The sequence below is a fragment of the Peromyscus leucopus genome, chromosome 19 (assembly GCF_004664715.2).
Source record: "Peromyscus leucopus breed LL Stock chromosome 19, UCI_PerLeu_2.1, whole genome shotgun sequence".
NCBI classification, from domain to species: Eukaryota; Metazoa; Chordata; class Mammalia; order Rodentia; family Cricetidae; genus Peromyscus; species Peromyscus leucopus.
Window position 1 is genome coordinate 66,895,812 of NC_051079.1, and position 72,089 is coordinate 66,967,900.

Sequence of the window (72,089 nt, forward strand, 5' to 3'; positions counted from 1 at the left end):
GCATTATGTCAATAATCTAAGTTAGTTCCGGAAGTAAAGATAGAGTAGGAAGCAAAGACATACTCATTAGTCAGGGTCCTTGATTGCAAACAAGAGGCAAAGCTGGAGTAAATGAATCCAAAAAGGGACTCATTGGAAAGATACTGGACAAGTCCACGGGTAATCAGAAAGGCTTAAGAACAAATCTCAGAAAGAAAGGTGAAGTGGACAAGAGAATCGTGCCTGAATTACATACAAGAAATTGCTACAGGGAAGACCTGACCCATAACCCTGGGTATGACTGTTACTAGTGCTCCTTGCCACAGTTGCCGGCAGATGCATGCCTTTGACACTGCTTAGAGGCATTCCAGTTTGCTCCCTCTTCCTTTGCTTTGATCTCAGTTAAAGTCCCAGCAGAAACATATAATTGATTGAGCTTCAGTGAAGTGTCAGAGAGCGAGTTCCAATACCATGTAGCACACAAGAGCACACCTTATTTTCATTACTCTCTTTTCCAAGATATAGGTCGTTTGAATGACATAACCATATATTAAAATAAGACAAATCAAATATATTCCAGATACTACAGGGCAAACACATATTAAACTTTTCCCCAAATAGTTCCCTTAAAACTTGACCAAAGATTATAGCTACAATCTGCTCAGTAGTTTTATGGCAATTACCCCTTCATTTCTACCTGTTGAAACCTGTTAAGGTACTAAGAACAGCATGCCCCATAGGAAAATTTCTGCAACTTCCAGTTGCCAATGATCTCTTTCTCCTGTAAATGTTTTGTCTTACTCTTCTTCCACTTATCTCATAAGGAGACAGAACTCTGGATTATGTCTGTGAGATACTGGAATAGAGTACAGCATGGATAACAGAAGTAGTGTTCAATACATATTAGTTAGGTGACAGATATGGAGTTTTAAAACAAATTGCCATACCAAACAAATTAAATATATATTTCTTTGCTCTCTCATACATGTAAAAATTCTATGAAAATTGAGAGATGATAATTTGAGAATAAAATTTTGAACAAAAATATTGGTGTGCTTGTCCCTCATGTGGACTTGCATAAGAAGGAATTTGATGACAGTAATTAGAAAATAGAGGGAGTCCTGACCACATCTACTCCTCCAACTTCATCATTTCTGTTTGCAGTACTCTATAACTGATGTATGTCTTGGAGGGTATTCATTTAAAGTTAGGGGGAATTTTATGGGATCTTATACTCTTGTTCCCAAACTGGTGCAGTTCTATGCTGTTAGAAGTGACAGATAGTAACTGGTATACTATAACAATGATTGGTGAAATCCTGCCCCCAGACATATTTAGAGACTGGGCAGAGGTGGGGAGGTGATAAAAGGCAAGGGAATAAAAAGTGATTTCTGAGTATGTTCTGTAAATATTTTTTCTCTGATGTTGTAATTATCTTTGTCATGTGTAGCTGAATTTTTCCCCAGTCTTGACCAGCCCACAGACCCCACAGCCATTTATAAAATAATCATTCAGAAGCTTATATTAATTAAAACTGCCCAGCCATTAGCTCAGGCCTGCCAGTGACTAGCTCTTACATTTAAACTAACCCATTTCAGTTAATCTACATGTCACTATGTTTTCTGTGACTTTACCTGTGTTCCATTACATGCTGCTCCCTGGATGGTGAGCTGGCATCTCCTTACTCAGCCTTCCAGCCTTCCCACAGTTCTCCTTGTTTGCTTATCCCACTTATACTTCCTGCCTGGCTACTGCCAATCAGAATTTTATTTATCAATCAATCAGAGCAACACATTCACAGCATACAGAAAGACATCTACAGCAGTCATGAAAAAAAAATCTAACAACAGCGACAGTGCAGAATGTTGTGGATGACATTTGGGCAAAATACTTCCCTCTTAGGGGCATAAACTTTTGCCTCCCTTCCATATCTCCCATGTTGCTCTTCCTGTCACCATTACTCTGTTCATCTTAACACCACAGAGGATGCCTCTATCAAAGACTGCATTGCATTGCTGTTTTGGGAATTACCATGTCAGACAGAGAATGAACTCAGTCTAGTATCTTCCATTTCAATTAGTTGATTCTGGCTCAAGATATCCCTTCTATTAAGGGTAACTTCCAAGTTTCTGACATAATCGTCTTGTTTCTCATTTTGCCTCTTGATACAGACTTCTGGTTCTCATTTTCTTAAGAAGAAACCCTTCTATTTCCAAATGCCTTCATGAGCTAACAAATGTTCAATTCCCAAAAGGCAGCAATAAGGTTGTTTTCAATTATTCTCCCATACAGTCAATCATCTAGCTCATGTCTGGTCAAGATTTATGTGGTAGTTAGTATACAAGTATTGTTAGAGGTCAAGAGGCCATCCTCTCTCAACCATAATGTTGAGACACACAGAAAAAAAAATACATGGTATTTCATTGTCACTAATAAGTGTTAACTTAAGTGTATGTCTCATTCTTTTAAATATAATACAAATATTTAAAGGTTACACCTATAAAAACAACTATCCTAATTTCTTGGAATTCATTCATTTTGTTTCCATTTCTTGAAATGAAATGAATGAATGGCAATCTACCTTGATAAGTTAAAGTTTGTACCTTATCCATGTTTTAGGCATAATGATGGCTAATACTGATGAACCCTTCAATCCAGTGGTACCATTTCTATTGTGAGTCTCTCCTTATACAACATTATGCTTGCTCATTTCTGACTTTGTTTTTGTGATACATTTAACTTGCTGTATATTTCTAGGATAGATGTTATTTTACTTACCTTGGCTCTTCAATATCAATTAGCATATATTTCTATACAATGTCTTTGATCTAAGATGTTATGTTTTCAGACTTAAAATTATTTAATTATGTTTGAATAAAATTAAGTGTTGGTTAACTACTTCAGAAATCTAGGGTAAACATATTTCACCCTATTTAATTTAATTTATAATCCAGTTTCAGTGTGATGAACTGGCTATATAAACAAACATCTGCTAAGGGATAATGCTTTTGTATACTGGTTTAATAAAATGTTGATTGGCCAGTAGCCAGGTAGGAAGTATAGGTGGGATAAGCAGACAAGGAGAATTCTGGGAAGAGAAAGGCTGAATCAGGAGATGCTAGCTCACCATCCAGGGAGCAGCATGTAATGGCACACAGGTAAAGCCATGGAACATGTAGCAACATATAGATGAACAGAAATGGGCTGAGTTTTAAGTGTAAGAGCTAGTCAGTAGGAAGCCTGAGCTAATGGCCAAGTAGTTATAAATAATATTAAGCCTCTGTGTGATTATTTTATAAGCAGGCCATAAGACCTGGAGAAACATTCGTCCTACAAACATCTAATGAGAGAAGGGGGGAGTAAAAATAGATTTATATTTCTTGGCATGAATAAACTTGTCCACCAATGAAACCAGAGATTTTATTTTATTTTAGGAAAGTCATAAACAAACAAACAAACAAACAACAACAAAAAGCAGAACCTCAGCTATACCATCCCTGGACATATTCTTAAAGGACTCTAGGTTCATTCATTGTTGTTCTGTTCACAATTGTTAGGATATGGAATAATCCTGGATGTCCATCAACTGATGAATGAACAATGAAAATGTGTTTCTATACATAATAGAATTTTATTTAGCATTAAAAAATGAAATTATGAAATTTTCAGGGAAATAGATATGGAACTGAAACATATGATATCAAATAAGAGTTCCTTATAGGTTGGAGTGAGGAAGCAATAATTCAGAAATCAATAAAGAAGCCATGATGAGTAATGCAGAAGCTCACAATTGGTCAATGTTCAGAGAATGATTGTCTGTAAAGTGTTCAGTGTCCAAAAATGGAGCATCTAGGTTACATACTCTCATCCCAAGACTCAAAATCATCTAGGAAGAGGGAGTAGAAAAATTCTAAGAGCCAGAGGTCAGGACAGGCTAACACAGTGTCTTCTAGACGTTTCTAAATGGCTGCAATCAAAAACTCACAGCCACTGTTGTTGCCTGCACAAGACTTGCACAAGATCAGACCAACCAATGTTCTAAGGTGGAGTCATCTAATTTATTTCTGGTCAAGATTTAGGGAATGCTTCATATGCAGGAATGGTTAAAGGCCTCGAGGCCTATTGCTCTAAGCCATATTGAGAAGAGGTGGCTACTCAGTCCTCGATCTTGAATAGGACATCTATAACACCATTCAAAACCTAGTGACAAGAACCAGGGAACATCATAGATTAAGGAAGGGACAGACAGGTAGCAAAAGTCAGAAAATGGCAAGAAGAGCTATTCAACAGTTTTCTGGTTATGATGTAGCCATCACAATCTTGAACACACTGCAACTGTGCCTACCTGCATGTCAGGTATATGTACACACACACACAACACACACACACACACACATGCATATATTCTCATGGACACATAGACACATTGCATGAATGCAGGAAAGGAATAGGAAGAAGGTAGTCAACAGGAATGGGAGGGTTTAGGGTAATAGGGAGTTGAAGAATAAATATGACCACAATGCATTTTACACATGTATGTAACTGATGAAAATAAATACTAAAAAAAAAGAAAAGAAAGAAAAAACATAATCTGTTTGATAAAATTTGAGTTGTATGGATAACAGCACACTTTCATTTTCTGGACTTTTCTTTCAGCTGTCTCTCTCAGTGGCATCTGCTTCTTTGACTCATATTAATAGCACTCAGTCCTTTTTGTTAAAGTGTTTACATTTATTTGTTTGTGGTGTGTGTGTGTTTGTGTGTGTGTGTGTGTGTGTGTGTGTGTGTGTGCAGTGTACATGTGGAGGCCAGAGGACAACTTGACAACTTGTAGGAGAAGGTTCTTTTTTCCACCATGCAGGTTCTGGGGATCAAGCTCAGGGCTTCAACTTGGCAGCAAGTGATTTGCTTGCTGAATCATCTCACAGGCCTAATTTCTATTTTTGAACACACTGTCTACATAGATGGGTTTGCCAATTGAGCTACTTGCTTGGGTGATTTAAATCAAATAAGAACCATAAATAAGTGTTAAAATAAGCCCAATATGAATCAAAGGATGTTTACATACTTTCAAAGTATCTCCCATAAGCTGCTTTTTCATTTACAAAAGAAATTTACTTAATGATAGAAAATTCAGCAGCCCCCTTGCTAACTAAGTAATCTAAATGTACATCATAAGTAATAAGAGGAGTCAGTATTTGGGGCCTTCTGATATGATACACTATGATGCGTACAATATCTTGTCTGAATCTAATCTAATTATGAAACACTGCCTGGTAAACCCAAGTTGAGGCACTTTCTATCAAATAATAAAGCATATTAATAAAAACTGTCAAGGAAAAAGGACTTGGGAATTGTTATTGAAGTGTTCAGAGTTATAAACAATAGCTATGACATGAGATTATTCTAATGCTTCAAATTAAGTTTATTTACATTAAATAAAATAAAAATCAACTTGTAATACTTCTTCATATTTAAAATGCTCGGTGGTCACACATGTGAGGCTACTCTGCACAGTGAAAATAGTCAACATTTGCTGCTGCTGCAGCAGCAACACAACAATTCTGTTGGACAATTTTGTTCTAGATGAAGACACTAATGTGAAGTGATAGTGGCATAAAATACTTGACCTAAAATTTGATTTTACCAGAAAGGAAACAATTGGGAAAATCTGGATAGTAAATGGTGTCTATTATGAGTTGATAATAGTCTTATGGCTATTCATACATTAGGAACTATGTCTTAATAAAACATTTAGCAGTAAAGGGACATCACTTCAAAAAATTACCCTCAGAAGTTTGAGAAAAGAAAAAGTTGTATGATCTGTATCCACACATGGAATATTTATAAATAAATACATATAGGATGAAATTGCATACTTAAGGGAAAGGCAAGAAATCTGTATTAAACCTTATAGAACATGCCTCAGCAAGACTAAATGGTAAGACAAGCCACATTGCCACTTTGCAGAATAAGCACTGTATATATTACCTCTAGTACTTAGCAGTTTGATCAAAACACAATAGATTTTTAAATTTACATTTTATTTAGAAATTGATATTACACAGTTAAGACAAGAATGCAAAGGCCTGTAGAAGACCACATTACATCTTAGAGGTGAGGAATAAATTTTGGCTATTAAACTACTTTATTACAGTTCTTATTACAAAGAACTATAATTAATCAAGTCACCTTTGCATAAAAACAGACAGAATGATGAGGCAACAGAGTGTGCCAGATGCAGATACACACACACATGTAGTCAATTGACGTTTGATAAGGATGCCCAGACAATGTAGTAAGGAACTTTGAAAGCCTTGTAACAAATGGTGTCAGAACAATCAGATAACCTTTCAGGAAAAGATAAGTATTGATTCCTATCTCACACCACACACAACAATTAACCCAAGATGGTTCTTAGATTCAAGCATAAAAGCTACACTACCAGAAATAAAACATGAGCTATTATTCTCATGACCTTCGGAGTAGACAGAGCCTGTAGCTTCCAGAAAGAGTAAACACAAGAGAAAATCTAATAAATTGCATTAAATCAAAACTGAAAAGTTCTACTCACATAAAATTTTGTTTCATTTCTAACAGAATTAAAGGCAGACAGTTAATTCTCCTGACACTGGAAATAACTTGAAAGACTGACATGACACAAGATGCCTAGTTTTCTGTTATCATAAGAGTGGGAATTGAGATTTAAGATAATTTCAATTATTTGTTAAAAAAAAACCCATAGGTTTTTACACACTAGACTTTTGAATTATGTAGATTTTGTACACATTATACAAGCTAAGAGAATCTGAAAAATAAATATATTGAAGAATTGTTCAAGGAATACCACTTTGGGGCTCAGGACATGCATTCTGTTTCTGGAGGAAAAAATAAATATTTGTGTCAATTTTCTGGCTCCGTATTTGAAATATCTGTGGTCTGCTTCCTAAGTCCTTGTTCCTTCTCTATGGTTATGAAATAAGCACAGTTTCTACCATTTCCATGGTAATGGGTACATGTTCAAATGACCCTGGAAATACAACCCCCCCTCCCCCGCTGATATTTCCATACATAAGGCAGCGATATCCAGTTACTGTAGCATCATTTCCACAAGTTCTATTCATGACAGGATCTTCAGTAACATGTAATAATCTTCATTTCAGCCCATCGCACAAAGACCATGGTCACACACATATTGAAGAAATTTTTATTTTTCTTCATATCATTGTTAACCATGGGAAGATTCCTTAAGCTTTCAGAACCTACATTCTTTTTTTTTTTATTGCATTATTTTTCCTGGGCTGACATATCAATGAAAGTAAAATCAACTGTTGAGTTCATTTTTAAAAGTCTGAATTATTTTACAGCAGAAATGATTTCTTTCCTTTTGGCTGTGGTCCGCATGCATCCACTCAGTCTGTCTGATCTCATTGCTGAGGTTTGATTGCTTTGGGTTTGGGTTCTGTTCTTACAAAGCTCCTCCCGGAAGTTGACAGACACTGAATAATTGTGAACTTGTAGGACTATTGTTCTTTGTAGAATTCCATGATACTTCTTCCATTCTCATCATTCTCCCCTGTTGGGCCATTTATGTATAGAAGACCATTTGTCTTCTCACAAAAGCCTGAGGTGTTTTGTTCTGAAGACATTGTTTCTTCCGAATACTTGCTTTTGGTTAAACTCTTTCAGATCAAAATGATTTTGTGATGGATGTAATTACCTATCCTCCTAAGGACTGAATGTCATATTAGGGTCTGAAACAATTAATTGAGGCAATTAAGTGAATTTTTAAATCTTTATTTTATGTTTCACGTGATATGAGTTCAGCTCATCGTTCTTTTAGTCTGATAATGTGAGCAGTAAATTAGGTTTCAAATAGGTCCAGTGGTTGCTATTTCAGGGTTGGGGGAATACACCTATAACCCATTTTTAAAGAACGTGCTGATTTTTGTGCATGCCCCCCCCACACCATATATAATTTTCTGTACAAGATATCAGGGGAGTCCACTATCTTTGTGCTTACTAAGAAACTATCACCGTTTGAGGAGTTAGGTCTGGTTTCTCCAGGGTGTTTCCTAATTAACTCTAACATTGGATATGTACAATCCTAGGCAGTAGGGCTAAAATAGCATTGTTCTTTTCAATATTGAGAAAACTGGGGCTCCAAGAGTTTACTAACTGGTAGCCAATGAGTGGGAGATCTATGTACATTAGGAACCTGGATCTTTGATTCCTGGTCTGGGAACTAATGTTCATAATGAACATATTTTAATCAAGAAGGAGGAGAAGGAGGAGGAGGAGGAGGAGGAGGAGGAGGAGGAGGAGGAGGAGGAGGAGGAACACAGCACAACACATGAAGTACTTTTTTAAAGTTCTAAAATGGTAGCATTCCAATTTGAATGCAAAGAAAAGCAACACAATTCCAGCGATAAAGTGAGGACTTCAGAAACTCTTTCAGTAAATTGCCTGATTATATTTGGTAACTTCTTTCAGATAAATAAATCTTATTTTTACCCTGCTACTTAAGTGCCTTTCTGGCTTAGTCTCACAAATGGCATATTCTGCTCATACAAATCGCACTGAAACACTTGTGATTTTCTCCCCCGACTCTCATGTTTCCCTCTCTCACATTTTTTTTTTTATGATTATGGCAACATTGACAGCTGTGTTCATTGCGATCTATGGCTGGCTGTACCTTTAAGTACCTAGCTCGGAAATCATTTTTGTCCCTCTAGATTTGAAAAATTACACCCCATCTCCCAATTCAAGATACGCCGAGACAGAGCTGTGCTGTCTGCAAGAATATTAGTTCTGAGAGTGGGATTACTGTTTGCCCCCCACACTCAGCCCTCTTGGCAGCAATAATCAAAGCGCACTGGTATTTCTTTAATGACAAAACCTCCCAGTGTGTTAATTTGGTTCTCTGTGACACTACATCTTGTCAGAACCGAGAAATGGGAAAACATACATTAATACCACTGTCAGACGACTTGTTCATTTTTCTATGTCGTTCATATCTAGGAGAAGAAGGCCTTCAGCTGTCTGCCCCTAGGAAGATAACTGGATTTTGAGAGTGCAAAGAACACATACTTCCTGTTGTAACCAAGGGGAAAACTTTTCCAATGCAACTCTGCTCTGGCATAAAAGAAATTGACATTTTCAACCATGACAAATTATCCTGCCATGGAGCATTCCACAGCATCCCTTAAATATGTCTTATCACATGGCATAGGGGAGGGTGCCATTGAGTTGACCCGGCCCCAAATGACTCTGATGATAGGACAGTCACTTCAACCTTAGAATACTCACTGGTGAAATTGTGACATTGATACCTGACTCACTAGATGATTGCAGATATTAAGAACATATCTAAATGACTTAGGCGTCATAAATTCATCCTCTTCTTTGCTCACACGTGAAAGTGGCCTGTAAAGCAATGGGATAATTTGGTTAAGAGGTGATCTTAAGTGTGGTTACACATGCCATCAAATGTGGCTAAAATGGGGAAATGTCTACAAGCTATCATATATTTTAGAACTAAGGATTCTCTTGGTCCAACCTGTAAATTTCAAGACAACTGGTGACAATTCTGTTGAACTTACTTGTGTTGCCAAATAATTTTGAGCATCACCATTTTCTGGAGTTCTGAAGACAGCTTTCTTCTATGTCATACTTTTGAGAAATTTCTTATAACATCACGTCTGGGCTTCTTTTCCAGCTGGCAATGCTGCACTGATGGGGGTTGGTTCAAGAAAGCATTATTATTCCCTTGATTTATCAAATGCTACCCTAAATAGCTTGTTAAAAGGGAACTGGTACTTTCCTTTCCTCTTTGCTTTCTTTCTCATCAAGATGTTCTAAATGTGCAGCAGCCACGGGAGCCTGTCAGCATGCCCTCTCTCCGTGCTTGCTTGCTATCGAGCCCAGCCTTTGCGAGAAGTTCTCAGGGCCTGTGTTTGGTTTACCTCTTCCTGTTTGCTTTGTAGCTTTAAATAATGTGGTTGCTTCATGACCACTTGTTTTTTGAGTAGAGAACAGGGCATATTTTTCTAGCAGATAAAATGACTTCCCACCATTCACTCTTTGTTATTTCCCCTTTCTGGAGGGCGGCCTGATGAATGCAGGGCTCTGTATAATGCATGTTTTCCTGTTTTCTGCTCTTTCTCCATTGGGCTTGTCAGTCAGTCATAGGCTTGGTTCTGGGGAGGATGTGATGTGGCATTTGTGTGAGAACGAAGTTTCAAAGAATATGTGTGTGTTACAGAGTGCATATTCTAGTTTGGGGAATCAAGTGTTACTGACAATTAACTATAACTAAGATGCTACATATACTAGCAGTACAACTGGAAACTATCATTAGTAAAAGGAGAGCAATAGAAACCAGGACCACATCACCAGTTCCTGAGATGTCATGCTATACTTTTATAGTAATCTACGGATGCATTGTGTTCTGATATATTAGGGCTAATTTTATGTTTAAAGTCTAGACTTTGTTGGACAAGTACTCCTAGACCATCCGCTATTCGTGATCTCACCTCTTCCAGCCCAAATCCTGCTGCATCATTACCCTCATCTTTGCTGAAGGCTCAGGATCTAGGCAACACCCCCTCTGTTTATTGTTAATGTTTATAAGCAAATGTATACCCGTAGCCCTTGCTTTCCTAACTGGTTGAGAGAAGAGTGGTGTTGTCAGCCTGTACCTCAGCCAGTGGCACTCAGGGGGAGTAGCTCTCTGATTAGCAGCTAAAGACATGACCAAGTTTCCCCTAAATTTTAAAAGATTTATCTATTTTATGTAAATGAAGGAGTTTTTTTTTTCAGCAAGAAGAAAGAAAACAAAGTTTAAGTGTCTGGATTAGAGTGATGCCAGGCTTCGAGGACCAAAAGTTCATGTACATGTTAAGTTGTGCCATGAAAAAGGGGAGCAATCTCTACAGGAGGTAAAAGAGGTAACATGTTCTAGCCTAGTAGAAATGTTTGCTTAGATGCTCAGTGGTGTCCACAATTTCCCTAGCTCTTATCCAATGTCACTATCATCTCTCTGTGAGCATCTCACAGAAGCCACAGTTGGTAGATAAAGAAGTTGTTCAAGAGTTGCCTCAAGACTGGAAAGAACATTGGTCTCAGTTCAAGCAGAACCTGACTTTATTCATCCTGCACTGTGATCACAGAACCAGACATCAACCTTTATGTATGGAATGTGGAAGAACTTAGTACATCTCTTGTACAGTAACCCAAAACAGTACTCTAGGATAAGCTTGCATTCTTTTTTTCCCCACCCCAAGCTTGCATTCTTATGTGGCCAAAAGCATGGGGAATCCTGAAAAATTTAAGCTGTTTTATTCTTATGGTTGCCAGAGTGAGGACTTGAAAACTATAAATAAGAAGTAGTTTGTTGAATAATGATAAAAACAACTTTGAGAAATGAAGCATTATTGCACCCTGAAAAAGCAACAGAACAATCCTTTAACTTGTTTTTGACATTTTTTTAAACATAGAAGAATTCAGGAAGGAAAATAACATAAGAGTTGATAAGAAGAAGGGCAATTTAGTTCCCCTGTGCACCTCCACTGATTGACAATTTAACCATCTAAAGAGCTTTTTCTAACTTGATGAAACCCAGGTTTTGATTGTTTCTCTTCTTCAGTTGTGAACAACTCAGTTGCTGTCTTTTCCTTTAAGGTTAAGTTTATATTCCTTGCCAGGGAGGCATATTTCCCTTTTGGAGACCTTTCTCATTTACTAATTGCACTATTCTCTTTTGGTTCCCAGTTTCTGATTATGTGGAAAGATTCAGTCTAGCAGATCTTGGAGCATCTAAGTAAGATAAGAGAGAATCTCAAAGTCACAGCAGTGAACATGAAGCAGGGAGGCTATGTTTCTGAAAATGAGAGCAAGAAGGAATCATTTCATAATTGAGTGAACTTCAATGTGAAGAAAGAAACATTGTCTAGAGCACAAAAAAATGGGCCACACAGGTAGAAAGTATTGGAGAAAAGTTAAAGATTCCAAAATAGAACACAATGCGGTGTCTATACTTTCAATTACAACATTTAGGATGAGAATGATTGTTATCCATTAAGAACACTTGTTTAGGGAATTCTTAAACTAATCACCAGGTTGAATTAGATTTTATAATTTCTTCTAGAATTAAAACCCTATTATGTCAAAGCTGTAGAATAGTTTTTCTATCCTTTAAGTATTAAAAAAAGTACATACAGTTAATTTACTACTTCCACTCAAGTTATATTTTTATAACTTATATTTATATATAATTATAAAAACATGAAGAGAGTCTGGAAAACATAGATAATATGTAAAAATTCCATGCTCAAGCATTTGTGGTCTGTAAGAGCAAACTAGGAGTTCTCTAGTAGAAAAGAGGGGAAACTTGTTCTCTGACAAATGTCACAACAGTAGAGATAAGGATCAATGAAATGGCAGGGATAGTCAGCAGTGCTGTGGAATAATCTGTTTTACGCTGTGAAGATTTGTTGCTGTGATTGGTTTAATAAAGAAGCTGACTGGCCAATGGTTGAACAGAATAAGGTTAGATGGGAGAGCCAAACTGAGACTGCTAGGAAGGAGAAGGGAGGAGTCTGGAGATGCTAGCCAGCCACTGAGCAAGCAGGACATGCAGAAAATGAGGTAACAAGCCATGAGCGATGTGGTAAAGCATAAACTACTTAAATGTAAGAGTTAGCTAGCAATAAGCCTGAGATACTGGCCAAGCACTTATAATTCATATTCAGCCTCTGAGTCTGTTATTTGGAACAGGTCAGTTGGGACAGGGAATCTCTGCTTAGACGACAGGTGTAAGTAGTTAATATTTTTAAAAAATAAAGTGGGGGTTAAGAATTGTGAGATGAGATTTGATTATCCCTGTCTTTCCTGCAAGATCCTGGGGGCTGAGACTAATATAATGGCTCAGAAGTTAAGACTACTTTCTGCTCATCCCAAGGACCCAGATTTGATTTCCAGAACTCATATCCTGGCTCAAAAACATCACTTACTCCTGTTCCAGACTATCTAATGGCTTCTTCTAACCTCCATGAGACAGCAGGCACACATATGGTATGTGCACATGCATGCAGGCAGAACACCCATTCACATAAAATAAAAGAGTAAAAGAAGGAACCTGGAAGCTTTACATTTAAGAAGGTAGAATTCTAAAACTAAAGAATCTGAATCTTGATTCACCAGTTGTCAGAATTTACAACAAAGTTACACAAACCCTGTGGGGTGTAAAGTCATCGTACCATGCTGCTAAATTCTAGGTTGGGTTTGTTTTATCAGCTAAAATAATTAGATGACTGAGAAATGGAGAAATCAGAAGTCCAGTGATGGCTGCTCACTTTCTCTCCACAATCTGAATTAGGAATTCGTCTTCTCTCAGGAATCTTGATTTTAACATCCCCATCATATATTACACTCACTTAATAGCCATATGAATTTTATGTTTATTAGACTATGAACTTCAAATATGGGTAATAATGTACTTTTTGTATCTTTATGTCTCTTGTATCCAGCCTGAAATATATTACAAAGAACAAGGAAGAAATATTCATTTAATTAGTAAAAGACAAACATAAGATGGTTGACTTCTAAAAAGGTATAATCATCATCAATTCTTTTTTCTCAAAGATGAAGAAATGGGTTCCAGAAATAGTAACCACTTTTTCTAGTATCATACACCTGAATAGTCAAGGGGATCACAATGAAACCCATTCATTCAATGCTATTTTCACTCTATTATGTATTTCTTCCATTGGGCTGGGAAACAAAGGACGTTTCAGTGAAAAAAGCCAGTGGATTTTGCTTACTTTGAAGGTTTCTGTGAACTGCTAAGTCTGCTCAGTAATACCCCTTAAAGTTCCTGAGTTCCCAGAAAGAGGAGGGGGTAGTTGTTCAAGTACCACTGACAGGAATTGAGTCTGGAGCTTTTCTTGAAGCCTGGCTGCTGAGTATATGCACCTGCAATGGGGCATCAAAGAGACTTAAAACCACAGGGAGACTCTGTCTTATTCTTGTTTCCTTTTTTTTTTTTTTTTTTTTTTTCTTGAGAATGTTAGTTTCTGCCTGAGGTTATGAGCGAGGAAGAATGAAATAGCTTCCAGGAGACATCACTTGGACTAATGAAACCTTAAAGCTGAAATTCAATATTTGTCATAGAAGGAGGGACTAAGGTAGCTCTGTCAATGCAGAGCTGTGGCAGGGGGCTTTGATTCAAGGAAACAAAATTAAGAACAAGATCCCTCTGCCTTTACCACCAAGCCCCACTGATTTCAAATCTACTGAGCAAGTGAGCAATTTAAGAAAACATCTGGCATGCTGGGGATATATGGGGAGCCAAAGCAACAAATAAGTTAGTTTGCAAATGCATCTGTTGGGGCTTGAATATAATTAAGTCATGATGTCTGCATGTCCTGTAGATATAACTGCTAATGCAAACCAAGACTCAAACTGGTTGTGAGGCCAGAGTCTCAGAGATAAAGTAGGAAATATATCCACTTGCTCCATGAGTAAGGCCATAGGCATGTATGAATTGCACAAAACCCAAGGGGAAGAAGAAAACACCAAATTCTCTTTTAGGCTGAAGGTCTGAAGAACCTTCTTTGTGAGTAGAATGTGCTCTTAGGTAGAAAGAGATGAGAATGATGATATTTGTACAGCACTAGTGCATTATGACATTAATTATTTTTCACAGACTCAAGTGAAAAATACATCATGTTCTGTTACCAAACTGTAACTGTGTGGTTAATTCTGGATTTAGAATGAAATGTGTGAAAATTATCTCTTTGGGCAAAAGCATCCATTTCAGTGGTTACGATCTCACCTAAAAGGCTTAGTATCACCAATAGGCTAGAATTGGTTTTAAACAACTTCATGTGCAATAGTTTAGTTTTATAGGAATATCAACTGTGGTCCTCCATTTTGTTTTATTTTCATTGATAGCTTGTATTCATAAGTTTCTTTCATGTCTCTCATTGTTATATAGAAGTAATACAGAATATAAAACCCAGAATCTATGAACTGTGAGCTCACACTGTCAGAATAATCTTTATCATTTTTTATCTCCAACTCTATTATCACCTTTCCCCTCATCATATCCGGGAATTCATCACAAAGTTAGCCCAAGCTACAATCAAAACCAAGTGTCTGATATCATTCAATTTGGTGATAACCAAAATCATATTAGAAGAACTGAACTCATTTCTTAGAATGCCATTTTAGAGTGTGTTGCTGCCAGTGGCAAAAAGAATGATGGGAAATATAACTGTCTGGTCCAAATAAGAAGACTATTTTTGGTAATTTAGTCATTCATATGATGAGGGTATTTTATAGTGAAAAGCCAGTGTTAACAAAGAGCTCAGCAGTACCCTTGTAGCTAACTTGAGGGACTTTAAAGGCATTTACACCACCAATTCTGGCTTTCTGTTAACCATTTTATTTTTTCTATTTATCTATCTATCTGTTTGTTTGTTTGTTTTTATACTTCTTTCATACATTACATCCCGACCACACTTTCCCCTCTCTCACCTCCCCCCAGTTTCTTCCTTCCACCTCTTCCCTCCCCCAGATCTACACCTTTTCCATCTCCCCTCAGAAAAGAACAGGCTTCCCAGGAATATCAACCAAATACCACATAATATGCTATAATAAGACCAGGTACACACCATCACATCAAGGCTGGACAAGACTACCCAGTAGGGAGAAAATGGTCCCATAAGGAGACAACAGTATCAGTGACACTCCCCCCTCCCCCTACTGTTAGGAGTCCCGCATGAACGCCAAACTACTCAACTATAACATATATGCAGAGGACCTGGGTCAGACCCCCACAGGCTCCCTGATCTCTGTCTCAATAAGTCTTGGTCAATTGATTCTGTGGGCCTTGTTCTCCTGGTGTCCCTGACCCCTCTGATTTCTCTGATCCTTCCTCCCCTCCTCTCCAGGACTCCCCAAGATCTGCCTAAGGTTTGGCTGTGGGACTCTGCATCTGTTCCCATCAGTTTCTCGATGAAGTATCTCTGGGATCTTTGATGAGGATGTTTGCCATTTTTTAATTTCATCTCTTGCTTTGCAGTGAGATGTCTGTACAGAGGACTTTAACTGAGAAGTTAAATTGATTTAAATTCATGATCAAGCAGAATTCTGGTCTTTGAGAAGATTTTATAGTTGAAGTGAAAAAAATAACACACCAAGACACCAAGATATGTTATGTTAACAAACTATGAAAGGGAGGGATTGGGTCCATGCAATCTTCAGCTGAGGGAGCAGTGTGCCTGTGAGGAGGGTGGTTTTTGCTGGCAGCATTGCAGTTTTATCATGAAATTCAAAGCAATAGTAGTGGTGGAACCACTAGAAGTAGCTGGAAAGAGAACAGCAGCAAAAAGAACCAAAGACCCTCTTTACAGCCTGCTCTCACTCTTGTCTTCCCTTTTGCTCCCTGTCTAGCTTAACTCTCTAAAGATTCAGGCTCTTTTGTATTGCAGATTTCATTCAGATATGTGAACCTACCTAAACACATAGATATAGATAGGGTGATCCCTTCCTTTGTCAATGAACTGATCAACTAAATACTACTGTGTTTATGGAGAACATAGCCAAACAAAGTTTCTCTAAGTTTAGATTGTTCTGATCTGGAATTCAGCATCAGTTGTGAAGTTCTGAAGGGCAAGGGTCAAGGGAAAGAGAGCTTAGGGGAGCGGGAGATCCCAGCTGGATCAAGAACAGAGAGGGAGAACAAGGAATAAGAGACCATGATAAATGAAGACCACATGAGAATAGGAAGAAGCAAAGTGCTAGAGAGGCCCACAGAAATCCACAAATATACCCCCACAATAGACTACTGGCAATGGTCCAGAGACAGCCCGAACTGACCAACTCTGGTGATAGGATGGCCAAACACCCTAATTGTGCTAGAAACCTCATCCAATGACTGAGGGAACCGGATGCAGAGATCCATGGCCAGGCCCCAGATGGAGCTCCAGGAGTCCAATTGGCGAAAAAGAGGGGGGTTCGTATGAGCAAGAATTGTTGAGACCAAGGTTGGATAAAGCACAGGGACAAATAGCCAAACGAATGGAAACACATGAACTATGAACCAATAGCTGAGGAGCCCCCAGCTGGATCAGGCCCTCTGGATAAATAAGACAGTTGATTAGCTTGATCTGTTTGGGAGGCATCCAGGCAGTGGGACCGGGACCTGTCCTCAGTGCATGAGCTGGCTGTTTGGAACCTGGGGCTTATACAGGGACACTTGGCTCAGCCTGGGAGGAGGGGACTGGACCTGCCTAGACTGAATCTACCAGGTTGAACTCAATCCTCAGGGGAGTCTTTGCCATGGAGGAGATGGGAATGGGGGGTGGGCTGGGGGAAGACGGGGGGGGGGGTAGTGGGAGGTGGGAGAACAAGGGAATCCATGGCTGATATATAAAATTAAATTATAAAATAAAATAAAAAATAAAAGACAAATATATATTTTAAAAAAGAATCCCAAAATATATCTTCAGCCAAGAAAATATTTCAAAAGTTTCCCTAGGACCTGGTGCATGTGAGCATATATGTGTATGTGTGTTTACCATGCTAATTCCTGGATTTCTATATGATGCTCTCCATATGTGTATCTGGTTCTCCTGATATCTCAAAACTATACTCACTGTTTTTCCCCTCTCTCTTTCAACCTCTGTCTTTCCCATGTCCCTCCCTTCATACCCCCTAATCTTCTTTAAGTGTTGGCTATGTGGTCTTTAACTCTGCATCTTGTTGTTTCTTTGATTCATGCTGGCCATTGGCATTCACTATTTTCTCTCTGCTGCAGATAATTTTTTTTTTCACTGCATTTGCAACTAGTGAGAAGACTGTGAGAAGACCATGACAAGAATAAGAAACCCAAGTTCCTAACATTTAGCCTTGTCTAAACATGATGATAGGCAAGTTTAAGAGAAAGAACATTGAACAAAATAGGGGATGGGTTCATGGTTTATAAATATGCAGCTTTGGTCCTAGCCCTGATAAACTACAATGGTCTATTTCTGTGCCCTCAGTAGTAAGGATGAAAAACAGCCACCCTGCCCCTTCCTCCCAACCTTGAGGATCTAATGTAACACAGGAACAGCAGACACAGTGCAGAGGAAAGTTCACAAGCCATGAAAAGCTTCATCTCAGAATAGCAACAGCTGGATTAGATATGTGTCATCCATGCTTTCTTCCTCAGTCTACTTCTTGATCTGTTTAGAAACTGAAAATGTTAGGACTGCTCACCGTGGGAAGGTCTCCTAGGCAAGTTTCATGACAGCCTCCATTATGTTTTTGGAAAGCAGATTTACCAAAAATGACAAAAACACATGTTGCATAGAGGATATAGCACCTAATAATAATAGAGAGTTTTGCCTTCATGGTGTCATAAGCTTTGGGATCTTGTCAATACCTACATGGAAATGTGTTGATGTCAATATACTCTCCTAGGGCTGAGCTTTAAATGAGATCTAGACCTCTTGCTAGCAAATAGATTAAACTGATCTATTAACTAAGATTAAATTCAAAGGCTGGGAGTTGGAGATGCTCTATTCTGATGATTTTACTTTACTAGTCATGTCCTATTTTAATTTGTTGGGCACACATTGTAGACATGTTTGCAGATGAACAGAATTACAGACAAAATTTCAGGTAAGAGAATATCTAAAAGGAGCCCATATCAAACATCTATATTATTTTAATCTCTCAAGACAGCTTCTTTGGAAAAAGAAACAAATAATTATGCCTCTGAATGTCCAAGTAGATGATTCACACATTCCATAGAGTGAAAACCTTAAATCTTGAAGCCTCTAGGCTGTGATTTTCTTGTCTTTTCTGTAACTTAAAAATAGATGGGAGGGGGGAGAGGAAAAAAGGAGGAGGATTAGATGAATCAAGAGACATGTCATCAAAGCTGCTTCAAAGTCTGTGGGAAGGTGATAACAATGAGGAAAAGTAAAAAGGCTAAAGTCATAAAGAATATGGCATTTGTGGAGTAGAGGAAAGACATGTCAGGAAGGGGTTCCCTGAATCTGAACAACATGGAAGTCAGATGCTCTGTAGTCTATATCACTCTAGCCTGTACTAATTATATTTATTGTTTAACTAGTATACAAAGTAACAAATTTCATGAAGGCAATTTCATACCTACTTGGTTTTCGTTGAGCTTCTCCTGAGATCTTTTCTCCCACCCTCTTCTTCCCTCTATCTGCCTGTACCCCTTCATCCCCAGTATTCTCTCATGTGTTCTGTTATCTTCCCATCCTCTTCCTTATAACCTCCCTTTCCCGTCTCATGGGACTCTTTACAGTTTGTTTCCCACAAATATACATACAGTAAATTTATAGGCTAGGACTACATGTGAGAAAGAACATGCAGTATTTGTCTTTCCGAGCCTGGGATAGCTCATCGACTATAATGCTTTCCAGATCTATCCATTTTCCTGAAAATATTATAATTTAATGTCCCTTATAGTTGAGCAAAATTCCATTATACAACGTGCACCACATTTTTATTAGTCATTTATCTGTTGGTGCACATTTACACTGATTCTATCTCCTTATTATTGTAAATAGAAGCACTGAACATGAACATGCAGTCATCCCTATGGAAGAATATAGAATCCTTTGAAAATATGTCCAAGAACAGTGTAGCTAGGTCGTATAGTAGTTCTATTTTTAATTGTTTGAGAAACCTCCATACTGACTCTCAGAGCTGCAGTACTGGTCTACACTCCCACCAGCATTGAGTCGGGGCCCTTCTTGTACTGCATCCTTGCTGACATCAGTCATTTTTTTTGTTTCCTCAATAATAGTCATTCTGAGTGGGGAGATGATAGAATCTGAAAGTAGTTTTAATTTACATTGTTCCTAATGACTAAGTGGCTTAATTACTTTTCCTGTTGCTGTGATAAAATGACCTGACCAAAATAATTCAAGGAAGGAAAGGTCTGGTAAGCTCACAGTTCAAGGGTGCAGTAGATTATGGCTGTGATGGCAAAGCAGCAGGAGCTTGATCATGTTGTTCATGATCAGCCGATTCCTCCTTTTTATGTAGTTCAGGACCCAAGCCCAGGGGATGTCCTGTCCTAGGCAACTGGGCAGGTGGAAACTGGCAGTCTCCAGGAGGCAGTCCTGAGCCCAGCCTGGCTACAAGCACACATGTTGTAGATCATTTTGGTGATCTGGGCTCTATATTTATTGTCTTAGACTTGAGGTACTCCTTTTTGGCCAGGATGTCTCCAATTGTCTGATTCTCACAGACAGACTTCCTGTGCAATCTGTTGGATGAGTCTGACATTGTGCTGACTGCTATCATACCATTGTCAACTCATGAATAGCATCTGCCAGTGCATTAGTCATCGTGATATCCAGGTGACTGGAAGACTTATCTGGGGAGAGCATGTAGGGGTTCAGCCCAGTCAGACAGGGCAGGCACACTCAGTACTTCTGCCCCTCCAACAGGTTCTAGAATGGGCTCAGCTACTGTTTCTTAGAAGGTTGCAGTACTCAGAGATCTTCATTATCTACTTCTTGATCTCTGGGTAGCACTTCATCATGTACTCCAAAAATGACAAGTCCAAGTCCAATTTCTCCTGTGAGTGCTGATGGTGATACCTTATCTTGACATTTGTGGGTAGCAGCTCTCCAGTTAGCAGCTGTGAAAGAGTTCACTTCCCGAGAAAAGACTCTCTTATGTCAAGACCAAGAACAAATTCTAGATCATGGCAGATATAAGGTCTATCTTTTGTAAACTTGAAGATCATGCTTTGTACCATAATGATGGGTGGTGGGATAAAATAACAATGTCTTGCTGCTCGCAAGTCCTTTCTGTTAGTCCTGATGCCTTCATTTTCTGTGGTGTATTTTTCTTGCTCTGAGCCTTCTGGTCCAACTTGGCAATGCAATTCTTCAAGTGTAATACCTGATCTCGCTCCCAGTGAAACCTCTTCATTTGGTTCTTCCCTGGTTCCATTTGTGTCTTTACATACTTTACATACACACTCATGATTTTAGTTCTTATTGTACATATGGATAATTTGGTGAAATCTCATTCATAAAATCTTGAGAATGGAACACAAGGACCAGTATGTACTTTAAAGCTTTAGCTCCTTTTCAGCCACACATATAAGCATCCAGGTCCAGGAGGTTGGTAGATTTGTCCAGGAGCAGTATGAAGGGTTGAAAAAAGAGCTGTCTGGCAAGGGTGAACCTCATCCTCCAGCACCTACCAAAGTCATTCAGCTTCCTGTTTGTGGCAGGTGTGCAACACAGTGTAAGATCTGTGAGATCCTTGTCTTGTTGTTGACTTTATCAGCTTCCAGCTTCTTCAGATACTTACAGAGTTCCATGAGTCTTTCACACTCTGTACACTCAGGAGCGAACCATTCAGCCTTCCTCCCCAGCATGGTTTGTTCTGTGTCCACTTCCATCATATACTGAAGAGATGCTTTGTCATTAGGGGGTATCTCCCAAGTCACATGGCAGATGTCATTGTGCTCAAAGGTGGGCATTTAATGTTTCTCTGTAACAGAGAACAGCATGGATTTTCCACTATTTAAACCAACCCGGTCATAATGATGGCCTGAGTTTAATTTCAGTTTGGGTAACCAGGCAGTTCTTGACCATGAAAGGTGAGTGAGCAGTTGATGCTGTTAAGATAAGCATTGTTGTAGTGAGAAGCTAGGACTCCAGTGGCAGCTTGAGCAGCAGCTTTCTTCATCCCAAAGTCCTCTAGTTCCTTGGCCAGCAAATTCACTTTGCAGTCTCTTCCACGATGTCCACTTTGTGATTTTGTGATTCTATGATGACATCCCCCAAACCCTTAGCACTTTCTCCTCTTTCTAGGCTGATGTTGAGATCTGGCAGCTGCCTTCCCTTTTGGCCAATACTCTAAAATGACAAGCACTGTAATAAACTATCACCTAAGATGGTCAATAAGGAGTGTCTATTTGACAGAATCTAAAACTACCTAGGAGCAAACTTCTAGGCATGTCTGTGAGGAAGTTTCTAGATGATGTTCAATAAGGCCAAGAGACCCACCTTGAGTGCAAGCCGCAACATTCCATGGGATGAGATCTTTGACTAAATAAAGAAAAGGAAATAAACCAAGCATCAGCATTCATCTCTCTGCTTCCTGAGTCGATACAATGTGAGCAGCTTCCTCATGCTTTGGGGACCATGTCTTCCCCATCATTATTAATTATACCCTCAAACTGGAAGCCCAAATAAACACCTTATCCTTTAAGTTGCTTTTACTATGTATTTTTTCATAGCAATGAGAAAAGTAACTAATAATAACAAATAAATTCCCTTTTGTTTTTAAAATTTTTTAAAGTAACCATGAAAAGAAACACTTTGCGTTGTATGCCCAGAGGTAAGGTAGGTCATATGGTCAGGCAGGTTTGGCGAATATAGGCTTCCAAGTTGTCACCACAGTGGGGGGGAGGCAGAAATGTATCAACGGAGGATAAAATTGGACTTGTTGATTGACATGGAAAAGGAAGAATTAGCAGAAATCAGAACAAACATGCTCCAAGTCATTTGCAAATGGGAAACTAGCTTAGCTTTCCTTTCTGTAAAATAAGTTATTTGTGTTAAAAAAAAATTGATGTCTAAGGTTCTTCAAATTTAAGATGTCCTGATCACAGGTCTAGAGACTCTTATACATTAGAAACAACATGTGGTAAATTAGAAATCGATTTTGTATCAGTATACTTCAAATATCTTTAAGCTTTGTATTTTATCCATAAGTGTCATCACTTTGCTTCAGTGGCAAAGGTTCCAGTTCTTTGAATTATGTCCAGTCTTTAAAATAAAAGCCCTCCCAGGGAAGCTGCTATGTTTTCCAATTAAAAGTACTTAAAGATTCTGACTTCAACTTTCTGGCTTATCATGCCTTCTCCCATCCCTTATTCAATCCTGTATTAGTGACTTCTGTACTTTTAAACTTATGCATTCATTAGTCTAAGCCTCATGCACTCATTTGCCAACGTGAAGTGTTTAGAATGTACCAGAACTATGGTAGGTACTAAGGACACTAAGGAGGAGCAAGTCAAGTGTCTCCACTTCCTCAGAGCTGCTTGGGCTGATGAATAGCGGGATTTAATTACTCAAATCCAGAACCAATCATCAGCTTTACTTGTGATAAGCTTTCCTAAAGGAAGAGATGTCAAGTGAAGGTCTAGGGGCTCTTTAGATGGACAGAGCTGGACTGGGCAAAGAGAGACATGAAGATTCAAGACAAAGGAAGGATTTGTATAAAAGCTTAGTGGTGTGATATGATGGTAAGTATGAAGAACAGAAGAAAAAAAAGGTCAAGGAGACTGAGCCTGGGCTCAGGCTGGAAGAGTTTTAGGAGTGTTCATTACAGGGGTGGCCACAGATCCTCATGGCAGCAGTGGGTAGCCACTGGCACTCACATTTCCAGCAGTCCACTGGCACATGGTAAGGTGATGCTCCCTGCCCCTTTGCAAGAACAGCAAGCTTCTGCTTTCTTTTATTTTAGGCATTTGTTAACGGGTGAGCTGTATATGAGACTGTGGCTTTAATTGCTTTTCCCTAGTGAATGAGGATATATAGGATTTGCCATGATTTTGTTTTCTAACCATCTCATGTCTTCTTCAGTAAAGCATGTATACAAATATGTTGCTCTGATCTTTGATTTGTTTTAATTTACTTGGCTTACTATTGAATTTTGGAAATTGCTCATATATTTTGGAAAACAATCCATTATCAGAGGAAAAAGAAAATATGTGTTTAATGAATATTTTCTTTTATTCTGTAGTATACCATTTCATCTTCTAAATAAAAGTTATTAGCTTCTTTTTACTATCACTTCATTTAAATCAAATTTTTAATATCTTTATTCATCTGAAAGAATAGAAGGTGATTATTTGTGAAATATATAATTCCCAACTATTATGTAAATCTAGCATTATCCTATATTATCATTTTCTACATTTGTAAGTTTATCAATAATCACATTAATATGTTATCATAATAATGAACATCATCAAAATGCATAGCAATGTTTTATTAGTTTAATCACATGCTGATTCTCTTCACTCAATTTATATCTAGAAGTTAGTCATGATTTATCATGCTTTTATTTTGAAACATTCTCACACAGTAGCCCAGGCTGGCCTTGAATTAGTGGCAATCTTCCTGGGCTTCGCTTCCTAAGTGCTATTATTACCAGCTTGTGATTTCATACCTGGATTATGCTTTTAAGTTGATTGGATCTTTACATAGCATAGATCCATGTGTTTTCTTTCTTAATCTCAGATTTAGTCCTCCCAAAATGATCTAAAATGCATTTATCAAGGTTATTTACTTCAATTATATAACATCCTACTTTTAACAGAGCTGAAAATATAAATCATACAAATATTTTCTTAATAAGCAGTGTATACTATCTTCATGAGGACATATTTATTAAATATTTTGAAAAGGGGGTTGAAAATGTAAAACTATCAGCTAGGAACATTTTGAAACAACAGTGAGGTTAAATTTTGTTATGCAGTGAAATACAGTATAAATAGTAATCTCCACTTAAGAAATGAACACCAAGGCAAGGCAGACTGAGATCATTACAAGATTCACAAAAGCTGACTTGAGTAAGAACTCAGACCTCATTTGCAGATTTAGTTTGTGTTGAGGATGATATTTCAAATCCTCAGGGAGAAACTAGACTTCTAAATAAATAAAAAAATATAGGGTAGCTTTAAAAAAATTCAGTCCTCCTATACCCAAATACATTGCAAATGGGTTTTGTATTCAATATATAAAAATTAAGTGATACAAGTACAACAAAAATAGTGAATTGTTTTATAATCTGTGGGAATGGAAAGCCTTTTCTTTTCCCAACTAAAATCAAAAGAAATTAAAAAAGAGTTTTAACACACAGAAAAGGAAGTATATGGAAAATACCATCATGAGCAAAGTCGAAGCAAATAACAACTCACAGTATAATTTCAAGCAATACTTGGGAAAATCTCCCTCAAATATAAAAATTTCTATAAAGTAGACATGATAAAACCCAAAACTTTGTTACAAAAATGTGGTGATATTTTATTTTACTTGTTCACAAATAAAATTTGCCTGAAGATCAGAGGACAGAGCCAGCTACTAGATTAAACATAGAGGCCAAGCAGTGGTGGCACACACCTTTAATCCTAGTACTGGGGAGGCAGAGGCAGAGATCCCCTGGATTTCTGTGAGTTCAAGGCCACACTGGGCTACATGAGATTGGTTCAGTCTAGGAGAGAAACAGAGCCAGGCAGTGGTGGCATACACCTTTAATCCTAGTACTTGGGAGTCACATGCCTTTAATCCCAGCTCTTGAAATCTCATGGCTTTGCTACCAGTATTTGGGAAACACACACACCATTAATCCCGGCACTAGGAAGGTTGTGATAGGAGGTGAAATGGCTGGGCAGAGACAGGCATATAAGGAGTGAAGAGACCTTTTTGGCGGAGGACTCCAGGAGCACTTCAGTCTGAGGATTCGTGGAGACAGGATCTGCTCAAGAGCTGACAAGGTGAGAAGTGACTGTGGTTTGTTTCCTCTGATCTTTCAGCATTGACCCCAGTATCTGGTTTTTAATTATAAGACCATTTAGGATTCGTGCAACACAAAAATAAAATAAGACCAAAAAAAAAAAAAAGCCAAAGAGGCAAAAGACTTAAATTTGGAGCTCACAGGAAAGAATATATAACACTGGCCCCCAAATATGTATAAAAGAAATGTATCTTTTTTATTTCAGTCAAATAAGAGAAATGCAAAGAGCTGCTGGGAAATACCACGCCTCTGCTATCCTGTTAGTGAAACCGGTGCCATCTACTCTCTTCCCAACCTCCCATCCTACAATGAAATAAATTATATTGGCAACACTGTTAGGAAACAGCCTTCTCACACATGCAGGAGGCAATGAAAAGTGATATAAACATTGTGGAGAAGAATTTCACAACATAAAACAAAATTGCATGGCACTTTTCCTTTTAATTTTAGAAACCTCATTTTGAGGAATTATCTTGCAGATACAAATCCAGGTATCACAACAAACATAAGCCCAAATGTGTTCCCTGTCCAGCAATTGGCAGTGTCAAGTGGGCTTTGTGTTCTGCTGTACTCTAGGGGGCCAGATGACCTTGGTGCATGCTGAGGAAAACCCCTGTGGGCTGCTTGGAGTCTTTGGTATGTATTGTTAAGGGAACAAATCAAGGCTTTGTAGAGTACTCACACAATGCTTTCGCTCCTACAAACTCCTGGATCTCCACCAGGGGTGGCTTTATCCTCTAGGGATATTTAACAACACCTGGAGACACTTCTGTTATCACTGGGGAAAATGCTACTGTATCCATTGCGTAAAATTTAGGAATGCTTGGATGACACCCCTAACAGACAATTAGCAATTAATACATGTAACAATCAGATCATGTTTTCCTTACTACAAGGAATCATGGGTCCTTGCAAAAATGGCTAATCCTAGATCTGGGATAAATTGAGTCTAGACTCTTCTTGTACCAGAATGCAAAGATACACCAAGAGTCTAGAATGGGCATGGCAAGAGAAATGAGAAATCAGCTTGCAGGGACTTTTCTTGTTTGTCATTGACAAATTCGAACATTAAGAGTTGTATGCAAAGCAATGGAAAGGTGCTTCAGAGCTTAAGGATGCTGGTTGCTCTTCCAGAGAACCCAGGTTCACTTCCTACCACCCAATGACAGCTAACAACAGTCTCTAACTCCAGTTTCAGAAGATCCAGTGCTCTCTTCAGGCCCTTGCAGACACTGTATGCATGCAGTACATAGACATACATTCAGGCAAAACACCTTACACATAAAATCAAAATAAATTATGTGTCTAGAAAAGAGTTGCTTGCAAATGATGTTTATAGTTCACTGGATAGTGCTGAATGTATCTTTCATTTACTTAGTGACAAGTCATCTAGAAGAGTGATCAGCATTGAAAAAGCCCAATTTTATTTGGTGGTAGTTGTTACAGGTACTCTTAGTAAAAGAAAGGGGAGAAAGAAGGTTAGCAAGCAATGAAAAGAAAAGACGTTGGCATTTATCTGTGCTACTTCAGTGAAGGAGTGACTCATCCTTAGTGGATCATCTCATGGGCTGGCTGCCATAACAAAACAACTAGATCATTTGCCTTAAACTGTGGCTGGAGAGTTTCTCTCCAGGTCCCACCAAGCCCCTGCAGTCCCGCAGCCCACTTATAAAATAAACACACAGATGCTTATATTATTTAAACTGTTTGGCCTAATGGCTCAGGCTTTTAGCTAGCTGTTCTTATATCTTAAATTGACCCATTTCTATTAATCTATAAATTGCCACGTGGCTCGTGGCTTACCGGTACATCTTCTCATGGCAGTGGCTGGCAGTGTCTCCTGTCTCAGCCTTCTTGTTCCCAGAATTCTCTTTTCTGCTCATCATTCCTATACTTCCTGCCTGGCTACTGGCCAATCAGCATTTTATTTATACAGAGCAATAGCCACAGCATTAAACCAGAGGCATTTATTTCCTCAGTCTGAAGTCTGGAAGTTAGAGATCAGGATGCCAGCATGGCTGACTTCTGTTATAGGTTCTTTCCCCTGAATTGCGTCACCTCTGGCTCTGTGCATGCAAAACCTCTTTTTGTGTAAGGATAGTATGGCAGCGATGGTGGGGAGGAGATCCGCTAGTTGTTCTTACAGGGACATTACTTACTTCGTGAGACCTGTGCTTTTCCTTATTGCATCAAAGTCTACTCCCCATGTTACTTAGTGGTTTGTTACCGTTGACGAAATACCAGACAGAAGAAAATGTAAGATTCTTAGGATTTTGCCAGGTGCTGGTGGGAACACGCCTTCTTCAACTCAGGAGGCCAAGGCAGTCGGATCTCTGAGTTCAAGGGTAACCTGGTCTTCAGAGCAAGTTCCAGAACAGCCAAGACTACACACAAAAACCCTGTCTCAAAAAACTAACCAAATAAACAAACAAACAAACAAACCAAAGGAAAAAAAGTAATTTTGGGGAGGGAAAGTTCATTTGGCTCATGGTTTGAGGATATAGCACATCACGATGAGAAAGTAAGACTGCAGTGCCTTAGGGCAGAGAACCATGGGAGTAGAGGTGGGGAAGGTGGTCACATTGCATCCACAGTCAGGAAGATAGAGACATGAATACTGCTGCTTCACACACATTGTCCATCAGTCCAAGGCTGAAGTTTAGCCTATGGAACACTGCTGCCCACATTCAAGGACTCTTCTCCCTACAGTTGGACCTCTCAGGAAACACTCTGAAAGACACAGAAGATTGCCTCCTAGGAGTTTCTGAATCTAGGCACCTCACACATCTGGCTTCTTTGACACCTGTACTGCCAAACTTATACCCACACATAGACAACACCTATACACATAATTAAAATAACAGCACACATCTTTGCAAAAAGAAAGAAAGAAAAACCATTCCATTGCCAATGGCTCAGATTCTAATTACCTTCACATTCAAGGTTAGAGCTTCAATCTATAGACTTTGGGCAACACAAACATTCTGTCTGTCTTGGTTAGGGTTTCTATTGCTGTGAGGAGACACCACAGTAACTTATAAATGAAAATAGTTCATTGAGGTGGGTAGCTAGCTTACAGTTCAGAGGTTCAGTGCATTACCATCATGGCGGAGAGCATGACTGTGTGCAGGCAGACATGGTGCAGGAGAAGGAACTGCTACCTGTTGACATGCAGGCAACAGGAAGTTGACTGAATGTCACACTGAGTAAAGCTTTAGCAAAAGAGACTTCAAAGCCCTCCCCTACAATGACACACTTCCTAAAACAAGGCCACACCTCCTAATAGTGCCACTCCCTTTGGAGGCCATTTTCTTTCAAATCACCACACCACCCACAGTATTTGTTAGGAGATGATGTTCATTGCCAAGCACACCAATTAGAAAGTCTGTTCTGATAAATTACAAATACTTGGTTTATAAAAATCACCAATGTTTGCTAACATGGCTAGTATTAATTTGCCAAAGATAGGAACTTTGGATAGTATTGACTTATCTTTCCACCAATTATTATAAAAGGAAACCATATTTTTAGAATAGAGAGATCTGATATTTTCCTCATAACTATGCGATCATCATAGGTAATGGTAATAATAATTGATCTTTGTATTTTGACATAAGTTAATACATATTTTATAGCAGCATTTCTAAAGTATTTTTTTCAAAATATTTAACTTAGCTTTCAGAATTAAACTCCATGTAAAGAAACATAGATGTTAGATAACAAAATGAAGCAGCAATTAAATTACTCTAGAATATGTAAGTATTTGTAAGATAATTGACTAATTCCTATGGTGAGGAAAAAAATTAATAATGGACCTTAAAACAAAAAAAAAAAAATTCCATAGTCACATGTGGGAGAAAATTGAGGAAATTTGAATAAGAACAAAATATTAGGTCATTGGAAAACACTATTGATTTATTCAAGGATAGGATTAATATTGCAAGTATGTAAAAGAATACCTTGCCCCTTTCTTTTCTGTGCTGGGAATCAAACACAGGACTCCATATATGCTAGGTAAGCAGTTTTCCACTGAGCTAAAGTTGCTGCCTGTGGTGATTTGAATAAAAATGGCTTGATGTGTTTGTGGGTCCCCTGGCAATGGGACCAGAACTTATCCATGGAACACAAACTGACTTTTTAGAGCCCATTCCCTATGGTGTGTACTCAGCCTTGATGTGGGGGCAGGGGTGGGGGGCTAGGTCCAGCCCCAACTTGGTATGTGTTGACTGGCATACCAGTCTTACCTTTTATGATAGAGGCTTTACCTTCTATGAGGAGGGGATGGGAATAGGATGGGGGTAGTTGGGGGGGAGTGGGAGAAGGGATCAGGGTTAATGGGTTGGTATGTAAGAAGAAAGAAAACATTTTTTAAATAAAAAGTTGAAAAAAAAAGAAAGAAAACAGCCCCATAGACTCATAGGAAGTGGCACTATAGGAGGTGTGGCCTTGTTGGAAGAAGTGTGTCGCTGGGGGTAGGCTTTGAGGTATTAAATGCTCAAGCCAAGTCCAGTGTCACTCTCTCTTCCTGTTGCCCACTGATCCAGATATAGACTCTTAGCTACCTCTCCAGCACCATGTCTGCCAGTGTGCCTCCATGTTTTCTACCATGACAATAATGCACCAAAACTCTGAACTGTAAGTCTGACTCTGTTAAATGCTTTCCTTTATAAAAGTTACTGTGGTCATGATGTCTATTCACAGCAATAGCAACCCTAACTAAGACACGGCCTGAATGTTCCTAATTGTGTAAAATTTACACTAAGCTGTTTAACAGGATGATGTATCACAATGTCTGAATTGCCTTTGAAATGGTTCAAGTTACATGCATTGATAGGGCAAATAAGTTAAAATGACGTTTTTATCTAAATTCTAAGTTGATCATAGTACTTTAAATTTTCTGTAAGTTTGAAAATTTTGCAATAAAAATGGAATGCACATCAGAAAGATAATAAAACAGTTAAGGAATTTTGGTCAAGACAGGGAATTCTACACAGGTGTAGTTTCCCTACTACAATGTCAAACATGTATCAATTCTGTCTGTGTATGAGATGTGCAAAAATCCATGCACAAGGAGGAAAACATTACATGGTGAAGAAGAGTAGGATCTGGTGTCAAGCAGCAGCAAATGTGCGCAGTGTATGGCACAGAGATCCCAAGGACATTTGTAGGTCATAGTGGTGAGGCTTAGCTGCTTGCCAGAGTTAAGGGCTATGTTCAGTGCTAGAATTCCTACTGAAATAGTTTCCTTAAGGAACAGCATCTGACCAAGAACCCTTTTCCTATGTCCTATGGAGATAGGGATGCACCAAAGGCATGGGGGTGGGGGTCCCACAAAGGGAACAGCAAGGATGAATAACAAGGTAACCATACAGAACATCAACACAAGAATAACAAAAAAGCAGGGGGCAAACAGTACTTGTGAAGGAGAAATGTGCAAGGGGCGAGTGTTGAGCCTGCTCTGGGATATGACAATCCAGGAGACTAAGGTAGTGGAAGCTGAATGCTCACTGTCCAGTTGTGATGTTGAACATACAGAGCTCTTCTTGGAGGCGATATTAAGAGTGATGCAATCCAGAAAGGAACATAATTAGCTTTGTAAACAAGAGGATAATTTACTAAGGAAACAGCCACTATGTAAATGAAATTATTGGAACCACTAGAAATTAATATTATACATGTTGGAATAAAATTCAGCAGAAGTAACTAATGGAGTGGCACAGATGGAAGGAGTTGTCGGTGAATCAATCAGAGCTGACTGGAGGTTGTTGAAAATCATGAGAGGCAGGCAAGAAGATTGAATGGTGTCTTCTAACATGATTCTTACAACACGGAGAAAAAGGAAAGAGAGAAGAGGCAGATGTGCAACAGGACAGAGGAAAACGTGACAGATAATAGCTGAGTGCGAGTAAATATACAAATATTTAACAAAGAGGAACACCATAATCTTATTTTTTGGCAACTACAAATATTATTATTTTTTTATTAAAGGTATTTTCTGAGTCTATGAGACCACTTGGCTATTATGTGCCAAAATGATATTAGCATTCATGTATTTTTTGCATTCTGGAACTTCAGTAGAAAAAAAATTTAAACTGTACTGGAAAATGAAAAAAATTGCATATTCTCAACATATTATCAGAAGTTACAAATATTTCCTACAATTATTCCATAAATTCAATATTAATTTTGAATTTATGTTTGTTATCCAAGAGAATTTTATACCTATTATTTTAGAGTTTGTATGATATAGCTAAAATTCTGAAAGAGAGAAGCAAATATTTGGTAAGAACTATAAGTCATAAGTACGTGGTTACATGTCCCCTTGGGTTTTAAGATATATTGCAAAGTTATGACACTGAAAACATTGATGATGATATAACAGGTGAGTGTTCAACTGTGACATGGAAGAAAACTCAAATTCTGGCATACACAGAAATCTCATTTATTAAGCCTGCAAGATGTATGATATAGAGAGAGGGTATACATAGCATAGCTAAATATCAATAAGTCATTGTAAAGTAACACATTAGTGTAAAGTTTCTTTAGATCAGCAGAAATTTCAGTTTATATCTGAGATTATTGTTTTTCTATCTGGAAGGCCACTTGTTCATATTCTCTACAGTGTACCACTGCTGGTGATGAGGTCTAACATGTTTTTGTGTGAAAATATCTTCTCTCCATGTTAAGAATGTTATCATTGAACAGACTTATAGCTTGGCCGTCATTTTTTTCCTGAGCTTTAAGAATGCAACTCAAAGGCATGCGCCACCACGCGGGAGGCAGAGCCAGGCGGATCTCTGTGAGTTCGAGGCCAGCCTGGGCTACCAAGTGAGCTCCAGGAAAGGCGCAAAGCTACACAGAGAAACCCTGTCTCGGAAAACCAAAAAAAAAAAAAAAAAAAAAAAAAAAAAAAAAAGAATGCAACTCAAGTGTCACCATGCTTCCATTGTTTCTGGTTTGAAGTGAGTTGTTAATTTCATTATTTCTCCTTTCAAGGTGCCATGGCTACTTCCAAAATTGACTTTTGCCCTTCAAGTTTCAGGAGTTAAATGTGAAGTCTTTAATTCTTGTTTTCCTTTGAATGTGATGTGTCTCTTGAATTCATAGCATGGAATCTTCATATGATTTTGAGAGAATTCTTAACCACTAGTTTTTCATATACTGGCCATCATATCCCATGCCTCCTTTTTTTCCATTGGATACTTGAACCACACACTTATTGAATGTTTTCATCCATCACTTTGTCTCTGCATCAGTTACTTTCTGTCAGTGTAACCAGAACATTACAGAAACAATTCAAATGAAGAAATTATTAACCTTTAGTTCATTCTTTCATGTGTCATCCATCACAACAAGTAGCACAGGGTATACTAGAATAGTTCCCACCATGATATCCAGGAGGCAGAGAAGTAGGGGCATACAGGTAGGGATCAGGGCAGGATGGCATTTGTCAAGTTCACATGCCCAATGATCTACTTCTACCAGTTAAGGCCTCCCTCTTACCTTTTATCTTATACAACTGTCAGCATATTATGATTGTCAGGACATGTAGGATCTTATCATCTTTGGAAACATGCCCAGGTGCACCCAGAGTTGTACTTTCCTAATTTCCTAGGCATTTATCAATCCAACTAAGTTGCTATTGAAGCATCTTAATCTCCATTATTCATTTTTCAATCCTTACAATTAATTATTTGTGTATTCTTTTGACTTGCTTTCTAAGCTGCCAATTATTTTTGTGTGCTGTGGGATGGTCTGTATGTCAAATTGCTCTGATTGGTCAATAAATAAAACACTGACTGGCCAGTGGCCAGGCAGGAAGTAGGTGGGACAAGGAGAGAGGAGAATTCTGAAAAGCAGAAGGCTGAGGCAGGGAGACACTGCCAGCCACCGCCATGATCAGCAGCATGTGAAGACACCGGCAAGCCACCAGCCACGTGGCAAGGTATAGATTTATGGGAATGGATTAATTTAAGCTGTAAGAACAGTTAGCAAGAAGCCTGCCACGGCCATACAGTTTGTAAGCAAAATAAGTCTCTGTGTTTACTTGGTTGGGTCTAAGCGGCTGTGGGACTGGCGGGTGACAAAGATTTGTCCTGACTGTGGGCAAAGCAGGAAAACTCTAGCTACAAATGGCACCCAACGTGTTGGCAAGAGTTTCCACCTAAAACCTGAGTAAAAAGATTCTAAAACAGAACTAAAAACAGCTTCCTAATTGTCTCTCTCAAATAAACAGCAGCTGCCCATTTGAGTTACTGGCGGGTTTCTGGCGTGTGCGCTTGACCTGCAGTATGGCGGGAATGAGGCCTCTGCAAGGGGCATATTAAGCTGCATGGTGGATTTAGCCTTTGCTAGTACAAAACAAAAAAAAAAAAAAAGGTTTCTGGGCTACATGCTGCTTTGATAAGAAGCATAGACCCACTATTTCTGAGAATTAATGGCTCCCAGAGTTGGTGGAAAACGTACCACCGCCACGTTGGGAAGCTGAAGTGGGTGGAGCCAGCAGCCACAGCACCGTTTCAGGCTTAAAAGGCTGCAGTTTAAAGCAATAGGCTCAAGGTAATAAAAAAAAAATAAGCCACATAAAGATGGCTATCACACAGAGAATCTGGATTATGTTCTCTTTGATATTCGTAACTGAAGAAAAACATTTGATTGCAAAAGCTGTTGAGTTATGCCAAAATGTATATTTTAAAGGTACTTTGACTTCAAAATTTGGATGTAAAGATATGTTGCTTTGGAAAGGAGGCTCTGCTTTTGTTTCTACAGAAAGCCAGAGGCTATGGATTTGTTCCAGATTAAGACACATCAGGTTTGACCAGCCAAGACCACCTGAAAGGTCTCTGATGACACCATGGCCCAGATGATTCAACATCCAGAATTGTTTCAAGACAACTGGCTCAGATGATACAGCCTCACGGACTACTCCATGATCCTAAAATTTTCTTTGTGTCCCCATAAGATACAGTGCCCTCCTCCAGCAGGAAGTAGTAAGAGAAGCTACGGCCAAATTCCCAAATATACCAAGCTGGCTTTGGAGATGTGTAAAAGTTAAAACCTTCCTTTTAAAAAAAAAAGAAAAGGGGAAGTGCCGTGGGATGGTCTGTATGTCAAATTGCTCTGATTGGTCAATAAATAAAACACTGACTGGCCAGTGGCCAGGCAGGAAGTAGGTGAGACAAGGAGAGAGGAGAATTCTGAAAAGCAGAAGACTGAGGCAGGGAGACACCGCCAGCCACCGCCATGACCAGCAGCATGTGAAGATGCCGGTAAGCCACCAGCCATGTGGCAAGGTATAGATTTATGGGAATGGATTAATTTAAGCTGTAAGAACAGTTAGCAAGAAGCCTGCCACGGCCATACAGTTTGTAAGCAAAATAAGTCTCTGTGTTTACTTGGTTGGGTCTGAGCGGCTGTGGGACTGGCGGGTGACAAAGATTTGTCCTGACTGTGAGCAAAGCAGGAAAACTCTAGCTACATTTGTGAGCTTGGGCTGTGGGTTTTACAAAATTATTTTTGGTAATTTCAGTTATTGAGTTCTTAATTCTAGAATGTAATTTTAATAAAGTTTTGTTGATTTCCTAAACTTCTTCATCTTGTTTTATATTTTCTGAAATACACTCGGAATATATTTTTCTTTTAATTTTTATTCCTCCTTTACTTAGTAAGTCATTAGAGATTGAGTTTCAGCAAAATGAAGTAATAAACCAAGTGGGATGGATATTAAATGCACTAACTTAGGAATTAAATACACATGTGTAGATAGAAGTTTCTGTCCTGCCAGCAACTCCCAAATACCAACCAGCTGAATAATTGACTCAGAGGCTAAATATTACTTATAAATGCTCGGCTGGTGGCTTGGGCTTATAACTAAATAACTCTTACACTTAAATTAACCCATAATTCTATTTATGCTTTGCCATGTGACTCATAGCTTGTTACCTCATTTTTACACATCTTGCTTGCTTATCAGCTGGCTTGTGTCTTCTGACTCCACCCTTCCTCTTACAGGAATTCTTCTAGTGTGCTTGGCCTGCCTATACTTCCTGCCTGGCTGTTGGCCAATCAGCATTTGATTAAATCAATTTAAGTGACAAATCTTTACAGTGTATAAGAGCATTATCCCAAAGCACACAGAAATAGAGAGTTTTAAGAAGATAGCATTTTCATGAAGTAACAGTCTAAACAGAACATCTATGTTGCAGCTGACAGAGACCTTTAAGAGGAAAATGATTAATTAATTTGTCTTTGAGACTTGTACTTAATTGTTGTATCATTTCATTTTTAATTCTCAAACTTACAGTGTAACTTACCATTGAACTTTAATAAGGTAAGTTAGATATAACTTTAAAACACATGACACATATATTTTTAATTTTATTGGAGATTACAATATAATTACATTATTTCTCCCTTGCCTTTCTTCTCTCTTCAAATTAATGTTCTCTTTGTTCATTGTTATCACATGCATATATGTAAATGTATATGTATATATTTCTAATATAACCTACTTGACACATACTAGTAAAAGTAAATTTTTGTTTATCTTTTGACATGTCATGCATTTATATAATGTGTTTTATTACCATCCACTACTGCCTCCCTCCAACTGTCCCTAGTTCTCCTACCCTAACTCACAACTTCATGTTCTTTTTTGTTGTAATTGTTATTACTAAGATCAAGACCGATTAGTGATGCCAATATGCTCATGAATATAGGGTCATTCACTGGAGTATGGGCAATCTGCTAGTGGCCAGATTGTCAGAAGACAGTGTCTCTGTCTTCCTCTACAACCAACTACCAACAGCTCCTTTGCCAAAGTTGGGACTTCAAAGTCTCCTCCCCCATCCATGCTGGACTTTTTACTTGCTTAATCTTGTACAGGCCTTATGTAGGTAACTACAGAGGCTATGAGTTGTCATATTCGGAACTCACCATTTCACACCTCTTTTCTTCATCTGCCAACTCTTACATTCTTTCCACCCCTTCTTCATTGATAATCCCTGAGCCCTTGATATCTCTTCTACCTCAGAAGCCTTCATAGCATCTTCCAGCACTAAGAGAGCCAAACAGCATGGAAAGAGTTTTCTGGTTAGTTGAGGCTCATCTCTCTATGTCCTGCATCCAAAATGAGCATGTCTTCTAAAATAGAGTCTTACTATCTACTCAGGGTGAGCAACCAAGAGCCATGGAAATAGACTAAGTTGGTATGGGTGCCTTCAAGGCTTCCCTGAACAATAATTCGTACAGAGGTATTCAATGTCTAGGAGCACAATTTTTATTTAATAACTCATGTCTTCTCTGAACAGCATGGTCTACTCATGCAATGTATTTCTATTCAAATTCCATTTGCTAATATATCTTTTTTAATTTTTATATTTCTTTTGGAAGTAAAATATAATTACTTCACCTTCCCCTTTCCTTTTACTTTTGCAACCCCTTCTCATGTAATTTCCTGGGGTCTCTCTCAAATCCATGGGCTTTTGCCTCTTTTTCTTTAATTGTGATATATTCCTAAGCATATAACTACAATCTGCTCAGTCTGTATAATGTTACTTCGAAACGTGTGATTTCAGAGCTGGTCATTTGGTATTGGATAGTCAGTTTGGGGACACTTCCCTTGGGAAGACTATATTCTCCCACTTTTTGCATTCCTTAGTTTCCTGTAGTTCTTTGTCTCAGTTTGGCACCCCATGGTGTTTCCCCCTTCATGTTAACATGTGTGTTGTCTTAGGCAGCATGGTTGTTGAGACTTCATGAGTGAAGCTTCCTTATCATTTCTAGGAGATGCAATCTCACAGCAGACTTCCTGGTCCTTCAGTTCTTATAGCCATTTTACACACACACACACACACACACACACACACACACACACACACACACACACACTCCAAGGTGATTCCTGATGTTAGGTACAGGTGTTGTGTTGTAAATGGATCCATTAGTCCTGGATACCATACAATCACTTGTCTTCTGCATTTTGATTCGTGTGGTTTTTGGTAATGGTCTCCTTCGGCTGTAAAGAGAAATTTTTTGTTTGTGGGTAAGAGCCACCTACACATATCTGTGGGTATAAGGATACCTAGAATGCAGTTAGGTACTATGTTTATTTAATAGACTGACAGTTGTATGTTCTTCTCTAAGATTCATGGCCATAGTAGTCTAGCATGATTGGTTTGGTTTCCAGGACCAGGCATGATTTCCCTCCTGTTGAGCCGGCCTTAAGCCGAATTAGAAAGTCACTGCCAAGGTGAGTGCCCCTACTGGACCCTTAGGGTTAAGTGCTATGCTGGTTGTTGTAGGTTTTAGGCATCATAAATGAGTAGAACTATTGGTTGCTTCCTTCCTTTGGAAGTTTGCATAACACTTTCTGTTATCATGGATGCTAGTCTTCAGGGAGGAGGCTTTCAAATAAGATCCTGCTCTGATCTTCCAGCCCTGTGTCTGTTCTGCATGGTGTCTTCAACATAATTTACCTTCTACCTCTAGGAGGCAAACAAGAGCAACAGCAACACCCTATAATGTTTTGGACATCTCGAACTCCCCTGACCAACAACTCCTAAGCGGCCTTCTCATGCCCAGTATTGGATATCTTGTTTTAGTCTATGACACTTGGAGGGGGCATGGTCAGCCCAGCTGGAATGTTTTATCTAAACTACGTATATAGATATAGATATAAAGATATTGGTATAGAAGATATAGCTATATTGTCTTAGGGTTTTCATCACTGTGAAGACACAGCATGATCATGGCAATTTTTATAAAGGAAAACATTTAATTTGGGTGGCTCACTTATAGTTCAAAGGTTTAGTCCATTATCATCACAGCAGAAAGCAAGGCAGCATCCTAGCAGACATGGTACTGGAGCTGTGAGTCCTTACATCAAGACCCAAAGACAATAGGACATGAGCTGAGACACTGGGTGTGGATTGAGCACAAATGAGACCTCAAAGCCTGCCTCCACAGTGACACACTTTCTCCAACAAGGTCACATCCATTCCAACAAAGCCATACCTCCAAATAGTGCCACTCTCTTTGGGGACCTTTTTCTTTCAAACCACCACAGATATATAGATATAGATATAGATATAGATATAGATATAGAGATAGAGATAGAGATAGAGATAGAGAGACAGACAGACAGATAGATGTGTGTGTGTGTGTGTGTATACATGTGAATATAGGCTTTAAAATGAGTAATGTTTCATATAGTTTGTCTGTACACTGTTTTAATTGACCCTTCTTCCTGTTCATCTCTCCTGTACCCCCGTCCTCATCCCAGATTAAACTTTCCATAGCTCCTCTCTGTTTATCTATCACATATATTCTTCTGTCCTCTCCCTGCTTAGACATCCTAAACTCCATTGGCACTGTTCTACTCCCTTACTTCTGCATGCACTCCACATTATAAACACAAATCTAAATGTCTGAGGCTGGGATCCATGTATGAAGGATCGCATGCAGCATTTATCTTTCTTAGAATGAGTTACCTTTTCATTACATTTTTTTCAGTGTTATCCATTTATCATCAAATTTCACAATTTTCATTTTCTCTAAAGTTAAATTCTATTGTGTGTATGGACCACATTTTCATTATTCATTAATCAATTGATTACACATCTAGGCTGATTCTAATTTCTAACTATCATGACTAGAACAGTAACAAATATGGCTGCTTAAGTGTCTCTGATATCAGATAGAGAATACTTGGGTATATGCCCAGGGGTGGTGTAACTGGGTCATATGTTTATACTTTGAACTTTTTTGAGGACCCCCACATTGATTTCTATAGTGTCAGTATTAGTGTATACTATTAACAATAGTAAATACTATTAACAGTTTCATTTTCTCCACAAACTCCCATGCATTTGTAGTGATTTTGATTTCTTGATTATATCTTGATTGTTTTCTTGATTGTATTTTGATTGAGATGAAATGGAATCTAATAGTAGTTTTAATTTGAATGGCTATAATGGCTAATAGTGTTTAACAATTTAAAAATATTAATTAGTCAATTTGTATTTCTTCTTTTGAAAATTCTGTTACAAATACTGATTTTTTTAAAAAAAAATTGGGTTGTTTCAGGAGTTTTGTTTGTTTTTGTTTTGTTTGTTTGTTTTTTACTTTAAGATTTTTTTTGGTTTATTGTGGATGTTGATCCTTAGTTGGAGGTATAGCTGTAAAAGTGTTTACCCTATTCTGTAGACTGACTCTTTACTCAATTTACCATTTTCTTTGGTTTACAAATTTTTTTTAGTTTCCTCAGATTCCATTTATCAGTCACTTAGTTTACTCTCTGTGCTACCGGTCTTACTCAGAAGGTCTTTGCCTGCTTTTTCCTCATGAACTTCCAAATGATCAGGTCTTAGTTTGACATTCTTAAACCCTTTGGATTTGAATTTGTTCAAGATGAGAGATAAAGATCCAGATTCATTTTCCTACAGGTTCATGTCCAGTTTCCTAAGCAGCATTTATTGAAGATACTGTTAAATTAAAGTGAACAAGCCAGACGGAGTGGCCCTGGTTTATAGCCACAGGTTCTTGGAGGCTGAGGCAATCAGGCTTCAAGGCTAGCCCAAGTAACTAAGAACTTGGATTTTTGTGTTTGGGGTTTTAAGAGAATAATTTCCATAGGTAAGTTTTACAAATATTCTTATAGGTCACTTTACAATAGGAAAAAGGTTAGTGATATTTGCCTCCCATTCATGTACAGTTTAGTGTGGTTTCATTCACTATGCTGGTTAAGAAAACAGACAAAGTGAATGATAGATTAAGGTGGTATGGCTATTATGGGATCGCTTTCAGTATGCATTCAGATTCTGTACTAAGAAGCCAGAAAGGGAAAGATAAAGCATGGCATTTGCCATGTTCCCTGGGATAACTCAGACTGTCAGAATTCTACATGCTATTTGGTTTCTGTCAATCTGAGGCATTCAGTTGAGACTGCTTTGGAACGAAGCCACTTGGAAAAGGACTCGGTATATGAAGCACGACTTTATTGGTCTGGCTTTTTGCCCAGAGCAAACAGATGGGGTAGAGTGATGGCTTCATGATTTGGTAAGCAACTTTCCCATTTGGTAGTTTTCTGGTAATTTGTTAGCTGTCATCTCAACTTCCCCATCCACCAGTCTTTTGATCAGAACAGAGGTAGAGACAAACATGGGCCTCATACTTCAGTGAGGTTGTACATTTGCAGGATGCCCAGCCAGTTATCTATGTCATTAAACAGCCTCACAGTTCTGCAACCCCACCTAGTAGACTGCCTGCAATTTCTTTATGCTGAAACCAGTTAATGGGCTACTGTTGATGACCATCTGAATCAGAAGAGCAACTAAATATGAACACATAAAACTTAGGAATAGATGAATTGTCAGCAGTTTCTACAGGGAATGGATACATCTGTTCTTGGGCCTTGCTATTTTCTATATGATAAAATATCCTTAGAAATATGAGGTCCTGTAAATGTACAGATAGATGTGTTATAATCTACCTGACCTAGCTTTTAAAGAAAATTAGATGCCTAAATATAGTATCACTAGGCATTGACACTAAGCAAGGCTCAAAGAAAGCAATTTACATTGATATTATAAGGCTAAGTACTTATCTCCCACTTACAGCAAAGAAAAACTAGAAAAATTGAGACTTTTTAAAACAAATATCTCATCACTGAAATTTACTTAAAACAATGGGTTATGAATAAAGGTCATAATTTAAAGTCGCTTATCCATTAGTTCTCTAGAAAAGATAAACATTTACTGATGTTGAGTCCTTCATTCATGTTTGATCACAACAGCCAAATATCTGTATCAAGAGAAAGACAGCTTGTTTACAGTCTTGAGAAGAATAGTTTGGTTGGTTTTTGAACAGTTTGAAATGACTGTTGGGTAGGTCATTTATTTCTATATTCATGGTTTCTAAAGAATTTGAGAAAACAGTGATTCATTAAAACCTGAAGTGGGACCCTAGCAGTGGTGGTGCATGCCTTTAATCCTAGAACTAAGGAGACAGATATGGGCAGATCTCTGAGTTCAAGGACAGCCTGGTCTACAGAATGAGTTCCAGGACAGCCAAGGCTACACAGAGGAATGCTGTCTCAAAAATCAAAAAACAAAAAAATGTAAACAATAAAATCTGAGGTAGAATTAGTTAAAATGTAATGTATATATATATGTAAAGCAGGAACGTATTGGAATGTTTGCCAGAGCATATAAAATATAATATGTTGAATAGTGTTCAATGCATTATTCATTGCAAGGCACATTTAGGAAATATTTAAATATAGTGTGTGCTCTTAAATTCATGGCTGATAGTCTTAATGGCAAATTTCATTAACTTTGTATGACTGGCTCATCATTAACTTTCATATTTTTATTACCAATAAAAAGTAAGTTTGCTGCTGTTTCTTATCACACAAAGTTCTCCAACATAGCCTATATGGAAATATTTTGTTACAATTGCTTGAGCTCAGGGCAAGATTCAAAAATTTTAAAATAATAGCCATTTCTTTCTTCAGCTATTATTACCAAATGTTGTCTGGCTTAAAGATTAGGTTAGCTGAAGATCTCATAATTAAAAAAGTAGAGTAACATTACAGGGCAAAAAGTATTTATGTGATATATATATATATATATACATATATATATATGGATAAGAATATATATTTAAATTTTGATTCACATTGACTCCAACATGATCTAAATACTTTCTATATTATTAAAATTAAAATAGCAACTCTACTTATTTTTCAAAGATACATTTTTCAAATTCAAATTGCAGTATCATATTATCTTTCATACCTTAGTGCAGACACAAATAAAATTTCCATATTCCAAAATTAATTTAATGTACAATTGAAAGCTTCTAAATATATTTCAACTGGAAGTAATTAGTAATTTGCCATGTAATAACACACTAAATGCCAAAATATCAATAAAAGAATCTAATTTTATAACTTTCTGATAAATGAAAATTATTCGTAATTAATGTAATGGGATCATGGATTAGTAAATGTATTTAGCAGTACCTATTTCTGTAAAAAATATTTCAAAGTTAAAAATCTGAAAAGCTTCATTATAGATCATATTAATATGAACATTATTAACTGATTTTGGTTATAGGGAGCATTACCTTAAATGCAATGTCATCTCCCCCAAATTCTATTCTCATCAGTAAACTTTTAATATAAAAGATAGAATTAATTTTTACTGAATTTTGAATTTTATTATCTGGCATATTTTGACTACATTGTAGAAATTTGTTTCCTTTTTTCTTATGGGCTGCCCATATAATATTCTTGCTTTTCCCCTTCTTAACCCACAAAACAAAATACTTATCCTGCCTTTTTCAGAGAATTTTTCTCATCTTTGCTCAAGTGATTTGCTGTCTACATGACCATCTTGATTCATGTGCATTGAAGTGTGTTTTAGGGGGTCTTTCTAAATACAAATTGAAGGTGGTTTAAGAAGTCTAACATCTGTGTGGGAAAACTGGAATCGATGGTGCCCATTGTATCTGAAAGTCATCTGATTTCCAGCACTTCTCAGTGTAGTTATTATCCTTTCAACAAAGCCATATCCGGAAACCCAGACCCATTATAGGACAGTTCTCCAAAACTGAGAAGTGGCATCATAAGAGAACTAGATAGGTAAGAGTCCCTTGAACCTGTCCTATTCTATGTGAATGTCAAGATACTGCAGTACATGGGGGAACTGCCTTCCTCTGTCCTATCAAGCACCATAGCTCCCAAGGTCTGTTAGAGGGCCAAGAGCCAGAGAATTAATGCTGCTAATGCTTCCTGTCAACCATCCTGGACCAGCAGAGGCTCCAGGGAGACAACTGGGAGACGGCTCTCCGATGAGTGCCTCTCACTAACTCCTAACTTTACTGTAGTAGTGACAGGATCCAGTGAACTGATATGGTAATATGGACTTTGCAGACAACTTCTCCTTCTCTGTTTGGCTTCCCTGATCTAAGCCACTTGCCCTTGGCCCCTGTCTCCTCGGAGTCTAACTGATCACAAAATCCCGGAATTCAAATATTTGGTTTTTGAAAATATACCAAAAGATTAGGAAAGAGGAACAGCAGTTACATAATCTCCTTCCTCAGTAATCCGCTCTTAACATCGTGTTTTCAATAAAAGTTAAAACCAACACACACTGATACAGCTAGCATGGTCTAAGAGGATAAAAATATAAAAAGATAATCTATAATTTTTATTCCCTCCTTTCCAGAGTTAGAGTTCTGTTAATTCTCTATGAATTTTCCTACAGAGTGGCCCTCAAGAGACTATGGCTGACAAAAATTGCTAAATTTAAATAATTAAGCTATTGACATTAAATTACTATGTTTTCCACCTCAGGCTATTCTAGTATCTCTTTCTCGCTTTGTTCCCAGCTCCAGTAGCTTTGTTGGGGAAGCATTACTCACTTTTGTTTCTTATGAAAGTGCATTAGTTTAGGTATGCTTAGCATGGGATATTGGATTCTATCATTTGGTCCAGTATGAGGCCAGAAAATGTGGGGAAGCTGACTCTGAGGACAGAAATACATTGAAAGGAGAAATCCCTGAGAATTAGCAAAAGCCCAGAAAAACAAAACAGCAACACAGCTACAAAGTTTCTGAGTTTTAGAGAAGAAAAAAAAAGAAAGCTAAGGGGTAAAGCTGGAGGCCATTAACATCTAGAATACAGAATGTCGAGGTAAACTAACTGCACATAGGAAATTCTGTAAACTGGAGACAGAAGATGGAAAGGTCTAGAAAAGAGTAGGTAGATCTTGCAGTCCAGGAATAGGGGTTCCCTGCATACTTTGTGTCTCTTCCTCCAACCCCGAGAGCCATTGGTGGCTCTCCCAAGGCTCCTTGAAGCAAACTTGGATCTCAAAGTGATTGCACACAGGCTCAGTGCGGTCTCAGTGGCAGTACACTGTGGAAAACAGAGATCTATCTCCCTTGTAGCCACTGGGCCCTCAGCTAAGCTTAACTTCACATCCTGGGCTATTTCATATATTCCACTCTTGTTTGCCATGGAGTCATTTCTCCTTTTACTGTACTCTTTTCAGGTGGAATCACTGGTTAAAAGAAAGAGACAGAAATGGGGTAAGAAAACTCTAGACCCAACCTCCAATGTAGGTAGATTCATAGTTTCCCTACTATTCTTCCCATGTCCTAAGTTCATGTATTTGTACAAGTGGAATCCGAAGCAGAGCCTGATGGGGAAAACATCATTTTCCTTCTAGGGATTACACTGAACAGAACATAGAACATCTTTTCAAAACTCACAGATGAATCTGCCTGAGGTACTTTGAGGTCTGCAGGGTAAATTTCAAACACTGATCTTTTACTTATCCAGTCTTTTTGGATTGCTTCTAATCAGGGAGTGATTTCTCAATTCAACCCAAGATTTCTGAAAGTCCCTGGAAAGTGAGTTGTGGCCTTAGTGAAGAGAAAGAAGCCTCCATCATGGACTCCACCACCAGTTAAAATCAGACTTCTCAGATGATGATTACTGACTGAAAAACCTTGGGTGACCGTAAACAGAATGACTTTCTTTTTATTTATTTATTTTTTTTAAGTGGAAAATGTCTGAGCATCTTTAAAGAAACAGCAGAAAAGAAAAACATTTTTTCTCTGAAAGAAAGATAGACGCTCAGATTATTCATGAATAATGATGATCTTTGGCTTGGCTACATAGAGGAAGTGAAACTTGGGTTTCACACCATTCTTTCTTTTAGTCACAAGGAAGGGGCTGAGGTAGAATGTCCTCCCTTGAGCCCACAGCCTCGCAGGAAATCCCCCGCCCCTTCCCAGCTGAGGCCATCCGTAGATACTTCTGAACCATTTCAACCTTCCCTTATCTGTCCATCCATATCACGATGACAAACACCTGCATGCTGGCTCAGTCAGACTTGATTCCTTTCCCAGTAAATGCTGTCTGTGAGAGATTAGCTCCAGAGTGAGCCTGTGAGCTGCCATTTTCTTTTCCAGGATTCAAATGCCTAAGAATTTCCTACATTCTATTTCACTCTTCTAATGGAAGTGATTCTCAAGACATGAGTGTTGTGTATATTGTCTATGGGCCTTGTTTTATCCTGAAGCTATCTTGCCACCAAGCTTGTAGAAGCCAATAGATTATTTTTTTATGGTCCAATTTATGAGTACAGGGAGAACGGGAATACAGATGTGTGTGGAGAAAAAGAAGGAAAACTAAACTAGATTCTGGAGAAACATCATAATTACTTGCTGGTGAGTAGGGCATCCCAATCATTTATGCCTTCAAGAGCCATGCAGGGAAACCATAGCTGATGTACAAGGAAATTATCAAGGTGAAAGCCCACCATTTATAAATAAAAATCAGGAGAAATACTGTGAGCCAGTAGGTGGGAACCCGTGAAACAAAGCTGGAGAACTCAGTAGTACAGAAGAATGCCCTGAGGGAACCATCTAAAAGGCCATCTCAGAAAAGAGTTGACACCACAGTTGAAAGGTGAGTTGAAACCGGGGTGGGGGTGGGGTGGGGTGCTGTAGTAATGAAGAACTCCAGAATCAGATCGTTTGTCTGCTGAGGACTCCATGGTGTGAAGTGATATGGTCACTTTCCATAGGCATTCTACCTGTCTAGCATATGGAAGTCACAACTTATGCAGCAGAATCACAGGAATCATCGGGACCAGGCCCCACAGCGAGATCAATACACCAACATAAACCACATATAGAAAGTGAAGGTTCCGAAAATACCTCTAGCTGGAGACTGTAGGTTAGAAAAGAAGACAGGCTAGGGGACTTCCTCACCAGAAAGGAGGTAGGCCACTCTTTCTGAGATGAAGAATTAAGGAAGACTATACTGATGGGATTTTCCTCCCTAAAAGGGACAGAATAAGCAACAGAGGAGTCAACAGCCTCATCAGATTTTTCTGATGGAATAGTCAATAAATCCCCCTGGAATAATCTGGATCAGGTAATCGCCTAACTCCTAGACATTCCCATCTCTAGGAAGCCAGAGATTTGTAAAGGTTCACCAATGAGTGTCAAGGATGTTGGGCTATGCAGCCACTGCCATGCCTGCCCTGGTTTCTGAATCAAAGCTGTGTGTTCTCTGCTTCATTAAGTCAGTGGTGCCATTTGTCTATACAGCATTTAGAGTTGGGGTTTCGCGCTTTACAATTGTTTCATGTTACAGAAAGGAGAAAGATTTAGTTCCTATGACTGATTTGGTCTCTAAAAGAATGTCCTGTTTTTTAAGGATATGCGTGTGTGTGTGTGTGTGTGTGTGTGTGTGTGTGTGTGTGTGTGTGTGTGTGTGTGAAACTTGCTGTGATAGTTTTGGTTGATTATTTCTGTCGTTATTAGACATACCATGGTGACACAAGTCTGGAATTAAAATTTCTGGAGTCAGGTATGATAAATAACTTCACATGTCATCACAGCAAGTAGGAGCTTGAGATAGATGGCTAGCTTTGAGTTAGAGGACAGCCTGGTCCAGAAGATAAGGCATTTTCCAGATGATTCTAGCACATATGTCTGTAAGCATATGTAACTATGTAAGCATATCTCCATTTGTCTGAAGTCCAAAGTCACAGTGGTACAAGAGTGATTGTTCTTCCAAAGAATCAAGTGGATTCCATCACTGAATCCTCTAGCCTCTCTTGCTCTAGGATCTCTTTGTTTTGTATTGTGCTAGTCTCTGCCTCTTTCTTTATATGCCCTTAGTTCTTCCTTCTTTCCTAATTTTGACCAGAATACATCTGTGTCTGTCAGGATGACTCTAGCTGGGTCTTTAGGGAAGCAAGTTGCTGAAATCATCCTGGAGAGGAGCAGCATCAGAAAATTTCATCGCATTGGCAGAAAGAAATTCAGAATTGCTCATGCAGGCCAGTGAGTGATCTCAAATCTTGAGCTCTGGATCACAGATAATTTATCGGCTCTTTGGAAAGAAGACAAGCTATACTAAAAACATGGATTAAAGTGATTTATTATTTTTAGAGTGTTTTCTTTGTATTTCAAGAATATACACATAAGGGGAGATGTCTGCTGTAAAACTGGCAAAAATCACATGTGCAATAAGTTATCTTCCTGTGGGGCTATAGGGGTGGTCCACACAAATGTGTTTCATTTCTCCCTTTATATTCTAGGACTGTAGTTCCTACATATTTTATCACCCAATATTTTGTCCTTTCTCTCCTCCATCTGTTGCCATCAACTCAGCAAGTGACCAATAAATATTTGAAATGGATCAAATGATGAAGTCACAAAACCTGACCCCAGTGTCTGTCTTGGGATTCCCTGTATCCCCTTATGCTTATCAGAAACAACCACTATGGAGACTGCCTGAGACCAGGAGATATATTGCTGCCTCTGGCAGATGGAGATGTTTGAGGGAATGGAGGCTGTCGCCAGTACTCCAGCAGCTCTGAAGCTTGCGGGGCTGGCCACCTCTAATTGTGTTAGATGCAATGCAGTCTCTGCTAAGCAGTCATGGATCAAAGTGCTCTTGACAACAAATAAAATCAGAACAGGACAGCCATTTTTCATCTCTCCTTCTGAGCTGACCCTCATAAGGCTGGCTCATTAATATAAGAAAACACAAAATCATGGAGCACGGGTCTGGGCCCAGGCTAGATGGTTGAGAGGAGCCCTGGGTCGTCCTTCTGCTTTTCTTTTTCTTTTTCTTTTCTTTTTTTTTCCCTGAGACAGGTTTTCTCTGTGTAGCTTTGCACCTTTCCTGGAGCTCACTTGGTAGCCCAGGCTGGCCTCGAACTCACAGAGATCCGCCTGGCTCTGCCTCCCGAGTGCTGGGATTAAAGGCGTGTGCCACCACGCCCGGCTCTCTTTTTCTTTAATGTTCCTTCCCTGTTTTGCTCTTCCTTCACATTCTGTCATTAAGGGACCATTCTGTCTGTCATCTCCCCAAATAAGAGGTTTCTTAGAAGAAAGTCACTGCCTGTGGAGGTTTAGTAAGCCATTGTCATTCACAGCTTCCCATGGATTATATTGTTAGATCATTTCCAAGAGGTGATACCTGATTAATCCTGGAAAACAAAAGCATCCAGCAATGCCTTTCCCACTTAGGGCAAAATGAAGGGAGTGCCAAGAGGCAGAAGAGCCCATCACTAGCAGGACTGTGCCCAGAGAGACACATAGAGAGAAAACGCCTGCTGGAAGGTGAGCAGGAGAAAAAGCAAAAAGTGAGACGCCTCAGAAAGGGAAGAGATAGGAGCAGGAAGAGAGACTCTAACCTTCTGCCAGCCATCCTTGTGTCTACTTTATTTGTTCATTCATTCATTGAGTTATTGATTGAAGGTTAGTGTGCAAAGTGATGGGTTTCATTGTGGCATCTTTATGCTGGCATGCTCTTATACCCGATTCTTGTTCATTCCCCTTCCACACTTCCCTTGTTCTTCCTGCCTCCCGCTGCAGTCTCCCTTCTGCCCAGGAGATGCTCTGTCTTCTGCTTTTCATTCCACGTGGTCTCTAGCACTTGATTTTTCTTCTTTCCCCCACTCCTTGCTTCCTTGAGGCCTCTTCCTCATCTCATGATCAGGTGCACACACACCCAAATGTGGCATAACTGGGGTTATGTGGTGGTTCTATTTTCAACCTTTTGAGGAACCTCCACAGAGACAACCACAGTGGATTCACAAGTTTACATTCTCACCAGCTGTGTATAAGAGTTTCCTCTGCCCTCCCACCCTGGCTGGCCTTTGTTGTCCTGTTTTGTTTTGTTGTTGTTTGATGCTAACCATTCTGACTGGAGTGAAGTAGTCAAAGCAGCTTCAAGTTACATTTTCCTGATAACTAAAGATGCTGAGTAAATAAGTAAACCATTTATAAATAAGTACACTATTTGTATTTCTTTTTATTTTGTTTATACTTATAAACTTTACTATTTAAAAAAAACTTGCAAAAAGTCATTTTTGAGGACACCATGTTCATTTCTTTAGACGTTTACTCACTGGACATTTTTTGGTGTTTTGAGGTCTGTTTGCATTCAGAGTTTGCATCATATACTGTAGATGTTAATCTCATCTGCTGTAAGCCCTTTCATAAGCCATGTCTTCATTATGCTGTTTTCTTCACTGTAGAGAAGGGGTTTCTCATCGATTTCTGTAGTTATTTCCATGCTATTATCCTCCTTGCCAGGAAGCTCTTGCTTATGCCTTTATCTTGAGGTGTTTCAGCTATGTTTTCTCCCAGCAGTTGGATGGTTCCAGGTATTTCATTCAGGTCTTCAACGTACTTTGAACTGATTTTCTTCAGGCTGAAAGATATGTATTTATCTAGTTTCATTGTTCTACATTGTCATTCAGCAGTTTTCTCATCACCAAAAGCTGAAAACGTTAGCTTTTTTTCCTCAATGTATGCCTTGAACACATTTGTTGAAAATTAGTTGGCTGTGGCTGTGTGGGTTCCTTTCTGAGTCCTCTCTTACTTCCACTGGGCAATGACTGTCTTTTTGTCACGGTAACACTCTTTTTGCTGTTAAGAGTCTGTAGTTTACTTTGATATCAGGCACTGTGATCCCTTATTTTTTTTCTGCTTATGATTATTTACTATCGAGAATTGTTAGTGCTTCTTTGTGAATTGTAGGATTCCCTCCCCCAGTTCTGTGTAAAGTTTCTTTAGAATTTTGTTGGCAATTGTATTGGAACTTTAAATGGCTTTTGGTAACTATTGACTTTGCTGATTCATGACTATGGGAAGTCTTTCCATCTGAGGCTTTTTTCAATTTCTTTCTAAATTTCTTCTTGTAAAGGTGCTTGATTGGTCTATTTTTTTTATTCATTTGTTTGTTTGTTTGGGATGTGTGTGTGTGTGTGTGTGTGTTTCCTGAAGTTTTGTGAAGGAAATTCCCCCCACCCCTTGCTTTTTTTTTCCTCAGGAAGTTTGTCATTGGAATATAAAGAGGTTACTAATTTCTATGCTGATTTTGCATCCAGCTACTTTGCTGAAGGAATTTCTCAGATTTGATAGTTTTCTGGCAGAGTCATTAAGATATTTAAAGTATAGGTTTTTGCTGTCTGTAAATAAGGATCCTTGGACTTCTCTGATTTGTATCCTTTACTTCTTTTTCTCTTGTCTTATTGTGTTAGCTGAGATGTCAAGCACTCTAATAAATGGCGTAGTGAGAGTGGAAACCCTTTCGTTATTCTGGAAATACAGGGTTTATGTTGTTTTGTGTGTGTGTGTGTGTGTGTGTGTGTGTGTGTGTGTGTTTACCACTTAACATTATATTGGCTATTGATTGCCATACATATAGACTGCACTATATTGTGATATGGCTGGTCTATTCCCAGTTTCTTCAGCTTCAGGAAATTTTTCAAAGCCCCCCCCCCCCCTTTTTGGCTTTCATAGAGATGATCGTGGGTTTTCTGTTTACGCATGTATTTGTTTTCTCTATTGCATTGTTGGTTAATGTGAATAAACCTTCCATCCTTGGGGTGAAACTAAATTAGTTACCTTCTTAATGTGTTGTTAAATACATTTGTAAGAATTTTATTAAGACTTGCTTATGTTGGTCTTTAATTTTCTTTTACTGTTGTGTCCTTTCAGGAAATAGTGACTTCAGAGAATAAGTTAGTCATGTCACGATCCTGTTTACTCTGTGGAAAGGCTTGATTTGTATGGGTTAACTCCTCCTCAATGTTTTTGTTAGAATTTTCAGTGAATCTCTCTGGTCCATGTGTGTGTATGCCTTTTACTATTATTATTGCTCCTTCAGTTTTATTGCTTCCATTGTTTATATCTTTTTTGTTTGTTTGATGTTTGCAATGTTGGTATTCTTGACTGTTATTGGTTGGTTTTTGACTCTTTTTGGGGGGCCCGCCAAAATAAATCAGCTCCCAAATAAATCATTCAGGGAGGCTTATTCTTAATTATAAATGTCTGGCCTTAGCTTAGCTTAGTTTCTAGCCAGCTTTTCTTAACTTAAATTATCCCATCTATCTTTTGCCTCTGGGCATTTCCCATTCTCTTACTTCTGTAAACCTTACTCTTACTTTATGGCTTGCTGTGTAGCTGGGTGGCTGGACCCTAGAGTTCTCATCCTTCTCTGGCTCCTCACTCTCTTCTCTTTTCAGATTTCTCCTCCTATTTATTCTCTCTGCTTACCAGCCCTGCCTATTTCTCTCTCCTGTCTTGCTATTGGCCTTTGAGCTCTTTATTAGACCATCAGGTGTTTTAGATAGGCACAGTAACAAAGCTTCACAGAGTTAAACAAATACAACACGAACAAAAGTAACACACCTTACTACTTACTTAACATGACAAAAATAACTCTCATCTTAAAGTGGGATAAGAGATAATTTATTCTAGAGAAAATAGGAGTCAATTTATTCTAGAGCAAATAGGAGTGATCATGGCCTGGGAAAATAGATTTAGGTTAATTCCAATTCTGTGTTCCAGTGTGGTAATAGTTTGGTAAGCTTTTTTTAGCAATGGAACAGAAAAGAGTCATAAGTTAAGGTGCTTTTAAGATAAATGAGTGGAGCCAGGCAGTGATGGTGCACGCCTTTAGTACTAGCACTTGGGAGGCAGAGGCAGGCAGATCTCTATGAGTTGGAAGCCAGCTTGGTCTACAAATGGAATTTCAAGACAGCCAGGGATGTTACAGAGAGAAAGCCTGTCTCAAACAAAAACAAAACACAAAACAAAGAAAAGATACATTAGTGGAAAAAATAGATAAGAGATTTAAAGGAAATCATAGAAATCCCTGCTCTAAGCCTCGGGTGTCATTTGAGGACACTGTTAGCCTCTTGGCTCCTGGAAGCTAGTGGTCTAGCTTAAATGAATAATTAATATTATATTAACTAATATATAATTATATTCTATATATAATTATGTAATGTAAGTATGTAATTAATGCTAATAATAATTAAATGAATACATTCCAACAGTTTATACCTGTTAGTCTTGGGTACTAGGTCAGATAGAGAAGTAGGCAGGGAATGGTTCTCTAAAGGGTTAAGGCTAGGCCAAGATAAATTCTAATCAGGCTCTAGACCAGCAACATTCCAACCTCTCTAAAGCCATTCAGATTCTAAGCAGTTAAGTAGCCTTGTAGAAGATCTGGGAACTGGTGGTTCTATTGGAAACTTAACAGGATCAAACCCAGAGCCTTACACATGCCCAGCAAACACTTTACCACTGACCTACATTCTCCGCCCAAGTTTCCTATACTATCTTGATTTAATTTGGGTAGACCACATGTGTCCAAGAATTTATTTCTTCAAGGTCTTTTTTTTTTTTTTTTTTTTTTTTTTTTTTTTTTTCTTTTTAAAGTGGTTTTTTTTTTTTTTTTTTTTGCTATTCTTTAATGATCCTCTGGATTTCATTAGGATTTGTTTTAACTTTCCCATTTTCATATCTAATTTTATTAATTTGGGACCTCTTTCCATCCATGGGTTTAGCCAGGGGCTTTTCAATCTTCCATATGAATCTAGAAGCAAGAACTGAAGCAGCAGCCATGAAGGAACCCTGCTTACTGGCTTGGTCTCTGGTTCGTGCTCAACCAGGTTTGTATCCAACCCAGAACCTTCTGCCAGGGTGGCACTGCCCAGGGTAGGCCCGGCCCTCCTGCACCAATTAGCAATCAAAACAGGCTGCACAGACATGCCCACAGGCCAGTTTGTTGTGGCAACCCTCTCCCTCGATTCGAGATTTCCTCAGGTAACTCTAGCCTATGTTAAATCAACAGCTCACACTAACTATGTCGATGGGATAGCTTGAAACATGTGATATGGAAGAACAGAGCAGGGTATGGAGAGAGAAGAATACTTGAATCTGAATACTCAAGCACAGAGGGGCAGGGAGCTAAAGGAAAAGAGGCATAAGGTATGGGTGAACCGAAACTGAGGACGTCTGAAGAAGCATTATGAAACCCCACTAATTTATAAGCTCATTAATATTGGAACAACAGCAATGGAGTTTGAACTGATGCCCCACATGTTTGAACAACACTGTTCCCAGAGGACATGAGCTAATTACACATAAATCTCTCAGTGCCAGTCATGAGATACCTCCTCACCAGTTATTAGTCTGGAGGCCACAGAGGCCTTCAAATAATCAGCATGGACGACTGTCACTTTTGGTTACCCACCATAAGTAGGTGGTGAAACCTTAATGCTGAAGACAACACTCACTTTGGATACAAGACACAGAGAGATCAACTATTAACTAAGCAGAACCCCCCTACCCCACCCTCACCGCGGTTTGTTTCCATAGTGCTGAAAGATGCTGTGCAGGCCGCTAGGGAGAAAAAAGCCATCAGTGGTCTGACCTACCAGGCAAGACGTGACCACCAGCGCAATAGTGGCTATAATGTTTATGGTGATAAACAGCTGCTCCCTTGACTGGTTCTCAGGCTTGCTCCATAGGAGAGAATTCATGTTTGGTAAGGTACCATAAACATAATCAAAACCAATGGCTAGGGAAATCATAGACCCAAGGAGGCAGGAAGTATCTTTTGAATTTGTTTTGCTAAGTAGTCATGTTTTCAAATTGATTTCTAAATATTTATATTTTTTACCCATAGATCTGTGTTGCTCTCAACCTCGATCAGAGAATCTTCTTATTGCAGCAGATAGGGGTTGATGGAGAGACATATTTCTGTTCAAAGTGATGAGAATGAGTGAAAGTGCTCAGTCATAGATGGGATGTCTATACTGACCACCTCTTAAGACACAGGGAACACCGTGGAAGAGGGAGCAGGAAGATTGTAAGAGTCTGAGGGTGGTGAGACATGCTATGAAATGTTAGCCTCTGGACATGACATAGCTGTTTGCACACATGAACTCACAGCAACTATGGTTAGTGGCAGAAGACCTCACAAGATTAAGCCACTTAAAACTTCCAGCACAGCGTGAGAAAAACACCCAAGGCCCCATCCCGGCTGAGTAGCTAATGACAATAAATAGTTTCTGCTATTAGGTTGTGCTAATAGTTCTTTTAGGGGTAACCACTGACAGGGTACTCATGACCAAGTGGATAACACCCCAGACATGGTATATGAGAATTACTGATTGGACTTGATGGGAATGGAGAAATATCTTGGGGAAGGGGGCTAGGCAATATGGAGGGGAATTATGGGGGACAGGCAAAATTATGATGCATTATAAAGATCTATGGAATTTTCAAAGAATAAAAAAGGGAGGAAAAAGTATACTGTAGTTTGAGGGTACAGCCCATTATAATGAGGAATGCATCAGGCCATCACAGTGGGGAATGCATGGCAGAAGGAATTTGAGGTGGCGGCTTAATTGAACCTAGAGTCAGCAATCAGAGAGAGACACAGCGGCTGATGCTCATGTTGCTTTCTTCTCTCTTCAGGTTTTATCTAGCCAAGGACCCCAGCCAATAAGAGAGTCCCTATTCATATTTACCTGGAGTCGGCCACCTCAGTAATCCTCTCTGGAGACACTGAAAGACATGCCGAGAGCTGTGTCCTCTGTATGATTCCAACTCAGTCACACTGACAATGAAATTTAACCCTTGACAATGGTGTGGTCTGCAGACAGCTGCTGGGTTCACTTGATCTGTGGTTTAAGTTTGAGATATCATTGTTGGTTCTTAGTTTGGATGTTCTACTTAAAATTGAAGAGGAGTATTGTAACCACCTGCTATTGTTCCAGGTCCTATCAGACCTTTAATGTCTAATAATGTAGTTTGTATTTTTGTGTGTAAAAGTGGAAGCCTCAACATTGAGCACACACACACACACATACACAGAGTTTTTATGTAGTCCTTGTGGATGTTCTTTTAATGGTATATAGTGGACTTCTTTAGTTTGTTTGCATAATTTTGGTTTGAAGTTTACCTTTCAAATGTCAGAATAGTTTTGCCAGATGGTTTTCCAGTTGATTGTTGGTCTTTGTTGTTTTGTTTTGTTTTCCAGCCAGTGAGGTGTGTGCTTCTTGAAACAAAAAGTCAAATAAATATATTTAACCCAATCAACAAATCTCTTTGTTAGGGACTTTAGGTCACTTACATCTCAGTATATCATTGAAAGGTATTTACTAATTGCTACTATTTTATTGTTTTCTGTGGTTGCTGGTTGGATCATTTCTGTTTTTTTTTTCTTTTCCTTTATTTGTACTAGAGACTTGATAGCTTCCTGTGGGGGATGGGATGAACTTCTATCATGCTCTCCTTTGATCGTCTGCTACACTCGTGAAATTTCTTTCTTTCCTGTGCTGTTTCTGAGGTTGCTTTTCTTTCTTCTCTATGTATAGTTGCCCAGAATTATCTCCTGGGCAATATTATCACCACAATATTGCGAGTTTTGTGATCACCAATGGCTGCAGTTTGTGTTTGCCCTGAGATGTTCCTTGTTTCTTTATTTCTGAGATTATAATTAAATTACAGTATTTCTCCTTTCCATTTTCTTCCTCCAAACCTTCCTCTATGCTTCTTCCTATTCTCCTTCAAATTGATGGTCTTTGTCTTCACTGATTGTTGTTTCATGCATATATGTATTTTCACACACACACACACACATTACAAATATAACCTGTTAAATTAAATGTATATAATGTCGCCTCTATCTATGTTTTCAGAGCTGAACATTTGTCACTGGACAGTCTGTCTTAAGGGACAGTTTTGTTGTATGGAGAATCACCGGTTTATGGTTATTTCCTTTTAGGGCTTGATCACATCATTCCATACGTTCTGGGCTTTGGGCTTGCTGATGAGAGATCTGACATTGTTCTGGAGCTTCCTTTTGCAGCTGACTGGCGTTTTTCACTTACAGCTTTTGTTGTTACTCATTTGATTCGCATCAATACTATGTTGTGGAGCAATGCTTCTCTGGTTAGGTTTATTTTAGGTTCTAAATGTTCCTTACATTTGAATGTTCATTTTGTTCTCTACATGTGGGGATTTTCTGCTGTAATTTGTTGTGTGGATGTGCCTTCAGCATGTGTTTAAGCTGTGTCCTTTATTCTGTGGATTCTTAGGTTTGCTCTCTTGATCGTATACCGCAGTTCTTGGAAGTTGTGGGCATGCTAGTTTATTTTTTTTCTTTATTGAAGTATTAGCACAGTATTTCCTTGACCCTGCCTTACAAACTTGAGATAATAATTCCTTCTTATGGTTTGAGGCTTTCCCATTGGTGATGCTTTTGCTGTTGTTTTTGTTTTTGTTTTTTGGATACACTCACTGAGTGTTAAAAATATTTTTGAAATTAAAATATAATTACATCATTTCCCCTTCTTTCCTCCCATACATCATTTCTTTTCTCCCATGTAGCTTCTTTGTCTGTCTCAAATTCATGGCCTCTTGTTCTCTAATTGTTTTAACATATATATTTATTATTAAGTATATAAAAACAGTCTGCTCACTTTAGATAATATTCTGTATGCATACTATCTCAGGCTGAGCAGTTAGTATTGGAAAACCAAGTGGTGTTCTCTTTCTTCAGCATGACCATTTCCCTACTCTCAACATTGTTTTGTTGCTTGTACTTCTTTGTCTCCGGTCATGGTTCCATGAAATACCTCCCTTCATATTAGCTTGTCTATTGGAGTTCTCTTTTTCAGGTCTTCATTATGCAGACATGTTACTGAAATATCATAGGTGTAACTTCCCTGATATTTCTAGGAGACAAAATCTTGTAGCATGAATCCTAACAGGTCGTATTAATAAAAATCAAACCTGGAGCCAGGTATTGGGGTGAATGCTGGAAGATCAGAGAAGCAGAACAAGCCACAGTCACCTCACCTCACCAGTTCCTCAGCTGATCTTGTTTCCTCAAACTGGGAGCCTCTGAGTCCTCATCCAGAATGAATCTCAGCTGAACTGCTGCTCAAAAGTCTAAAAGCTTAACCAGCTAAAAGCTGCAAGTTCCTGGTCTTCTCGCCTTATATCTTTCTGCTTTCTGACATCATTTCCTGGGATTAAAGGCGTGAGTCACCATGCCTGGCTGTTTCCAGTGTGGCCTTGAACTCACAGAGATCCAGGCAGATCTCTGCCTCTGGAATGTTAGGAATAAAGGTGTGTGTATGCCACCATTTTTCTGGCCTCTATGTCTAGTGGGTGTTCTGTTCTCTGACCCCAGATAAGTTTATTTGGGTGCACAATATTTTGGGGAACACAATATCATCACAAAATCTCACATTAGAGACCTGGTCCCCAGACTCTTAAAGTGTTTCCACTTCCCTTTCCAAGATGTTCCCTAAGTTTCCCTATGCCTTAGGCACTGGAGTAGTATTGTAGACGGATCTCTGGGAGCTGTATACCACACAATCACTTTTTTCCTGCATTTTGATTGATTGTATTTTTCTGTAATGGTTCCCATCTGTCGCCAAGAGAAGATGCTTTGATGAAAGTTAAGAGGTACACTTATCTACAGTTATAAGAATAACTATTTAAACTGTAATTAGGAATTGATGCTGGTTTGGTAAAGTGGCAGTTGTGGGTTTTCCTCCAAGATCCGTGACCTCAGTAGCTCCAGGGAGTTGGTTTGGTTTCTAGTACCAGACATGGAGTTTTTGCTGAGCTGAGTTATGGAGAGAGAGATGGGGGGGGGGGGAGACAGACAGTCAGACAGAGACAGACACAGAGATAGGGACAGAGATTGGACTCACTAATTGTTTTATTTTCATATAAAATTTTAGGAGTCCACTAGACAGGAAGCATAGCCTGTTCATTTTCTGATGCCACTAGAGTTGGAACAGAAGTGTTGGCGAGTATTTGTAATGTAATAATTGTTTGAAGAGCGATCGGATGACATGAGTCCTGGTACGGGATTTCCCAAGGAATAAGAACGGCCATTCAAGGTGATCTTCCCAGCTGCAGGAACTTTGATACCCCCAGTTGCTTGTGTGGAATAACAATAATAGACTAAGACAGGGAGAATGTGGCTACTGATCAACTTGAGAATCTAGGAAGAGATTTCCTAGCATTTTTCATTTTCATTTTTCTTTGTCAATGAATGAAGTATGACAATTACCAGTTCTTCAGTGTCAAACGCCCTGTCTTTAATTTTATATCACTGTTTTTAGACAGGATCTTGCCTTGTATCCAAGGGTAGCCTCAAACACAGGATCATCACGACTTGGCATTACAAATTCTAGGATTACAGATGAATGTCACCTTACCTAACTTCAATTTTATGACCTACTCAACTGAAAATGAAAGGAACTAACTTTGTGTTACTCCTGTATTCTCTTTCATTCATTTATTCAACAAAGGTATTTTGTGTGTCTACAAAGTGTTCTGCTTTAGAATTCTGGGAAAAAGTTGAGACCACTGTGTATTCTAAGCACTACAATTGAAAATTTGAAAAACATCTACTAAAGTGGGTGAAACCTTTCTTGCAGCATTTCTATGGCACTTTCTGGTGTCTCCCTGACTTGAAGCCAATACGTACAAATCCTAACCTGCCCCAGGGACTTCCAGTTTCAGTGGAATTGTTTCATAGGCAGAGCATTTTCATAAAAAAGTCTAATGTAAGCCTTCCATTGTGTGTCATTGTTCAATCAAAGTTGTTCTAGTCTACAGGCAGACCCCTGGGACTGGAGTCATTTTAATATAGCTGTGAACTAAAGAGGGCTTTCTGCAGAGAGGTATTGAGGGATGTGTGTGTGTGGGGGGGGCATAGGGGATGAGGACATGAGAGGAGTTCGGGAGGGGAAAACACGATGAAAATATACTGTATGAAATGTTTTTTCTTGATAGAGGGAGCCATTATGGGGTTAGGGAGATCCTAATTGTCACCATAGAACCTTCATCCAGTAACTGATGGAAGCAGATGTAAAGATCCACAGCTAAGCACTAGGCCAAGCTCCTGCAGTCTAGTTGAAGAGAGGGAGGAGGGATTATATGAGCAAGGGATGGGGGGATCAAGATTATGGTGGGAAAATCATAGGGATAGCTGACCTGAGCTAGTGGGAGCTCAGGGACTCTGGACTAACAGCTGGGGAACCTGCATGGGACAGAATTAGGCCCTCTGAATGTGGGTGACAGTTGTGTGGCTTGATGTGTTTATAGGGCCCTTGGCAGTGGGGCCAGGATTTATCCCTGGTAGGAACTAGCTTTTGCTGGAGCCCATTCCCTATGGAGGGATACCTTACTCAGCCTTGATGCAGGGGGTGGGGCTTAGCCCTGCCTAAACTTGGTATGTCAGACTTTGTTGACTTCCCAAGGGAGACCTTACCCTCTCAGAGGAGTGGATGGGGTGGGGGGAAGTAGGATAAGGGGAGAGGGGAAACCGTGGTTGGTATGTAAAGTGAAAAAAAAAAAAAAAAAAGAAAGAATGAACAGGCAGTGAATGCCTGGAATTCCAGCACTGAAATGTTGAGTTAAGGGGATGTGAGATTCTGGCCAGCCTGAGCTACATAATCAAGAGTCATTATTTCTTTTCGTAACATTTGAGCATCAAAACTTCTTTCCTTCAAGAAAAAAAAAAAGAAATTTTTGGGAATGGGGAGTGGATGGGGGGGGCAGCGAGAGAAGGGAGGACAGGGGAGTCTGTGGCTGATATGTAAAATTAAATTAATTATAAAATAAAAAAATAATAAAAGGAAAAAAAGGAGTGTTTTTTTAAATGAATCAAAAACATATTTAAAGTTGGCCTAAGGAGAACAAATCAATTTCTTTTCCAACAGGCATTGAGCCTCTCTTTTGTAGCTATCTCTATGGAGACTTCTCCTTTGGGGTCATAGGGAACACTACCCACTTCTCACAGCCCTCATGTGAGGGGAAATCTCCATCACAGGGCCTTTCCAGAGCATTCTGTCATCTGGTCTATTTTGACCTGTGTTGACTGACCATTTACAGAGCCTTGCTCTATGCCAGGCACATTTGGCCTTAGTGACTCTGGTGGGTGTAAACACACAGAAGACAACTGCACAGAAGCAACTGGATTCCAATAGGAGAGGTCAAGTCACAAAGTCTAAGCACAATGCCATTTACGTCACAATATAATTAGACAGATAAAGTGACAACTGGGTGGTTGTCTCATGCCAGTAGGAATTTCCCAGGAAGAAAACATGTGAGAGTGTGTTTCGGGCTAGATGTCAACCTAGGAGCTGAGTAGTTAGGCCAGGACCCCAGCACATGATGGTCAGTGTCATGAGTTGAATTCAGGTGCTTGGTTCATTAGTTTTGTTGGTAATTATATATATATCATAATCTACAGCATGAAATTTACACTTTCATATATACCATTCTAACAGGAACTCATGATAACTGCCATTGTGTAATTTAATATAGTCATGTTTTACCAATGGCCATGCTTTGTATTTATACAATAAAGCTTAACAAAAGCATATCAGATTAACATTCCAGGTAAGAAAAGAATGCTATTGCTAAAAGAGTCTTTAAATGTAGACTTCATTAAGTCCCTGATTTTATAGATATGGGCTCTAAATAGGTCAAGTGATTTTTTAAAAAGGAATAATGTAAAATACTCAATGTCTCACCAGGATCCCTGTCTGGAGAATCCAGGTCTTCTGATCCTAAGGTTTGAGAGATTTTTCTAAACAACCTGCCTCTCCAGGCGTAGGGCTAAACTGCTTCTATTCTAAGACAGACACTTTTCAAGGGCATATGACAGCAGGTGAGCAAAGTAAATGCTGCCTGGTGTCTTATCGTCCGCTCTTATTTGGAAAAAAAAAAAAGAAAGAAAGAAGAGGGCAGAGCACAGGAAGCCGGCTCAGCAGTCCCCCAGCCCTGCGGTGTCTATTGCCATCAGGCTTTTATGACCAGCCCTCCTCCTCTGCCACGGTAGCCGCAGAGTAGTCAGACAGGAAACTACTTCATTTAAATTATGTTCTCATCTCATCGAGTATGGAACACAATTCTCTTGTATTTTCTGATAAGGCAGATAATGAAGTGATCAGTCCATGAGATTCCTAAGTGGCACTGAGCTGGCATTTGCATAATGATATTATAGCGTCTGTCGAACTCACTAGCGGTGATCCATCCATATGAGAGAAATATAGGTCAGCAAAGATACACCAGCAATGAGGGAGGCAGGGCTACTCACTTATTAGAGTAAGAAAGCGCTCTATCCTTTAGCTCAGCATGACAGAAATAAATGGAGTGGATTGGATCACGAGCTTCTATTGGCTTCTGAACAATAAAGGAGACACATCAATTCTGTTTCATGGTTTAAATTCAATTCAAAGCCCACTTAACCCCTTCATTTCTGTGGGCAGCGTATCTTTCCTATACTTCCTTACCTGACTGGGAAGGTGCAGGGCATTTTGATAATGTTATGCTAAGAAGGATCAGGAGTCACCTGCCCCATGTGGCTGTGGAAGGGCTGGCAGAAAAGGAAATAGTTACTTCTCCCCTAGGTTCCCGATTTCCCTTCCCTCCCCTGTGTCAAAGACCTATGGGGTGTTTATATCACCCATTTGGGCTTTCCATTACTCTATTATCTTTATTCATATTAACATATATTATAGTTTTCATCATTTAAAAATATTTAGGTTGTTTTCCATCAATATACTACAAAAGTGTGACTATCTTCTAGAGGTTTAAATGATTTTAGCAAATGGAAATTGGCATTATATTACTACTAAATAGATTAAATAGTATCATAATATAAGAAAATGTCTGATTATGGATACACACCTAATTTTAAAATTGAAGTAAGTGGATATATTGTATTATTCTGAAGGAAATGTATAATATGGCTTACTCACATATATATATGTAGCATATGAATAGTCAATGATAATTATAGTTATACAATTTTTATATCAGTTAGATTACAGTCTTGTGAATGCATGTAAGTGCATGCATGTGTGTGGGTCTGTATGTGTGTGTGTGTCTGTGTATAGACAAAAATGTTCAGAAAATTTTAAGGGGAAAAGTGATTTTTTTTTGTTTTGTTTTTTTTTGTTTTTTTGTTTTTTTGGTTTTTTTTTGGACAGACTACTACAATTGAGCGTGTTGTTTATCATTAAGTTGATTTCAAAGATAAAACCCAAGAACCTTAATTCTTGTCTCAAACTAGCCTCAATACTCAACGATGGCTACTCCCCTGCAGCAAGTGAAGGAACTTGCAGTCTAAGCAGTTCCTAGGGGCTCTGGAAGTTAGATTAGTCCATGTGGAAGACACAGACTAGAGTGGATACAAAAGCTCTGCTTCTGAGTTAGACCTGACAAATGTGTTTTCTCAGTCTCTGATCTCGGGCAGCCTTCCTACCAGCCTCCTCATTCCCAGGCTCTTCAACTCTTCCTCATCTACACAGAAAACAGTCAAGAAAGTAAGTGCTTAAATCTAAGAACATCCCCAGCCAAAGTATGATAAATCACTGCCACCAAAATTTAACTATGACTGAAAGTTTTATGCTGCCCATCCTAACAACTGACTATGAGAACATTCATTGGGGTGAAGCATTAAGCCTGTTCTAGAGCTACTGTTCCTTGATGGTAGTCAAGACACTTGTGCTTCCCTCCATTCACCTTGCTGACATGAAGCATGAGGTGATTATCTGCCTATAGACTTTCTTCCCTGTGATTTTAAATGTGCTATTTTAGTTTAGAAGAAGAAATGTTCTACTCCCTTTCCCACCTTCCCCAAACTGCAGAAACAGTATACACCAGACTATCACGTACATGAGAACCCTGTGAAACTAGAGCAACTGTTGTTTTAGTCTGGCTGCCTTGTTTTAAAAAGAGAGAATGCAGAAACATGATTTGAACGCTACCAAAATCTGTTTATTGCTTGCCTAAAGACTGAAGTGCTTGTCCACAACTCTTAGATAGGAATAAAATTTGGATTTTTTTTATTGTTATCTATAGGGTGTCATAATTATTTTAGCGACGAGTATCTCATAATTTGGGGGACAATATGTTTTGGAATCATTTGGTTTCTTTCTCCTATGGTGATTTTTACTTCTCAGTTTGTACCCCACCACTTCTGCCAATGCCTCTTATCTTTCAGAAAAGAACACTGCAGGGTGGTTTTGGTTTATGGGTCCCCTTTTCTTAGATGATATGGTTTATTTGGTAGGTGGAATGTGGAAGAAAATGATAAAGTTTGGCGTGCTTTCACTAATCATTGTGCTGATATTTTGCAAGACTGACAGCTTTCTTCCAAGGCAAAGTGGGCCAACTTTCCAGGAAGGCTGTTGAAAGTGGGCCTGGAAACTTCAAGAAATTTCACTGATATCATGACTTACTTCATTTATTTCTTGATCATTTTTTGCTGTTACGTCACGGCAGGTGTCACTCATAAAATAACTTTGGGCAGGAATTTTGCTTTTGTTGCTGTTCATGTAACTTAAGCTTGCTCCACGATTTCCTTTATGATGCATTGTTGCCATATGTTGCATATTTTTGCTTTCCCTTATCTTTGGTTTGATCTTAGCTAAGGAATATAAACAAAGTCAGCGTTTGGAGCAGGCAATGATACTCTATACTTTCTACAAAATGTACCTGCTTTTTAATTTAGTTTTGTTTGTTAGAGAGATGGGTGTGAGGGTAGGACAAGATGCTACATTTAAACTATCATGGATTTAAGAATAGCCTACTATGATATTTATATGATTACATTTTATAACCTTCGAAACTAACCAGTATGTGCAGACATTACTATGCTTACCTGTGATGTTTCTGCCAGTATTTTCCTCTAAAATGTGAACAAACAAATCTTCAGCCAAGTAGAATGGGTAAGTTCCTATCAGAGCTATACAGAAAACAGCAGCAACTGCTCATCTGTGTTATTATGAAAGGTGAATAATACACAAAATAGAAAATAAACTCTGGGAAATAATACCCAGGCATACAAAATGGCTCTGGTGGGGAAAAAAAAAAAAAAAACATTTTTGTCATTGTTTTCATAGGTCAAAAGCTAAAATCAAGGCTACTATGTACTATTTACATAGTTAAAGAATGCAGCTATTGTTGAGAATTATAAAAATTATGAAAAAAAAGGTGAAACATGGTGGTACATGCTATAATGCCAGCTACTTGGGAGCTGAGGCAGGAGAATTGCAAGTTCAGGAGCAGCTTGGGAAACTTAGTGATATCCTGAAAAATTTTAAAATCCTCTTAACTATTTTTGGATTAACATATAACTAAATTAAATTTAAATTGAGCTCTGCTGAATTTTTATTTATTAGTCAGGAAATCAGAATAAGTCAGATCAATGTTTCTATGCCACTAGGAATTCAGCAAACTAAAAGAAGTGTTCTGCATTCAGGAATTTTCTAAGGTATAGTTTTAGCTGCTTAAGGCCCAGTCCCAGAATTTTGAATCACCAATGCTGGGCATAAGCTTTTTTGTGTGGCATTTGGACTGAGATTTGGGAATAGAGACTAAATTAGTGAGGTTCTAGAACCCACACTCTTAACCACCACCTCCCACTGCCTCTCTGCAGGTAGCTCACCTTTCACAGAGCCCAGTGACATCTCCCCATGTGGCAGGCTACTTTTTTTCTCCTATGGAGAAATTTACCATTACATGTATAAAAACTTTCAACAACAACAAAAACTTAAATATGAATTGTAAGTAGATACATAAATTATATTTGCCACAATGTAACACTACAGCTGCTTAAAATGTTTAAAATATAGTATAGAAGGCATGCATTGCTAAGGTGTTCTTATTTGAAATCATGTTGTTAGATGATCTAATAAGTCCTTGTCACAGTGTATGGGGTCATTTCTAAGGCAGGAGACAGATGCTGTGCAAGGAACACATGACTTTGAGGCAGCAGCATTAATAAGTTGTCGTATTTCTCAGCTCTTCTGCTTTGGGCACATGTTATCTAATATACTCTTATATGGTGATTGACATAGCAGGATAAGACTTTTATTTTTTAAGTTGAATAGGCTTCTTCATTTCACAAAGAATATAGATTAATTTTTCATAAATTACATATGGAGATAGCTTGCAATGATATTTTAGAAAGCCCCATAGACATGGGATGATTTGCCTCCACTTCATCATCAAATGAAAATGAAATACTAGTTTTGAGACCAAGAAAAATAGACCAAGATAGTTGAATTCCCCACATTTGAATGTTTCCAGTTCAAATGTCTCACAAGCTCATTTGCAGCTGGGTTGCAGCAGGCTCCATCCGCCTCTGTTTAATGAAACTCATGCTGAAAATCTCAGTTGGAAGTTCAGGGAATCAGAGCTATTCATCAAACCTCATCATAATTATTTAATAAGCAACATTAAATGTTCAGTCAAGTCTTTAACTCATCAGTTCAGTTATCACAGCTTAGTGCCTGTGAACATCATTTACAAAGTTTCCCGCTGAACTGTAGAGGATACAAATAAACCCCATAAATTAAACCAACCCACAAAATAACCTCCTGATGGCTTGCCCCCTGGCTCACCTTTTCAGTGCTCAGAAAGAGTTTTTCCAATGGGTTCTCACCAGAAAGGTGAGAAGATGTGTTATTTAGCTGGTAGTTGTCAGTGTGTGTGTGTGTTTATTGGGGGATTAGGAGAGAGTTCCTGTGTTCATGTGTGTATGTGTGATAATTTTGATGGATTTACATGCACCATTGTGTAAGAAAAGATTCCAGACCACCAAGTCCACACCTCAGTCCCTGCTCCAGACACCTGAGAACTACACACAGAACTATGAACCACCCACAGTTAGTGTTCCCCACTTGGTTTGTGACCCCGGTTCCTGACAATTAAGCACAGTGCTTAGAGCTTTGTGCCTTTCACAAGTAACTCTAATATCAAACCTGAGCTCCACCCATACCCACACCACCTGAGCATCATGAAGAACTGTGTGCCTCCCACAGGTAACACCATCTAAAGATTTGGGATTTAGCTCCTGCCACTGAGAACTGTAGAGGGCCAAGTGTGCCTCTCACATGTAGCACTACCCAATGCTATCACAATCTGAGCGTCCACCACCTGTGGACTATGTGAAGAGCCTCATATATCTTCTACAGAACCTGATAGATTTATTATTCATTTGTGTGGTCAGAAGTTTTACCTTGCCCTAGATTTTAATCAGAAATTTTCCTGTCCTGATTGCCCATTCCCCACCCTGGCAGCCGCTTCCAAATTACCACACAGAAACTTAGTATTATTTATAAATGATCAGCCAATAGCTCAGGCTTGTTACTAGCTAACTCTTACATTTAAATTATCCCATATTTCTATTTATGCTTTGTTACATGGCTCATGGCTTATTGCCTCACTTTCTACATGTCTCGCTCAAGAGCTATCTGGCATCTCCTCTGATTCTTCCTTATTTTTCCCAGAGTCCTCTATTTCTGGCTGTCCCACCTATACTTCCTGCCTAGCTACTGGCCTGTCAGCTTTTTATTAACCAATGAGAGTAATATGTATTCACAGTATACAGAAGGATATTTCTTTAGCACTAAATGAGCTAGGAAAACTTCTGATACTCCAGCACACACATCAAACATCAACACTGAATGGTCTACAAACTGAGCCTCAAACACTACTTAGTTGATTTTAAAGCCTGACAAGGTGGAGTAATGACACACAGAGATACAAATGCCCAGTCAAAAAAATGTGGGAGAGATATACACATCAAAAGACAATGCCAATGACCCCAGATGCCCAGGTCCCATCAAAAGACAAAAATAGTACAAAAATGAAGACAATGCAGCTTGACCACAGATCAGTACTCCATAGTAATAGTCCCTGAGGAATGCAGCTTAGATGACACAGAGAACAATGATTTCAGAATAGCAACTACAAATATGTCCAAGAAAGAAAAGTTGAATGAAATAAAGAAAACAATACAATATATGAAAATAGAGTTTAATAGAGAAGTTATAAAGAAGACAAAAACCAAAAGAAAAATTCAAAAGAAAAATTTAACATTAAATACATTAAATAAAAAACTCAATGGAAAGCCTTAACAATAGAATGGACTGGGTGGAAGACAGAATATGGAGGCTTAAGGATAAGCTAGAAGAATTGGATGGCTCATTTAAAAATGATACATCTACAAAAGCCATAAACAGAACATGCAGAAAAGGTGAGGCTAGAGAAAGACTAAACCTATGAGCAATGGATACAGGAAAAAAGGAGAGGAAACCCAGGTCAAAAGCACACAAATGTTTTCAAGAAAGTCATAGGAGAAAAAATTCCAAATCTAAGAGAAGAGATATCTAAAGAGGTACAAGAGGGACACAGAGACCCAAGTGGACAGGATCAGAAAATAAATTCCCCATGTCATAAGATGATCAAATCAGCAAACATACAGATTAAAGAAACAATATTAGAAGATGAAAGAATGACCAAGTTATACCCAAAGGCAGCTATACTAGAACAGCAGCTTATGTTCCAACTGGGACTTTGTAAAATGGACAGGGTTGGTCAGTGTAGTAAAATTTCTGAGAAACTATAGATGTCAGCCTAGACTATTATATTCAGTAAAGCTATCTATCAGGGGAAACAAACAAACAAACAAACTTCCCATGATTAAAGTGAGTTAAAGGAATTTATTACCACCAAGCCGGCCCTAGAGTGAATACTGAGAGGAATGCTTAGGATTGAAGAAAAGGATAAGACTATCCAAGAATGTGACAACTTAACAATGTTGGGTCAATGACTAAACAAAGCAAGACAAAAACAAACAACAAACAAACAAAACAACAAACAAAAACCACCATAAAATCAACAAAATGGCAGAATTAATTCACATATTTCAGTAATAATTTTGAACATCAAAGGCCTCTAACAGACTGGGATTAAAACAGCTTCCATCATTTTGCTGCCTCCAAGAGATACACTTTACCACCACCAACAGAAACTATCTAGAGTGGAATGATTGGCAAAGATATACTAAGTAAATAGAACTAGGAAACAAGCAGAAAATAGCTGACAAGATAAGCTGCAAGTCAGAATTATTCAGAAGAGACAAAGAAGTCCCTTCATACTGATCAAGGGAACACTCCATCAGCAGATATTACAGTCCTAAATATGTATGTACCAAATTCTAATCTTCATGAAGCAATGCTACTAAATATAAAGTAACAGCCTTACCCCAGCATATTAATTATTACTAGGTGACTTCAGCATTCCAGTTTCACCAATGGACTCCGTCTAGACATAAATGAACAGAGAAGCAATAGCACTAAATAATGTCATAGATCAAATAGATCTAACTGATCTACACAAAACATTGCATCCAAATGCTAGGGAGTACCCATCCTTCTCTTTGTTTTTTTAATGTTTAGTCCTGTTTTATTGCACAGAGTCACAATATATAGCAAGTGATTATATGATCAACCACAACCTCCTCTCTGCTGAGCACCTAGATGGGCCTCTGGGTTATAAGGGGTGCACACATGTGGAAATGGGGATCAGGAATCAAGATGCCAACTTTCATTTGTGAGCCTTCAATCCCTTCAAATCATGACTCAAGCCACAATACATTGCTCAAGAATACTTGGATCAAATTCTTGTCTTCTGAGTCCTCACATTCCTTTCTTAATTTCTGCATTGCTGTATCTAACCCACAGTGAACTAAGGCAAATACCACTAGCAATAAAAGTCATGAAAAATAAACAGTCACGAATATTAAACAGCACAGTACTGAATAATGAATCCATCATGGTAGAAATAGGAAGAGGAAATTAAAAATCTCCTACAATTGAACTAAAATGAAAACACAAGCTACCAAAATCTATGGGATACAATGAAAGCAATCTTTTGGGGAACATTTAAAAGGTTAAGTGCCTACATTTAAAAAAAAATCAAAGAGAGTCCAAATAAACAATTTAATCGGGAACCTTAAGGCCTTGGAAGAGCAAGAACAAAAACAACCAAAGACAGCAGACTTTGATAAATAAAATCAGAGCAGAAATTCATAAAATAGAAATGAAAAAATAAAAAGAAATAATGAAATGGAGAGTTAGTTCTTTGAGCAGTTTAATAATTTTAACAAACTTTCAGCCAAATTAATGAAAGGAAGCTCAGGAAAGGCCTGCATTAATAAAATTACAGATGAAAAGGAGCTCGGATGAAGGCATCAATGAAATCTAGGAGGGCAAGGATACACTTCAAACATGATTCCAACAAATTGGAAAAGCTAAATGGAATGGATGGATTCATTAAAGCACACAACATACCGAAATTAAACCAAGAAGAGAGAACAATTCAAAGAGGTTTAATTTAACTAACAGGTTAAAATCCATCATAAGCAATGAGATTGACACAGTGCAGAAAGCCTCCCAGGCAGGGCACATCTTGGACACCAGGCATTCTCAGGCACCTTGTTCATTATTGCCAAGATCCTGGGGAAGAGCTCTGATTTTGACCTTCAGGAATCATTAGTCAAAGTTCAAGCTGATTCAGAATTGGGCCAATGTGTACATGTGGATTCTAACACAGTGAGCCAATGGTAGTGGGCATCTGGGGTAACTCTTCTGTGAAGAAACAATTTCTTCCCTCCTGTACTGCAATTGACACCAACATTCTTATGAAAGCTAGAATATCATCTCTGAAATGTTGAAGAAATCTCCCTGTAACTGAATCTGTAATAGTACAGAATCATCTGGGTACAAAATCATCATTTTTATCCAAGCTTCTGTGATTTTCAAAATAATTTTCTTTTGCCATACAGGAAAAAAAATGGACAGGACATTCAGCACCTATTCATATTACAATATCGTGAACTCTTACAGTATTTTTTTTTATTGCACTGAGTGTACATACATAAAGCAGGTCCTTTTACCTGCTGAACAAGATGTCTTAGCCACAGTGATACAAAATTGCATATTACGATAAGCATGATGTCTATTTTATTTCCTATATGTTCTTTGAAAAATTCAATGGTTTAATAATTTCTCCTAAAGAAGGTATAGTGGTGTATGCCTATGATCTTAGCACTTGGGAAACAGTCAGGAAGATCACAAGTTCAGAGCCAACTTAAGTTACAGGAGACCCTGGCTCGAAACAATGTAACATTTCCCCCCTTTAGATGTATTTTAAATTAACTGACCAACTTCCTATTAAACACCTAAGCTTTGCAGTTTAACACAACTGGGTAATTTATGGTTTTAGTAATGTCTTTAATAAATACATAAGAGCAAAACTACTGGATCTTACCCACTTGAAATAACCGCAAAGATGATTCTCCCAAAAAGTGAATGCCCCATGACACTTGGAGGCTGCAGGAGGGTCACCTCTGAAATCCAGCTCCTCCAAAGTAAGAAACACAATCGGCAGAGGATCAGCTGTGAGTATAACACCCCCCCCCCCAAAAAAAAAAAATGTCTGCACACAAAGACTAAGTTAGGTTGAAATAATTGGGGCTATTTTTGAACCTTTAACCTTTTGCATAATACCTGTCACAAACCTCTCGCATCAGCATTTCTCACCCACGTTACTATTCTCTTTTGGTTCCCAAGTATGTTTTTATACCTTTGATAATATCTATAGTCTTTGCAAGTGGAGTGTTTTGAGGTGGTCTCAGTACTCTGTAGTGAGTGAAATAGAAAGTTGACACCTATAAAAAATTTAAAAAGGAAAGAAAGATAAAAAGACGAAAAAGCTTTCCAATCAACCAACAAGCAAACAAATTTCTAGGCACAAGTGGATTCATTGCGGAGTTTTGCAATCTTCTCAAACCATTTTACAAAATAGAACAAGAAAGAATGCTTCCACATTCTTTCTAAAAACCAGAATTGCACTGATATCTAGACTAGACACAGACACAAAAGAAAAAAGGGAAATTATAACTCAAGCTACTTGGTGATCATAGATAAAAAAAACCTCAATAAAATACTTAAAAACTGAATCCAAGAACATACCACAAATTGTCTACTACAATCAAGTCAGCTTTGTGCAAATCAATAAGTGTAGCTCCCACATAAATAGATTCAAGGACAAAAACTACATCATCATCTCATTAGATTCAAAAAAGGCCCTAGAAAAATATCTACCATGCTTCACAACAAAAGTCCCAGAGAGTCTAAGGATACAGAAGGTATGTCTCAACATATTAAGGACAATATACACCAAGCCCACACACAACATAAATCAAAAAGGAGAAAAGTATTTTTTAAGTATTTCCACAAAAATCAGGAACAAGACATGAATTTTACTCTCTCCATTTCTGTTCAATATAGTATTAACTAGAGCATTAAGTTCAGAGAAGGAGATAATGGGGATAGAGCTAAAAGGAAGAAGTCAAAGTAGTTATGTTTACATACTATATATATATATATATATATATATATATATATATTTCTATTTATATATAAGATCCTACAGATTCCATCAAAAAACTCCTACAGTAGTTAAACACATCAGCAAATGGTCAAGATGCAAAATTAACAAACACAAAATAACCCAAAAGCCTTCTTATATACTAATGACAAACCAACTGAAAATTAACTCAAAGAGATAATCTCATTCTCAACAACCAAAAAGATATCTATAAATAAACCTAAACAAATGAAGTAAAAGAGCTGTATAATGAAAACTTTAAAACCCCGAAGAAAGAAATTGAAGAAGACACCAGATGATTGAAATACCTCCCAGGCTCATGGATTGTGGGATTAATATGGCTGAAATAGAATCCTCCCAAAAGCAAAGTACATATTAAATGTAATTGCCCCTAAAAATCT

The 72,089-nt window shown here is 38.5% G+C and overlaps 1 pseudogene; it reads right to left on the bottom strand.

Moving 5' to 3' along the window:
* Positions 1 to 20,169: 20,169 nt before the first annotated feature.
* LOC114694934 lies at positions 20,170 to 53,939 on the bottom strand (annotated as a pseudogene).
* Positions 53,940 to 72,089: the final 18,150 nt, after the last annotated feature.